The sequence below is a fragment of the Lytechinus pictus genome, chromosome 3, assembly GCF_037042905.1.
Source record: "Lytechinus pictus isolate F3 Inbred chromosome 3, Lp3.0, whole genome shotgun sequence".
Lineage (NCBI taxonomy): Eukaryota > Metazoa > Echinodermata > Echinoidea > Temnopleuroida > Toxopneustidae > Lytechinus > Lytechinus pictus.
This window is the reverse complement of record NC_087247.1, coordinates 59,514,271-59,586,359: the sequence shown is the minus strand read 5'-3', so window position 1 is coordinate 59,586,359 and position 72,089 is coordinate 59,514,271. Positions and strand designations below refer to the sequence as shown.

The following is a 72,089-nucleotide window of genomic DNA, read 5'->3' as shown; positions in this document are numbered from 1 at the left end:
TTTTCTGCGTGGGGTAAATGATACTTCTTGGCCAGACCCCAATGAACTGCAGCTGCTACTCTGTCGTGCCTTCCTTTGTACTCAGTCTGTGCCATTTTGCTGCATTCACTCACCAGATGAGATACCGTTTCGTCTTTGTCATGACACATTCTACACGAGGGAGATGTATTCTCCTTTTCAACTTTGGCTCTTCGGTAATTTGTTCTTATCGCTTGGTCCTGAGCAGCAACTAGCATACTTTCCGTCTCCTTCTTTAAACTTCCTCGTTTCAGCCACTGCCAACTCTCTGGTCCAGCAAACTCATCTGTCTGTCTTAAATGCTGTCCGTGCATCACCTTCCCTTTCCATCCTTCCAATCTCATTTTCCTTTTATCAGCCTTCAGCTGTTTTGCTGTCATATCCTTTCCTTTCCTCGTCGACTCTTTGACTGCCGTCATGATAGTATATCCATCTGGCCTTCAATATAGCAGTATAGGCTTTGTTCCTCATATCTTACAGTCTCCTCTATTCCAGCCAGACCACGTCCTCCCTTCTCTCTTGACACATAAAGTATATCTACATCAGACTTTGGGTGTAACATCCCATGCATAGTTAGCAACTTCCTTGTCTTCCTGTCCAAGTGTTCGAGTTAAAGCTTGTTCCATTCAACTATGCCAGCAGCATATCTCACTAGGGCTACTGCCCAAGTGTTAACAGCCTTCACCATGTTTCCAGCATTTAGTTTGGATTTGAGCACCTTCCGAATTCTCCTCATATACTCTGCCTCAATCTTCTTCTTCATTTCTTGATGTTTCAACTGATCTGCCTCTAGTATTCCGAGATATTTATAGCTACCACCGTCTTCGATTGATCTGATCTCTTCTCCGTTCGGCATTTGGAAGCTGTTGTCATTGGCTGGCTTACCTCTCTTGAGAGTAATCATTGCACATTTATCCAACCCAAACTGCATACCGATGTCTTCGCTGACGATCCACACAGTGTTGATGAGAGACTCCAAGTCACTTTCTGTCTTACCAAACAGCTTCAAATCGTCCATGTATAATAGATGGTTGATTTTTGCCTTGCTCTTGAACTCATATCCTAGCCGGGACTTCTGAGCACCTTAGTTAATGGTGTCATCGCCATCACAAACAGCAAAGGAGATAGACTATCCCCCTGAAAGATTCCTCTCTTGATACCAACCTCTCCAAGCACTTCACCATTACTTTCCAACTTAGTTCTCCATCTCGTCATACTTGTAATGAGGAACCTTCTGATATTGTCTGCTACCCCTAACATTTCCATAGACTCGATGATCTAAGAGTGCGGAACCATGTCGTATGCTTTCTTGTAGTCAATCCATGCCATTGCGAGGTTCCTTTTTCTTTTCTTGCTGTCTTTCATAATTCCTTTGTCGATGCATAGTTGTTCTTTTGTTCCTCTACTTCCCTTTCTACATCCCTTCTGTTCCCATGGTAGTATCTCTTGATCGTCCAGGTGTTGATATATTTCTTCTGATATTATGCCAGTCAGTAACTTCCAGAGAATCGGCAAGCAGGTAATTGGACGGTAGTTTGACGGAATGTTGCCTTTGGTAGGATCCTTTGGGATGAGAACCGTTCTTCCTTTTGTCATCCATTCAGGGGGGTTACCATTCACGACAATCTCGTTCATTTGCAAGCTCAGCCTTTCATGAAGATTTGTGAACCTTTTAACCCAGAAAGCTTGCACATCGTCTGGACCGGCAGCTTTCCATGGCGCCATTTTCCGAACGATCTTTTCTAGCTTGCTTTTGTTGATTGTCAGATCATCCTGTGCAACTATAGTTGCACATTCCTCTTTCGTTGTTTTCAAGCACATAGCTTCTCGGTTGTGATTGTGTGGTTGGCTCCAAATGTTGCTCCAGTCTTTCATCTTTACATTAATTTCTTGGTAGAACCTCTTCTGGTTGTTCTCAAACAAGGAATTTTGTCTATATTGTGACACTCGATCGGTGTACCTCTTTACTTTTGCTGTAGTGCTTGTTATTCTTTGTTTTAGTTCCTCCGCGACGGTCTTCATTCCTTTCCTTCTAATACTGTACTTCTCCTCAAGGTACTTAAAATTGTTGATTTCTGCGTTGCCAAGGTTTATCTCTGTCAGTCTTGATAGGTCTGTCCTCCATCCCTTTATCCGACTATCAAGCCCCCTTTTCCATGGTGGTAGGCAGTGCTTCCTTGTGTTCTCCTGTTTTCTTACACCTAACCTCTCTGTTACCAGAACTGCTCCAGCATAAACGAGGTCATTAGTATCCTCAATACTGTCTGAGCTGATAAACTTCATAACATCGTTGACTTTCTGAGTTTCTATAAGTTGTTTCTCTCTTGGTATTCTCTTCAGATTAGGAGTGATGGGGTGCTCTCCTTGTGTTAACCCCCCTTTTATCTCCAATAATTTCATCTTTATCTCTTCCTGCTCTTCATCCAATCTGTCAGTGGTTGGATCCAATTCTCTTTGAAGTGGAGCTGTTGTTTCTTTCTGCTCTTCTTCTCTTCCCGGTCTGAGAACTTCCTCCTGTTCATCTCTCACGGTTCATACACATTTCTTTTGATCCCTTCCCTCTCAACTTCAGTCAGTAACTCATTTCTTTGGATCACACGTACCTGATCTGCAAGTCTTTGCTCTGATGTTGGGAAAAGACCCTTCTCTTGCCAGATCTTGTACATTCTCTTGATGTGTATAGCCTCTTTCCTTGTCAGGTCTGCTCTCATAATAACATTCCATGACATTAATATTGTCTCTTCTGCTCCATTCTCTTCTTGATTAAGTTTTTGGTCCATTAGTATATTATTATTATTATTATTACTAATATTATTATTATTATTATTATTGTTATTATTATTATTGATATTATTATTATTATACAATGACTTGAAAACGGGATATTAATGATGCAATCTGGTTTTGGTGAATCTAAAATCTTTTAGAGCTGAATTTATTGTGAGATAGACTAAAAGATCCTACGATAAAAAAAAATATCGCTTGATACATGATTTACGATGAAATTGTCTAAAATGAAAAGGATGGTATATTTAACAACTTTTCATTCAAAGATGGGTATAAAATTTTCAAGATGATATATATCTTTATATGTAGAGCTTTCTTACATGATATGCCTGTTATCTAAAGCTTTCATGGGCCAATTATGTGATTATATACCATAATGTCATATACATTCCAATCATGCAAATGCGCAACGACCGTCCGTCAGGGACTTTGAGGAGAAAAAAGGGAGTATTCATGATTATAAGAGGTCCCACAAAAAATGCCGTTTTCACATCCGAATATCAAATATTTCGTTTTGCGCCGAGTTTGCGCATGCATTGTTTTGGTATAATGAGATACCATGTTCGTGAATTCATATACAGTCCTGAATTGTCCCTGATGGGTCAAGGTATACAGGATCTCACTGAACAAAATAATGAAAATGCGAAGCACGGTGGGCTCTTTTGTATATTGACTTGAACAGGATATGTAGCTCATTAAAAACAGGTATAAAATTTATTTAGATATAGTGACCTAAAATTTGCCAATTCTCCTTTTCCTTTATCATATAATACTTCGTACTTTTATCTCATCTTTTGTTCCGTCAATTGGATGGGGAATGGAGATGGCATTTTTGCTTACACCCTCCTCTTGAGTCATAATAATAAATACATTTTGTGTGATTCCAACAACTAATTTTTCCATTTGTAATTGGTGAGTTCATTACGTTTTTCCCTTTATCAGTAGGTACTTGTTCTTGCTTTAAATTGATTCATTACGATTGCTACTGAACATGACTTTGAATTTATCTTTGTTAGAATAAACTAAATGATTAAATCTTGAATCTGATACAAGTAACCCTACGTGGGAGGACAGGTTAAAAAAAGCAATTATGTTAACAACACCATTACCAGTGGCGGATCCAGGGGGGTGGCGCAGGGGGCGCGCGCCCCCCCCCCCCCATATATTTGAGCGGCGCCAAAGGCGCCGCTCAAAAAAAAAAAAAAAGTAAAAGAAAGAAAAGGCGCTGCTTGAAAAAATAAAAATAAAGGAAAGAAAAGAAAAGGCGCCGCTTAAAAAAATTATACACTGATATAATATTAGCAACAGTAAGGAAAGACTATCCCCCAGCAAAGCACAATCATATCATCTTCCTTATCTTTTCTTTTAACTACCCTTTTCCCAACAACTTCGCCGGTTAAAAATAATCAGCAGTGCGCTGCCTGCATATAACTGGCGCCAATCAAGAATAATCAGCGCCACCTTAATCTAAATCGGCGCCGGACAAGAATAATCAGCGCCATCTGGTTATAATCGGCGCCGGTATAGAAAAATCGACGCTGCCTGAGTTCTTAACCGGCGCCGATCAAGGATAATCAGCGCCACCTAAATCTAAATCGGGGCCGGACAAGAATAATCAGCGCCATCTGGTTATAAATCGGTGCTGCCAGAGTCTTAACCGGCGCCGATTAAGAATAATCAGCTCCACCTAAATCTAAATCGGCGCCGGGCAAGAATAAACGGCGCCATCTGGTTATAAATCGGCGCCGGTAAAGAAAAATCGGCGCTGCCTGAGTTCGTAGCCGGCGCCGATCAAGGATAATCAGCGCCACCTATATCTAAATCGGGGCTGGTCAAGAATGATCAGCGCCATCTGGTTATAAATCGGCGCTGCCTGAGTCTTAACCGGCGCCGATCAAGAATAATCAGCTCCACCTAAATCTAAATCGGCGCCGGACAAGAATAATCAGCACCACCTGGTTAAAAATCGGCGCCAGTCAAGAATAATCGGCGCCAGTCAATTATGAATTGCCGCTGCCTGAATCTTACGTGACGTCGGTAAAAATATTCAGCACTACTTGTTCTAAATCAGCGTCCCCTGGATCCAATAAATAGGCACCGGTAGAATAATGAAGAAGGGCCTATTGCCAACCAAATCTAGATCGGCGCCGGTCAAGAATGATCAGCGGCACCTGGTTATACATTTTATTGTTGAATGGTCATAACAAAGCTTATCGCATGCCCTTACAGAGTGGACTGGGGCGGGGCAGTTGCCCACAGAATGACAGATGTCATGAAATCTTTAATTTATTTAAAAAATCCCAGAATCATACAAAAGCGTATAGAGCAAATCCTTTAATTTTGATCTTATTTTCCAATGCTTTAATAAAAAAAAAAGGTCAGTCACTTTTCTTCTTTACACATTCCACATTGTGCCACCTCTATGGCCTTTAGTTTAAGACAGCTACTATAGTGTTTTATGAAGATGATTCGATATTTTAGCCCAAAACTTTTCTAAAACCCGTTGCTAGTACCGGGAGTGTATAATTACGCAACCAGTCGTATATTGAGATTGAGCTACACAACTCGTTCTTTATTGAAAATCGTGCTTAAATTATCCGCTTCTCAGATTGGAATATAAAAATGTTCAGCTCGCGCTCCGCGCTCGCATCATTTCTGTAGCAAAACCCCATATTTTTCATGATTAAATAGGTAAATAGAATGTCCTTTTTTCAGGACTAAACGTCAAAAGAGCTCCCGCTTCGATTTGCAATAATCGTTTGCTGGATATAATCTTGTTCTTTATTACAAACGTCCATTAAACTGTCATTTTTTTTCAGATCGAAATATCAACATTTTAAGCTCGCGCTTCGCGCTCGCATCTATTGTTTTTTTGGATACCCATCTTAATCATTGGTACCAAAAATGCATAGAATATCAAGCTTTCTGGTCAGAATATAAAGAAATTTCAGCTCGGCACTCGCATTATCTGTGTAGTGAGATATGTATCCTCCTCATGAGTTACTACAAACAGTCCTAAACAGGCACCTTTTTCCTGTTTTCAGGTCAGTATACTAAAAAAATTTCAGCTCGCGCTTCGCGCTCGCATTAATTTGTTGGTGAGATATGTGTTTTTATCTTATGAGTCATATAAATATATATATGCATATGTGTGTGTGTGTTTGTGTGAGTTTGTTTGTTTTGTGTGATATCGAGCGCCTTTGGAAAGTTCATTCATGATTTTGCCCCCCAAATCTTAAAAAAAGGATCGACGCCCCTGTGTATATATATATATATATACATATAGTAAAAAAAAAACTTGTATCTCTATTAATATACAAAAGTATTGGCCTCATCGCAATAAAAGGGTTAATACACGAGATTTTGAAATCGCACATAACATGCATAATTTGTGTTACTTTTTGCTTGTTTCTTTCTTTAATAAGTTTTTCAATCTCTCTCTATATATGTTTTAGAAAGATTATATGTTTAAATTGATGTATATTTCTGTTATAATGAGATATGTTTAAGTGGACTTCAAATTTTCGAGTCTTGCCCCCCCCCCCCCCCCCCCCCGGAAATATTATCTGCGTGTGGTCATGCAAAATGGCATGACTGGAAATCCTACATTTTGAAAAGAGCATTTGACAGGGTCAGACTTTACCCCTTTTTCAACATTTTCTTTTATGGCGCCGGTGAATTGCAAAAATATGTGCGCCACTTGGCAGTGCCCCCCCCCCCCTTTCGCCAAAAACTGGATCCGCCTATGATTACCAAGTAATCAAGATTTGAATTTGGAGACATTATGTAGGCGCATACATGATACATAAGTCATCAAGCCTTAATGCAATGTTCATCACATCTCTTATTTACGCACTCCAATTTTGTTCTTTGTTATAGGAGCATAGCTTTATTCAGAAAATTAAAAGAATCCCGTTCTATTACAGTCTGGTTATATAGTTGACTTTTAGATGTTAAAACAACAGTAGATAATAGTGAAGGTTGAATATAACAAAGAGCTAGGCCTAATTTGCTTTTATTTTTGTCATTGTTTTTGGATCTTGTCAATATTTTCCAACAAACACAGGGATCTGTAATTTCAATGAGCTAGAAGATCATCTGAATAGCAGTAATGACAAGGGTGGTGATCAAGAAAAAATATATAGAGCTAATCACGATATTATGATCAATATTGGAAACTGAAAATTTTAGTTGGTGCATGACATTGATTTTAATAACAGATGTGTGACGTTATCTTTTGTGAATTTTAAGAGCACAGGAATAGTTGAAGCATAAGAAGTTGACCTTCTATTCTTCATAGTCGTCGACATTGTATTATTATTATTATTATCAGTAGTAGTAGTAGTAGTAATAGTAGTAGAAGTAGTAGTAGTAGTAGTAGTAGTAGTCAGTAGTAGTAGTAGTATAGTAGTAGTAGTAGTAGTATATTAGTGTCACTAGCGTACCTAAGGGGGGACAGGGGGGCAGACTGCCCCCCTGACGAGTCACAAGTTAAAAAAAAAGGAAGCGAAAAAAGGGAAAGAAAAAAGAAAAGAGGATAAAGGAAAGAGAGAAAAAAGGGGAAGGGGAAAAAGAAGAAAGAGTTTAAGAGAAAGGGAATACAAAAACTGGACTGCAGACTGTTAGAAAAAATCATAAACTGTCGGGCACACGGGGCTGTTCCAACTGAATCGGTTTTTTTAGTTCAACCATCTTTGTCGATAAATGTCAATTAAACTATATACACTTTTATCGGTAAATTGTGATTTTTACGCAATGCGACTTTTAGAGCTCTCTGTACCGACAGTGAGTACGGACTGCGCTGACCAGGGACAGGAAAAAGGTACAGAACAACTTTTAGGTAATGCAATTAAAAAATAAAAATTTCGCTCGCGCTAAGCGCTTGCATCAATTTTTTATTTGGATACCTAAAATAAATGTCTAGTTTTCAGGTTAAAATATCAAAACTTTTCAGCTCACACTTTGCGCTCGCGTCAATTGATTAGTTAGAAACCAATTTGTTCACGGTTACAAAAAGTGCTTATAATATCCAGTTCTTAGGCCGGAATATCAAAAATTTCAGCTCGCACTTCGTGCTCACATATAACTGTTTAGGTATCTCCATCCTGTTCATAGTTAAATGAAGTGTTTAGAATGTCCGGTTTTCAGGTCGGAATATAAAAAATCAAAAATATATCATTAAAAACCAATTTGTTCACTGTTACAAAAAATTGCTTAGAATATCAAGTTAGGTCGGAATATCAAAAATTTCAGCTCTAGCTTCGCAAACGCATAAAATTCCATCCTGTTCATAATTAAAGGATAAGTCCACCCCAACAAAATTTTGATTTGAATAAAAAGTGAAAAATCCAACACTGAAAATGTCATCAAAATCGGATGTAAAATATTAAAGTTATGATATTTTAAAGTTTCGCTTAATTTCACAAAACAGTTATATGCACATTCCGGTCAATATGCAAATGAGGGAACTGATGGACATCACTCACTGACTATTTCTTTTGTATTTTATTATATGAAATATGAAATATTCTAATTTCTCCTCATTGTCCTTGTGAAACAAAGTTTTATTTCTCCCTGAACATGTTAAATTACCATTGCTTAACATGTATGGTTCAGTCAAGTTGGTCCTTATTGTCAAATCTGCAAAAATTGAAATAATGTATAAATCCACAAAAAGAAATAGTGAGGGGCATCATCGATTCTCTCGTTTGCATGTGACTAAATTGTGCATATAACTATTTTGTGAAAAATAAGCGAAACTTTAAAATGTCATAACTTTCTTATTTTGCATCCGATTTTGATGAAATTTTCAGCATAATGCTTGTCTGATTTTTCTCTATTGATTCGAATCAACATTTTTACGAGGTGGACTTGACCTTTAAATGAAGTGCTCAGAATGTAAAGTTTTCAGGTCGAAATATGAAAAATTTTCAGCTCGCGCTTCGCGCTCACACCAATTAATTGTTTTAACTACCATCTTGTTCAAAGTTAAAAAAAAAAAAGTGCTTAGAATGCCCACTTTTCAGGGGGAATATCTCAAATTTTCAGCTCGCATCTATTAATTATTCAGTTAGAAACCAATTTGTTCAAGGTTTCTAAAAGTGCTTAGAATATCAAGTTCTTAAGTCGGAATATCAAAAGATTTAGCTCACGCTTCGCGCCCGCATGACTGTTTAGATACCCATCATGTCAAACTACTTAGAATGTCTAGTGTCCAGTTAGGAATATCAAAATTTTTAGCTCGCGCTTCGCGCTCGCATGATTTATTAAGGAAAATCCCATCGTATTAATAATTAAGGGCACAAAATGTATCGTTTCAGGTCTAAATTTTTTTGAAAAAAATAAGCTCGCGCTTCGCGCTCGCAATTATCATTTTTATATTATTATTTTTAACTGATTTCAATGTAAAATACCTTTTTTATAACGTCTCCAAATCAGCAGAATTGGGAACATAATGTGAACACATTCAGAGGAATAAAAGAAGTATGTTTATATAAACATTGCAATTACCACTTGATTAGAAATATATCGATCACGATCCAATACATTTCATTTCTGGAATTATATATAAAAAAAGAATTAATTTCGACAATAAAGTGCAATCGCCCGATAACAAATATCAGTATAGTAGCAAGATCCAAACTGTTTTATTGGGTACCCCTGGGTAACCTTTCCCACCTTCAGTGCCACTGCCAGACCTACACATCCAAACCTGTATGGGGGGTGGGCTGCAAAATGCAGGGCAACGAGGACTGTATTGGTAATTATATGACCGAATGTATAATTTCTGCACGTTTCACATCATGTAAAAAGGCTAAATAATAATATAAAAAAAGGTTCGCTCGCTTTGCTCGCTCGAAAATTAAAAATTGTGAAGTTGATATTTGGGCAATTATTATCAGTCCCCTTGAAAAAAATTGTGCCTACATACGTCCATGCCTACTACCCCCCCCCCCCCTACCTTGCTCATTCTTGTCACTTGCCCCCCTGACGAAATATGCCAGGTACGCCACTGATTAGTGTATATAAAAGCATGGGCATGAGTGCGTGGGGCAATTTGATCTATACAGTGCGTCCCAGAAAAAACGAAACCGAGATTAAGCGATGATTTATCATAACTTAATCACAAATACAGTAGACAAATTACCTACCAATGTAAAGCTTCGCATCTCCTCTTTCATCTGATATTATTTAGATTATGTCTCATTCACGCATGAGTGAGCAAAAACAATTTTAGGAAAGGATACCAAAAAATCATTTGGCGGGGGGTATCTGAATTTCAAAAAGAAAATCACATGCCTAAAAAGTTCAATATCTGCTCTTTTATTTGATACCTTAATGACAAAAAATGGTCGAGAGGTAAAAAAGTTATGTTCCCTCGAAACAAAGCTTGTATTTCCATAATTTCATTAAACGTGTTTTCACCGGTTTCCCACAGAAGCTGTCGCATGGTTAACAAAAGAATTAATACATTGCTGATCGTCAACAAAACGGAGTGTCAAGTGAGTTTGAACGCTAGCATGTAAAACCTCTTCATTTTATGAAATTATTGAAATTCAAGCCTTATTTCAAATAACTAGAACTTTGTTATTTCTTGACCATTTTCTGTAATTATGGTATCAAATTACAGAGCAGATATTGATCCTTTTAAAAATGTGGTTTTCTTTTTGAAACCCAGATACAGCCCGCCAAATGACTTTTTGGTATCCCCTCTTCAAATTGTTTTTGCTCACTCATGCGTGAATGAAAAATAATCTAAGTAATTTCAGATGTAAGAGGAGATTCTAAGCTTTAAAATGGTAGGTCATTTGTCTATTTTATTTGTGATTAAGTTATGATAAATCATCGATAAATCTCGGTTTCGTTTTTTGTGGGACGCACTATATATGTAGGTGGTTTTATGTGGTTTTTTTAGTCTATCAGTTAAAAATATTACATAGTCACATCATAAGCACTCTATGATTTCTACGATTTTAACACACTAATACTATTCTCCTACTTTTTTTTCTTATTCTTCTTCTTTTCCCTTTTTCCCCCTTCCTATTATTTCATCAATAATGTTGGAAAATAATAGGGTAATAGCACTTCCGCGCACTTTAACTTGTGTACGGGGTACGTGCCCCCCCCCCCCTAATTGGCTAGCAAAAAGAATAATAATTGGGCCGTAGAGAAAGAAAGAGAAAACATAGCAGGAAAAGAAAAAGAAAATATAAGCATTTTTTTCTCATAATTTAATAAAACACAATTTGCTTAGGCCCTCTAATGCGTTCATCATTCTGGCGCTCGTATGGTCTTTTTAAAGGAAATGACGTTAAAAACGTCCACATTATTAGCAATTAATTTATAATACAACTCGCGCTTCGAGCTTTTTATTATCTATTCTACCCATATGCATCACATACATTTTATTTGGAATAATAAGCAAATAAAAATAGCTGGTGTGGGTTGTTCTGTGATGGAGTTGATTGGTATTGGTATTTGGTTTCTTGAAGATTTATTATTATTATTATTTTGCCTATTGAGCGCTTCGCACTCTCATTATGACTCAACATTTTTGCTCGCCCCCCCCCTCTAATGCCATGGCCCACGGTACGCCACTGGCCAACCCCTTTATTTAGTAATGATATCAATTTTATTCTTGCCCCTTGCCCCACCCTCTCCGCCTTATCCTGATCATCTTTCGGCGGACAATCGGACATTTTTCGAATACGGCACTACGAGCATAAGTTTTGTAGCGCCATCTATTGTTACAAACATTATATTGATTGATTATGTTTTGGCACTGAGATAAGTGCGTTGGCCAGCTGGTTTATTTAATTTGTTTGTAAAACCTTTTTTAGTTTTGAATTTGTTTGTCGGACTATTTATCTTACTGTTGGATTAGAAGGGCACGCAATGTAACTATGATATAGCGCCACCTATAATATTTTAGAAAAAAAATCATAAAATACTGAAATCGGTGAAAACATATTTTCTAAATTTTCTTCAGGAAATGGATGGCAAGGGTATGATTAAAAAATATATATATTTTGTCAAATCTTATTTTTCCAAAAATGAGTTTATGGAGAGATAATTACAGGTGGGTTCCCTAATGACGTGTGAGATCATTATTTTGGTCAAGGTCAAAGCTAAAGTTGAACCTTTCTTCAGTGAGTTATATCACACGTACCCCCGTTGGAAGCGTTTTTTCTTCTTCAACCCACAGTCATGGGGCCCCACCCCGGGAGCCTTCTACAAAAATGACTTTTCGGATGTTTTATCCAAGTTACCATATTAACAGCTAGTGCATATGAGCCAATCAAAATCAAGGAAAGTTGTCAGATCTGACCCCGGGGATCGACAACCTAAAACCTTTCTCTGTAGGCGTATACACTCCCGCCGCACTTGCACTTTCACTTTTATCAACATTACAATATATACTTTCTCATTTGATTTTTTTTCCTGTCCACTTTTCTTCTGTTATATTTCTATCATTTATTTGTGCAGTAAAAGATAGTCCAAAGTAAGTCGACTCTTCCTTTCGAGGCCTCCAACAATTTCAAGCTCCAAGCTTAAGGTGGCGGTCTCTCATAATACCAATGTATTATGTTGATATAGGCCTACCTTTGGTTGGGTGGTGCTGCGTGTGTATATACACAATAGGCATATGCAGTACCCGGCCTGGAAATCGTTAGGTATGCTAAAGTAGAAATTAAAAATCACCTGCATTCTTTAGTGACACGTATTTTTTTTTTATTGATATTTCTTGACAAAAATCACCCTTAGGCCTATTTTGTAATGGTAATTTTGTCAAATTTTTCTTCCAAACCAGCACCCCCGCATCAAAACCGTTTCCATTGGGCCTCCAATTTATTGAGTACTGATGTCAATTTGAAAAGCCCCCCCCCCAAAAAAAAAAAAGGGTTTCACTTCGAAATGAATGTCATTTTCGTCCCGAGAAATTTGACATGCCCCCAAAAAAAAATTCTGTAAAAAAAAGGAGGTAATTTTATACATTTCTCCATTTTGTCACACCTTCCATAAGTTCCAGGGGGTGCTGCCCTTGGTGCTGCCTCAGTGGAAAATAATACACACATCACCCCCAAGGAAAATCCTTGGGGTGCTTCAGCCCCGCTTCAGCACCCTCAGAACCCCCGCTTCCCAGGGCCGCATGCGCATGTATGTTTTTCCTTTTTGTTTCCTTTACAAAACCACTGTAAGCCTATATAGGTGAGGAAATTCCAGTTGAGGGCATTAAAATCAATCTTCCAGCTTTGGTAAATGATGACCCTAATATGCAATACTGTTTTTTTTTAAACAACTTCTTTTTATGTACATCGCTACCGGTGTTGCAAGAAATTTTAAATCAATACCATCTTGGGTTCATAATCAGTTGTAATTTTGTATAAATTGAATGCCGGGATTATAACCGACTGCTTTTGCAACAAGGGGTGTGTAAATTGATTTGCTACAGCTAAAAGTTGATACCGACATTGTCTCACGTTACAGGTCTGCCATTATGTAGGCACAGACTCTGAACTTTGATCTAGTGGGTTTCATGGGTTCATGTCAAATATATATATATATATATATATATATATATATATATATATATATATGTGTGTGTGTGTGTGTGTGTGTATGTATGTATGGTTTTCTATAAAACATTTTCCTAACGTTTAGCTGCAACATAAAAAAAATTAAAACATATTTTCCCAATGAATTTTAATAATATTAATAAAATGTTGCAATGATATCTTTCTGATGTTTTAAGTTAATGTTCTGAAAAACGTTTTAATCATTTCTGAAACCATACATTTTGATATAATTAAAACATTTTTTTGAAAAACATTATAGTGCTGTTTACGTTTAATGTTCTAAACATGTTATTTTAATAATGTTAAGAAAATGTCGTAAATATGTAAAACATTATATAGCTGTTAGTAAAATGCTATTTTGTTTCTCAAAAAATATTACATCACAAAAACGTAAAAATAAGGATGTTTCTAATATATTTTTAAAACATTTTTGAAAAACATTTTCCAAAAATGTTTTGTTGAAATAGTTTCATATCATTTCAAGAATGTTTATTATCAATGTTTTATAATGTTTATAAACTGGCCCTAATGTGTTGTTCTTTTCTTTACAGTTTGTTCGTTTCAACTTACATTGTACACTATTTTACCCATGTTTGTTATATGTTTGTATTTTTGTTGTAGGGCCTCCAAGGACAACAGTATACCAATTACTGATGGAGCCACCCTACTAAAAAAAAGACTTATAAATAAATAAATAAATAAATCTGACTGTCATAATATTCACGTTTTTAAAATGCTATTTTTACATCCAAGATATAACATTACAATGATGACAGTTTGTGTTTCTCATAAAATGATAAAATGATATCACAAAAACGTCAAAATTATTGTTTCTAATAGAGAACTATTTCTATTAGAGAACATCAGAAAAACATTTTTCAAGAATGTTTTGTTGAAATATTTCGAAAACATAATTTTCATGACTTTTTATAACATTAGATATTATTGCCTTAACATCTTAAGAACGTTTTAAAAATGTTATTTTTGCATTAATTATGAAACATTATAAAAATGTTATTTTGTTTTCTTAAGAATGTTTCTTTCATGTCATTTTAACATCAAGATTGGACATTTTGATTAGATGTTTTAATAATATTTTTGAAAATGTCTTTTAAATGTTTTCTATATAGTCAGGCCATCAAAACATTTGCTTGATATCATTAATGTTTAACATAATAATAATGTTATGCACTTCTAAGATCTTTCTAAAATGTTATCATAACGTTATGTGTTAACTGGGTTCCGTTTTTAGCGTATAGAAGTTTACAAGAGTTCAAGATGACTGTCATCATATATTATTCGTATTTACATGAATATTAATTTTATAAGCTGCTTTTTTTGTATTTGTATGCATTACGTGAATGTCATGTTTTATTTTTTGTTGATTATATTATTATTATCATTACTAAAATCATTGATATTCTAGTGTTTATGTTTTTTTAATATGTTGATTCAATAAACCACATGAAAAAAATGTATATAAGCGTCAATCCTCCTTATGAAAAACCGAATGTGATGTGGCATAACAATTTCAAATATGTTTACTGTGTCAGTGTGGAATTAAATATGCATTGTTTATCCAGAAGTTAGTTGAAGAAAAAGACTTAAAAATTGAAATCATTAAAAAATACACTATTTTCGTATGAAATCAATTCGGAGGATATAGAGATCAACTGCTTATATTTAACACCATGCTGGGGAAGAGGCGGGGTTTTTCCATAGAGATATAAACTAGTAATACATTTCCAAGGGTTTTTCGGATCACAAACTACCGTAATTGGCTTTCCATAATAAAGTTCCCACGCATTGGACGTCGCTGAACAACAATCTTTACATTGGCGTTTTACTCGCTCTGACGTGACTTTGGGAGACTGTTCTAATCTTTAATTCGGTAAGGAGATTTATGTATATCGTTTTGAAAGTAACAGGCACTGTGTTAAGTTGAAATTTAAACTGGAGTGGGAGCTCAGCTCAATTAACTACCGGCTGCCGCGACACTGCAGGCTCCGAGCTCGAGCGGCCTGTCCATGCCATTATAGCCCCGGGCGCCCCGGTAGGATGGATGCATATGGGCCATATGGGCGGTCCGATAACCGGTTCTTCTTTTTCTGTTTTGTGTGGTGTGTGGGCAACAACAAGTACAAAAATGACTTTTGCCACTGCTTTTATTTGGAGCCTTCTTTGAGAGGATGAAAAGCTTCTTTCCCTTCATCCTTTCGCTTTTTTTTTTTTTTTTACTTTCTTTTTTTCCCTTCTCATCATCATCATCATCCGTACTTAGATAGAAGTTAGAGTACAGTCCACCAGGTTGGTACTTGTACTAATTGTGCACATGGTGCAGGAGTATGTACAGTGCTGTGGAAGGTCTATTCTATGTGCGGTTAAAAAGAATCAGCGCAGTCTTAGCGCAATTGGATTTTCTGCACCTCAGCCTTGAACAGTAGAGGCGCACGGCCAATAATATGGGAGACTCTCTCCAATAGGGGAGACAATCTCCCACATTGGAGACTTGCTTTGCGAAAGGACAAAAGAAACCACCAACAAAAGCATGATTTTTTCCACCCAAAATTTTGTCTCACTGAGGTCAGAAGCCCATTTGTTTTGTGTGTGATCGACAACAAAAATCCTTATCAAAACAAAAGTAGACGGTGAATATTTAAAGTAGACGGTGAAAAGGGTAATTTTTCATGAGGAATCTGCTTATCACATTTTTATTTGCCGCCAAGGTAATCCTTTTGCAGCAAATGTAAACAAAGGAAATTGGACTCCAAAACTGGAGACTGTCTCTGAAATTGGATACCCAAATTCTTTACAAAAGTCTCTGATATTGGAGATAATCTCCCACATTGGAGACAGTCTCCAATATTGGCCGTGCGCCTCTACTGTTGAAGCTGGCTACTGAAGTGCATTTAACTGTAATGGCAGGGAGAATATTCCACAGTCTAGTAATGCAAGGCTCCACATTAACTTTTTTTGGTGGTGGCCCGTTCGGGCCACCAAAACCATCAAAATTTTTTTTTGGTGGCCCGAAAAATATAAAGAAACACATTAAAAATTAATAAAACAAACTTCTGAAATATTAATTCTGCAGCCACTACCACTAAGTTACTTTCACTTCATCATCTTGTATGTAAACCTTGTTTGCTGTTATTCTACTTTGCTAATTGGCTTGTGGTAAAATATAAATTGTTTCTATCGTTGTAAAAATGAAATGATTGAAAGAGAAATGAATTTTATTGTTCGCAGGTTGTGTGGACTTTTTTTTATATCCGTATAGACACACACTCATATTGGTAAAGTAAATAAATAGTGCATAGCAAACTCAGATAGATGTACAAAACATTGGTTTTTCATTTCTTCCTCTTTGAATCCTAAAACCTAGATTATGCAGGCCCCAAATCCAGTTTATTTCTGTTTTCTCTTTTGCAGCATATTATAGCAGGAGAAAATCACAGAAAAATATGCTGCAAAATTAGAACAATGCATAAAAGGGGGAAACAAATGAAAATAATTTTCAAAAAGTATATTACAAAAAGAAAACAAAAATAATAAAAGAAATAAGTGAAATAAAACAAAAGAAAGAAAATGAAGAAAGAAAAAACAAAGAACAGGGAAAAAAAGAAACGAAAAAATTTAGAGAGAAAAAAAAGAAAAGAAAGTGAAAGAAAAATGAATAAAACAAAATTAATATAAACATGGGGAAAATTAAGAAGCCATTACGAATATTTTTTAACAGCTGTGGCAATAGTCTATTCTGACTGGAATATAATTAAAAGCCAAGCAAATAATTTTCACTTACCTTCTGGGAATGGCATATTTCTATTTTTATATCCTTTAGTTTATATTATTTTTTTTTCAGTAGAAACATATTTTTCAATCAGGCATATTCAATGGGAAGGGGTATAAATGGTTTAACCACTGTTAAAAAAATGAAAGAAAAAAAATAAGAAAACGGCAAAAGTTATATCTGGAAAAAAAGTGTGAGAAAAGTTCTTCCCTATATTTGCCAAAATGTTGGAAAAATTCACATTTTATATCAATGAAATGCCTTCCCAAAGTATTTACTTTCTCAAGAGTGGTTTAGAAGTCAATTATAAACAAGAAAGAAAGAAACTGTCTGTTTATTTTTGGCTAGAAAAGAGCTCTACGAAAGAAACCAAGTATCAACATACATACAAATGCACACGTGGGACTGTGATGTACTTGCCTATGTGTTTTTATGTGTATTAATTCATTTGGAAATCGGTCTTTTGTAGTCAAAAGAGAGGTCATAATTCCTCTTCTTAATGCTTGCAAATAATCAGGGTACTCCAAATTTTCGTAATATAGACTGTAGAATGTCATTTCACTGGTGTAAAATGTGATTTGACTCAGATTTTCAAAGTTCTGTGGAAGATTTCTTAGCAGCAACATTTTTTATCGCAGCACCATCTAGAGCACAGCTGTATGCAGTGGCTTCATGCAAAGCTCACGCCAGCCGGCCGGCGCGGCTGGCTGGATAATAGCTACTGTATGCTATAGCTGTAGGCCTAATATGCAAACTTTGTGTGTGTGTATTTGTGTGTAGATCAACAAAAAGGGCGCATGACGAACTGGGTTGCAATTTGAACTGTAGAAAGTTGATAAATGCGTGCAAAATCGGGAGAAAAATTGCGCTACTTTGAAAATTATTGGTTGCCCGATTCGGGCCACCAAAACTTAACATTTTATCAATAATGGTTGCCCGAGGTGAATTTCTGGTGGCCCCGGGCCACCGGGCCACCGCTAATGTCGAGCCTTGAGTAATGGCATCAGGAATAAAAGTTTTCTGATAAAGTAACACTAACAGTGCGAGCATGTGGGACGTGTAACCTCATTTATTATATAATAATTGGAAATCTATGTATTGATGTATTACTGATTTATACGACATAGGGTCATTCCATCTGGATTCACCCAGTGGTTGCACCCGACCGTCTCAGAATTCGTTGTAATTTGGTACACATAAAATTCACCATGGCCTCGCACAAAACAAAAAAAATAAGTCCAATTGGTCCGTCGGTTCTCGCACTACGGCCCGCCCTTTTCTCCTTGTTTTGACAAAAATGGGCATGACCTTCAACTTTCAATGGCCACTGCGTCGTAATGTGTTGACCAATTTTCATGAAACTGGTACCATTTATTAGGAAATTCAGAGAGGAATCCAAAACATGCATCAAAAAATGTATTGGAGCGATTTATAAGGTCGTGACCTTTGACCTTTACTTTGACCTTGAATTTGACCCCCGGACAAATATTTTTTTTACTTGATTTTCGTGTATGTTAATTATTAGTATGATATTGACAAAATATGTTAAAACCAATGATGATATTTTATTTCTTCACCTTTAAAAACTCTTCCAAAGATTCCATGAAATTTCACTCTAGTCCCACATACTAATATTCATGTTAGTAAAAGTGTTGACCAGTTACATGATTTCTTCCAATCTTAAGTTACGTATGCAAACACATGAAAAGAAATTAAGCTCATCAGTTCACAAATGAAACATTAAACATTTATGCTCATGAAAAGGTATCTGTTTAGGCATTTTGATGTTCAGCAATATATATCATATATATATATATATATAATCTTGTTAGTAAAGTGTTTACTTTTATAATCAAATTGTTGAGTATATGCCTATTTACTAACAAGAAGATCTATATATATATATATAATATATGATATATATTGCTGAACATCAAAATGCCTAAACAGATACCTATTCATGAGCATAAATGTTTAATGTTTCATTTGTGAACTGATGAGCTTAATTTCTTTTCATGTGCATGCATACTGTAACTTCAGATTGGAAGAAATCATGTAACTGGTAAACACTTTACTAACATGAATATCAGTATGTAGGACTAGAGTGAAATTTCATGGTATCTTTGGAACAGTTTTAAAAGGTGAAGAAATAAATTATCATCATTGATTTTAACATATTTTGTCAATATCATACTAATAATTAACATACACGAAAATCAAGTTAAAAAATTATTTGTCCGGGGGTCAAATTCAAGGTCAAAGTAAAGGTCAAGGGTCACGACCTTATAAATCGCTCCAATACATTATTTGATGCATGTTTTGGATTCCTCTCTGAATTTCGTAATAAATGGTACCAGTTTCATGAAAATTGGTCAACACGTTACGACGCAGTGGCCATTGAAAGTTGAAGGTCACGCCCATTTTTGTCAAAACAAGGAGAAAAGGGCGGGCCGTAGCGCGAGAACCGACGGACCAATTGGACTTATTTTTTTTTGTTTTGTGCGTGGGCCATGGTGAATTTTATGTGTACCAATTTACAACAAATTCCGAGAGGGTCGGGTGCAAAATTGCACATTCATAGGGTGAATTGGCATGGAATGACCCCATACAGTTATGAATGTTTTTGTTTATATATGTTATCATTGTATATATTTTAAAACAAAATATTCATGCCATATGAATGAAGTTTGTTAATAAATTCAAATTTAAAAAAATTCTATTAAGTAGTTAATGTCATTTTCTACCATCTTGTACATTTTTGTTGTCATATCATGATCTTTTGCAGAGAAATGGGGGGGGGGGGGCATATTCATGCTAATTTATTCATGAGATGTTTTTGGCTGCCAACACTCATTTGCAAGTTGCACTGTACGTGTACCTCTATGACTCCAGCAATGCTGAATGATATTAGGATATGCTGTGTGTGCATGTGTCATGTGATCACGAGAGTGGCTGAATTGCTGCAAGTACGAAGTGGGGAGATTCATGCTTATGAGGAGGGGGGGAGCAAGAGATATGAAGTTGAATTGTGTTTTTTTGTATGACTGTATTACAAGCTGTGTAATCTTTTTTGTTCAAAGGCTGAAGTAGAGGCGGGTCCAGGATATACCTGCATGAAGGGGGGAGTTAAAAAAACTGAAAATCTTGAAAGGGTCAAGAGCAGGTCAACAGCTTTTTCGGAGCTTCTCCCATATGTAGATCTTAGGGCAGCGGGGGGGGGGGGGGGATGCATGCCCCCGTTCCTCCATTCCTGGATCCGTGTCTGATAATTTACTTTTAAGAATAAGATTAAAAATTATCACATGGTCATGTGCAGGGGCGGATCCAGGATTTTCTAAAAGGGGGGGGGGGCACATTTTCCTTTTGGAAGGAAAATTTGACAGCCAGCAAAAAGGAACAAAAAATTCACCTAAAAATGCATTTCATTTCGTCCAGGTACAATTTGAAAAGCAAAAAAAAATATTTGTTTCGAGCGGCTTTGGCAAGAGTTTCTTTGTGAGCACCGTAGAGATGTATTTAGTATTCATAAGCGTGCCCAATTCCGCTTAATATTGGAATGATATCTACGCCTGGATCAGGGTCAAGTCGCCCGAGGACAGTGAGGTCACCCTCATGTTTATGAGGGTGACTTGACTTGTTTCCCTACTCGTGAGAGGAGATACTCTCACGTACGATTTAATAGAGTGACATGTCGTAGGGCGGCCTGTCTCGAGGGCGACTGGTCTGGAGCCCCTTCGCCGTATCGCTGTATCTACAGCTTTCTAGCTAGTGGAGCCGACCGCTAGCCACAGCCTAGTGCATGGCCTGGATAATGATATCACTAGACACTTTACTGGTGAGCTGTTTACATCAACGTGGCGTTACACTGTGAAGGTCACGGGCAAACTTGGGCCTAAAATCCTGTTTAGCTAGCAAAATGAACCCGTCTTCATTGAGTTTATGCATGTACATATACATGTATGAGTGTCAGTCTTGTGTGTGTGTGTGGTAGTATAAATGATGTTAGTGGAATATATGTGCAGATTGGAAGAAGAAGGAACCCCCCCCCTCCCCACCGTACCTACCCTATTTTTCAGTGACCCGTTACTCCAATACAACAGTTTTTTTTTGGGGGGGGGCCTAAGGATCAATATGTTGTTTGATAAATTTCCTCTCATATATTTTCATGTACTTTGTAGTTGACCAAGGCACACAACATAAAAGGGAAATCACTGATAATAACAAAAGAAGAAAGAAAGAAAGAAAGAAAGGAAATAATTTAAGGAAGAAAGGAAGAAGGAATGAAAGGAAGGAAGGAAGGAAGAAAGGAAGAAAGAGAAGGAAGGAAAGAATTTAAGGACAGAGCGAATGAACGAATTTAAGGAAGGAACTAAAGAAAGAAAGAGAGAGAGAGAGAAAGAAAGGAAATAATTTCAGGAAGGAAGGAAGGAAGAAATTTCCTCTCATATATTTTCATGTACTTTGTAGTTGACCAAGGCACACAACATAAAAGGGAAATCACTGATAATAACAATAGAAGAAAGAAAGAAAGGAAATAATTTAAGGAAGGAAGGAAGGAAGAAAAAGAAAGCACCAACTTATAACAGACAGACAAAAATCAATTATCTAATATATATTGATGTTAGTTTTCAATGAAATGTTCTGAAGATATATTTAAATAATCTTAAAAAAACTAAAATGTTTTAGAAATTAGTTAAGATTTCAAAGTGAAACATTGTCAAACTTGAAAATAAGATGAATCATTATGGCACACATGCACCTTTCTTCCCACTGCAAGTTTGTACTGTTCACAGCAAGACTCAAAACAAAGGCTGAAATGAAACTCAATAACTTGCTCCTCTGATCACTTCACCAAATCAGTAATTTGAAAATTCTTATCATTTTAACAATTTCACATTTTTTTGGACAAAAATACTGAGTTATTTTTATAACAAATGCTTCCCAAGAATAATAAATTTTCCTGTACAATACACTATACTAAAATACATTTTTTATGTTACACTGTAACGTTTTTAGGACAGACTCATTCATATAATGTAGTATTAAACTTTAATATGAAATAACACTAACATGAGAAGCTTTCTAACTTATATTAAAGGAGAATGAAACTCTTGGAGCAAGTTAGCTTTTGTGAAAGCAGAAAAATCAAAGAATAAGATTAACAAAAGTTTGAGTAAAATAGGACAAGCAATAGAAGAGTTATGAGCATTTGAATGTCGAGATCACTAATGCTATGGAGATCCTCCCATTGGCAATGCGACCAAGATCTATGATGTCACAGATGAACAACTCTCCCCTTTTGGACACTGAAAATATACCCCAAAACATCTCTTTTTGCTCATTCTAATCATATGACAAATGATTCATCAATGATATAATGTTGTGAAACCTCTGTACTTGTCCTCTCATAAAGAAAACACCTAACCTTGTGATAGACTCTATAAAAGTGAGAATATAAGTGAAATAAGTACTAAAGTAATGAGGGAGTTGTACGTGTGTGACATCACAGATCTTGGTCGCATTGCCAATAGGAGGATCTACATGGCATTAGTGGTCTCAATATTCAAATGCTCATAACTTTCTTATTATTCATTCAATCTTCCTCAAACTTTCAACAATATGTTTCTTTGATTTTTCTCTTTGATATGGATTCAGCTGGTTTCAAGGGTTTCATTCTCCTTTAATATAAAGTTGCTCATATTTCTACTTATAGTATATCATACATCATATTGCAAACTAAGTAATGCATGCAGAATCATCAAAACTATGTGGTAAATATATAGGCCTACATGTTTTTTTTTAATTAAGCATGACTTCAAATAGTCACTCCTTTTGAAAAAGCCTGAACAGCATTTCCATATTTTTTATTTTCTTTTGCACAGTTTTTCTATCTTATGTTTTTTTTAAATTCACTATTTATCATTCAAGTATTTTCCATTAGGTCATTAACAATGTCTTGGTGTTGCCTAAACACAAGTACCAACCTTATATTCAATTATTCAAGTATTGTTTCAAGAAATTATTAACTACATCTGGTTGTTCTTGTTGAATGCTATGATGACCACCTTCTATCCTCTTAACAATGATCTTGGGACAGTACTTCTCAGTGTCATGTGAAAGCTTGATATTAAATGCTGCATCTCCTGTTCCCCAAATCAACAAAGTTGGCACAGAAACTTTCCCACATGGCTGGTTAAAGATAGCCCCGATGATGTTCCGATAGTAGTTGACAAAGGTGGTTGACCGACCTTTAAAGAAAAACAAGATATAGGTCTACAAAATTTGTAAGTATTGAACATAATCAGATATTCATGGCAAGATAATCAGTTTCATAGGTCTACGTAGGAACTAAATCTAAGAAAGTGACTTCTTATTTATAAGTGGTAATTATATTCCACATTGCATACAGTCATGTTGAGTACATGGGGATGACATCTCTAATCAACCAAATTCAATTTGAAATTATCTTGTATTTTCAGACTCCCAGCGACTGTCACTCCAGAATCAGACGGTATAGCCACTTAAGTCAATGCAATTCTATCGCTGAGATTTGAAATTTTTATAGATATGAAATTATGAACCCAAATCAATCAGAATTGATATTACCTGGCATAGAGATGGAATACTTAAAGGCTTCAGCATCTTCGTCTGTATTTGGACCAATCTTATATGCTTCTTTCAGCATGCCATAGTCCCCCATGGACATTAGGATTTCTGGTAGATAAGGCAACTGGAAAAACAGCATGTACCTAGGGTGGGATAGAATATTTAAAAAAATTGTAATATCATTGATAAACTACAACTTAGGTAAACAACAACTTAGGTAAACATAAATTCATGACATATATAAATATATATAAATATATATATATATATATTTCTTTACATCTGTGTTTAAGGCGAATTTTTTTGTCTTCTTTCAATGTTCGTAATGCGCCTTAACGCCCTCTACCTTCGTCTTTACGTCTAAATATGTATTATGACAGAATAAACCCATTCATAGACTTCGCCCTTTCGTAGGATATATACATATATATATATATATATACCGGTATATTGTTTTCAAAGTTTTTCAATCAAAAGAAAGACAAAAAGTGCAGGAAATTGTCCAAGAAATATTAAGTGTTTTTGTTTTAGAGATAATATATATGATATAATGATTTTATTTCAATTGATATCTGTTGGAAGTGTTTTTGTGTGCTCTCTTCGCAAAATTTGAAATTGTTTTTTATTTTCTAGTGATCCAAAATTTCCACATTTATGTGAACAAATTGAAACTACATAGTTATGTTCCATGAGGAAAAATATTTTATAAAAAGCACAAATTAAAAAAGGTTGAAAGTAAATATTGGAGATTTGTATTTTAACAATTTAAATCTCATAATTTTTTTTTTCAAATAGGAATAACTTAAAATGACCTTTCCTGTAAAATTCTTTTAAGACTAGATAAGTACTATATAGATACATGTACATGAAACACTTACATGTATGTATCAGGAACATAGAATATTTAGTGTAGTATTACATTATAAATTTGGGAGCAACTATGAGTGCTGATCATTACTAAAGCCTTCTAATTTGTAGAATTACTTTCCCTTGAATAGAATTGGAAGAAGATCATAAAATAAAGTCTAAAGACAGTGATCTTTTTCCAAATGACGATTTTCAATTTTAGTTTGCTATCTCCTCAAAAATAATTATTTAATCTTGAAGAGGAAAACTCCTGATCTTACCATGACAACATTATCTGGACAACAGAGCTGGTGATGAAATCAGCAAATCTATCTGGATGAGGTACATTCATTGGGATGTAATTATCCACCATATCTGGATACCGAGCTGCAAACTCCCATCCTATTAAACCACCCCAGTCATGTCCTACTAAAACACATGACTTGTGTCCTAATGTTTTGATCATGTCATGTACGTCACCTTCAAAGAAAAAAAAATTATATCAAGTTGACTAAAGATTCTAATTGGTGGTTTTTGTTTACATGTACATTAATATTTCTTTCAGATGCTTATAAAGTGTACATGTTTGTTGGTTGGATTGCATTGGCATAAAAAATGTAGAATTTTGTGAACAGAATCTTACACCTCTAAAACCTCTGGTCATGTGACTTATGAATATTAATAAGTATGCAAATAGCTGCCAATGTACCTGTGTACATAGAGTCAATCAGATGACAATGAAATGAAATTACATGTAGTTCATGCAAAATACATTGTAATATTACAGTAAGTGGATGAAAATATGCCAGGAAGTAATTTAGGCTCTGATTTTGTTAGTGAAATTCTAGCAAGTTTTGAATTACTAACTGTATTTTCAACCTTATTTTTTAAATATAGGTGGATATTTCAACTTTTTCATTACACAGCACAGTGTTTCTACTTTGAAGGAAATTTCCAGAATTCTTTTGATCATTTTCAGGTAATCTTCAGGAAATGAAGAAATTTCGGGAAATCTGAAAATCGTAGTTAATCAACAATTAAATTTAGCAACTTTCAATATTCATGTTATATTTAAAGAATTGTTTGCCTCATAAGTAGCTCAAAATTTTCTGCGCGGACTCAGATTTCGTAATTTTGTTCATATGTTTTGAAAGGGTGCGAACAAAAAAGGCTAAATTCTTTGAGTTTGGTCTCTTGGACCAATTTTAGGCTCCCTGTATTTTGTCTGAATTTTGTTAAATATCAAACTTGAAAGATGCAGGAGATGAATTTAGGGAACTTTGGGATTCAGTTTCGGAAATTTCTTTTTGACCTGTGGAAACACTGACACATCATGTTTTCAATAGCAAAGCTTTGCTGTTGGGGACATTGGCACTGATAACTAAGTTTGTCAATATTTTTGCACATTGTTGAGTTCGCGGCTGTTTATCCGTGAAAATAAAACCCTTGCCAAAAATAACAGCTTCTACAGTAATATTCGCATAGTTTGACAGTTGGTTACATAATTTCTGTTTCACTTTTTGTGTGTGCTTCGTACCAACAAGTTTATCCATGGTGTAATTAGACACTCCATCTGGGCCATCGCTCTCACCAACTCCTCTCATATCAAATGCAACACAGCTGTAAAGTAAAAAAAAACAAAGCCCAGGCAAAGTTGTTATATTTTCTATTAGAAAATTAAGATATTTATTTGCATTTCACATTGGTCCATTGTGTTCTATTACAATACATGAATACAGTATCAGAATTATTAATCAGCTTATCATCGCTTTGTATTTGCATGATATGTAGCCCTAATGTTCCACATATGCAATGTTCAGGTTTAAAGTAATAAAGGTTCATTGAGACTGCAGAAATTTTCAAAGAAGTTTAGGGGAGTTAGTTCCATTAATATAAGTATACATACAGAAATAGTTTGGTTCATTTTTATTTTTTTCATTGAAGGGCATTACCACGTTGTCAATACCTAGGCATTTTGATAATGAGGATATACTTACTGATAATCTTTATTGAATGTTCTGATCTGATGTCTCCATGAATACCAGCATTCTGGAAAGCCATGTAGAAATAACATCAAAGGATTCTTAGGATCACCTGACTCTACAATATGAAGCTTTATGTCCTAAAGTAGAAGGAATACGAATAAAAAAAAAAAATTATTGAAGAGTTGGTTCACCCTGATAACAAATTTGTTTTGAAAAAAAGCAAAAGAAATCATAGATGTAGGTTTGGTGAAAATCTGCATGTGATATAAAAAATAAGAAATTATATTACCTGTGCATTCAATTTGTATCATCAGATACATCATTTCAGAGGTTTCTGGGATAGAGACATTTAAGAATTCATGAATCAATAAAAATGTGAATTTATAGAATTATATTACTTATGGGATAGCTGCTTAAATATGACAGAACAAAATCAAAATTAAAAGACTCGACTGTCTTATTCTTTGATGGATTTTCATCAAGCCTTAATTATCATTTCTCAATATTTTTCAGCTTTTACTGAATGGAGCAAATTGTCAGGATGACCTTTACCCCCTTTATCAAATGCTCTGATTGGATGTTCTATGTTCAGGGATATACATATACCTATTAACATCAAATGATTATTAGGAAACTAGAATGGACTGCACAACCATGAAACTTAATTAAGCTGCTGGGAGTATAAAAGATCTGATTTTTCATGACTTTGCATCCACTTTAATTTGTAAATTAGATACCCAAATTAATTATTTGTGACGTGAAGCATAGTGTTGATGTAGGAAGGTGAAGGCTAACATAATATCTGGGCAGCAACCCTTTAAAGCAATATATCAAAGAAGCATGACATTACAACCATTCATCCCCATGGTAACTGGTTTTAAACATCTGAAAGCCTGAATGGCTTACAATACCATACATGTTTACTTGTACATTGTAAGGGATTTGTTCAGAACCATACTTCATACATGTACATATGGGCCCGTATTCTGAAGTCGGGTTTTACTTAAACTCAGGTTTAAAGTTGTGGTTTAAGTATGGACAGCCAATTGTTACATAAATCACTAACGGTAGAGATATCATATTTTAGCTCATTTGGCTCTCAAATCATTCATAATTGTCTAGGAAGTGTATATAGATTATTGTCTTCACCATCGATGAATCAGGAAAGAGCACAGTAAACATAAGAAACGTACAACTTAATAAAAAATTTGATACTTTTGGCTTCCCATACTTAAAACACAACTTTAAACCTGAGTCTAAGTTAAACCTGACTTCAGAATACGGGCCAAGATGTTTAAAAAGGATATGCCATCATTCTAAAGGGTGGTACTGTTGTCTCAATCATAAAATCACTCAAACCAACTTGCAGTATTTTCCCCTGAATTTTGGTCATGTATACATAGATGAAATGATAATGATTTGATAATTCAAGAATATCTATGCTGCCATAATAATATCTATCTCATTCTTTTTTCTTGGCTAACAATCATGTAATCTGAATTCAACGTGTTACAAGAGTGAATTATCCAGGCTCATTCAAAGAAAATAATGTGTTCTGTATAAAATGTTTCCAATCAGGAATTACAGAATTCTACCACTATCATCACTCACTTGATACAACATAAAGAGCATAGTTTATCCAAAATATAGTGTTGACCATTTTTAAACCTTACCGTTATTATGAAACTGACAAACCTATCTATCATCATAATCTGCATAACTATGGGTCTTAATATAAGCAAAATATACTTGTTTTACCTTAAGAGAGATGACTTTGTGAGTACCAAGACTTGGTTCATCAAGGCACTCTGGTCTAACATAGCCAGTTTTCTTCTTCCTGAATACCCATGATGGTCCCTTGAAGATCAGCGCACCAAGGAGAAATAAGATACCAATTAGCGTTGTTAAGATGAACAATGGAAGCAACAGGATATATCTGATGATGGGATAGCTCAGGAGAGTCCTTAGACTCATGATCGAAGCTTTACAAAATGATATTATTGTTGAAAATAAGATCACCTTTGCAGTATAGCTACAGTACTATATATGATGTGCAAGAAATAGAGGTCCTGAATGCATGTCTTTCTGAATGGGTGGGTGTCTGACTACCTCAGTGAACATGTGCTATATGAATGGCATTCACTTGATCGTCAATACAAAGAAATATACCTTTCTGTTAGAGGTTGTGTCAATATATGCATGCCATGGAAGTTCCTTATTTAAACAATACCTACTAGTGTTTAATGTTTTATTCAGATTAGAATTTAGAAATGTGGACTTTAAAATCTTATTTTTTCAGCTATCTTCTTGTTCTTATTTTTTCTACATCCTTTTCTTTATTTTCTTTTTCTCCTCTCAATCCCCCTCCTTCTCCCCTCCCCTCCTCTCTCTTCTTCTCTCATCAATCGATCTCCTTCTCCCCCCCCCCCCCCTCCTCATTTTCCTCCTAATTCGTATTTCCTTTCCTTAAAGAGTCTTCAAAAGATTTCCTAAGTAATTTTGTAAAATGTTTCTCTAGTTTATGATTATTAAATCAGACAAAAAGCTTCATACCTCATCTGAAGAATACCTCCTCCAAAATGAAAGAGATTTCATAAATCATATTTCAGCGAGAAGAAAGAATCCACCTCCATAATTGGGATCGGGATCTAGATATCGGGACTGTACACACTTCTTTGATCAAAGTCCATTCTTTGAATAGCAAGTCGCCTCACCAATGATGTGGGTTTTTTTTTTTCTTTCAAAGAGCTCCCTAGGTACTCAGCATGCGTGTCTTCCCCAGTCTTACAAGTACCATTACCCTTTTTGCAGTAATTGATCCAGAAGGATTCTGAATTATTTTTATAGTGAAAGGAAGTTTACCCAGATGATAAGTTGATCTTAAAAAACAAGAATATGTTGGTGAATCTTTGAGAAAATACCAATTTATGGAATTATGGGGTGCTCACGTGAAGTTCAATGTCTACTGGTACGATATTATTTTTCTTTCAAGCAAAAGCATTTGAGGATGAAGGTTCTGTACATCTAAATGATTAGATCTTCAAGAGAGTGTTCTTGCATGGTATTTGAATACTTCTATAGCTACTTAGAAAGAAAATATGAAATCCCATTCTTAAGTTGAATGTTCTACTTCAATGTCAGAAGCTTATACAATATTTCATCTTGTTATGATATGAGGTATTGATGTAGCTTGGAAAATGAATAGAGCATGTATAAACAAATGCAAGTAAATTTAGATGCAAATATGATCCACGTACTTTTGACATTAATTTGAAGGGGTACAGTTATTACAAAAATTCACTCAGTTTCAGTTTGGTTTATTTTCATATCTAACAAAGTATATTACAATATATCATTCAACAAGAAAAAAATGTTAATGATAAAATAGTGCATTACAATATTTCAGTAGAAATAAGACTGTTAAAACGTACTTGTATGGAATTGCACATTGGATATAGACATGAAGATGAGAACATGCATGAAAGGTAAACTAAAGGCAGAGCTTATAATTTGAAGATTCCCTCTGAATAAATTATAGGTATTGTCAATTTGTTAAAATATATATAAACAAAAAATAGAAAGAGATATACTTAAAAAGAAAGAAAAAATTAGGGTGAACTGATGATGCTTTTGAAGAACACTAGGGAGCCGAGGGATTATTATTCAGGTATATGTTTAGGATAGAAGTTTCAATTTGTGTTTAAATATAGAGTATGTAACTAGAATTTTAAAGACAGGTTTGAGATTATTCCAAAGAAATTGACCATAATTGAATTATTTGAATTTTTTAAAAAGTTTTGTTATCACATGTATTTTGAATTTTCCACATTAAAAAAAATATATATTTGAAAGCCATTGGATGCTAAATTTCATTGTATATCTGCATTCATGGATCATTAATATAATCTTAGGTCTTGAACATTAAGGGGAAAATACACTAAAGTACAACATTCTCAGGTTTATTACAAAAGCCTGATAAAACGGGAAAAAAACTATAATGCATTCTCCGGTACTTTTTCCCCCATGAAAATTGTATCAATTTTTGAATTTGTATATAAGTTTATGTATTTATTTCTTGTCCATCATTAAAAATAGGAAGTCATTTTGTTTACATTTCAATATCAATATGTACATGGATAATTAAGATACAGCACAGATTATGTGATATTGAAAAAAAAAAGTATATAATTGAATTAAACAGAAATGGATGTTACAAGCAGTTTATACATGAGAATAGCAAAGAAGACACTAAGTAATCAAAACTCTCAAATTATCAATGATTGAAGTAAGTATGATTGTAAAATGTGCATATTTTATCATTCAAACATTCATCACTATGAGCTATGTACTGTGTCAATATAACCTAATAACGAAACAATAGTTAAAAGCAACTTTAAAAACTCTGAAATGTTGCTTCATATTTCAAGAGTAATTTCTTTCTCCAAATATTTTTTCATCAGCTGATTGACAAGATCCGGCTGCTCCTGTTGGATGAAGTGATTGCCGCCCTCTATACGCTCCACCTTCAGATTTGGGCAGAATTTCTCAGTGTCATAAGAAAGACGGGTGTGAAGGTAATCATCTCCTGTCCCCCAAATGAGCAGAGTTGGTGTCTTAACCACTCCAGTTTTGGTGAAGATCAGAGTAAGTTCATTACGGTAGTAGTTCATGAAGGTATGCAGACGATCTATAAGAAAATCAGATCAGTATCAATCATGTACAGTTCAGCTGTAGTATAGACTTTTAAAAAGTTTATTTATAAGTTTCTTTGGTACAGCAGTACGTCTTCTACCATAGGTGAATTTTTCAAATGAAAACTATGTTGAATTTTCATTTAAAAAAATGCAATCTTCATTTTCTATTTGTCATATTTTATTTTTAAGGGAAATTAAAGAATATGGCTTTTCTAGTTTTTGTTTTGCTTTCTTTGTTCTTTGAATTTCTTGACTCTAATAAATTAATAATTGATATGATCAGGATTTAATCAGTCTGCTAGAAAGTAACTAGATACTTGTTATTTGTTAATCAATGATATGTGGAATATCAGTCCAATTTGATGTCTATTGTGTCAATTTACTCATATAGATACTGCACACCACCAAACAAACCCACACCACCGAATCACTCGCACATAATATCTAAACTGCTCATTCTGACTTTACAATACCAAGTCACCCAGGAAAAATGTGATTACCTGGTCTTGATATAGAATACTTGAATGCTTCAATATCTTCATCAGTAGTTTCGCCATGTTTACATTCTTCATTGATCATGTTGTAATCTCCCATCTGTACTCCCCTTTCAGGGAACCATGGCATTTGGAAGAAAAATATGTACCTGTCAAACAGTTTCAAACAGAAAAGATTTATCCATTATACGGTGGATCAATTATTTATAGGCCTAGTGAAAAGTATCACTACAGTATTTCATATGGATCATTGGCTATATTATTGTACCTCTTCAGAATGGAAATAGCCACCTCTCGCAAACCTCATGGACGGTAAGATTAGGGTCCCCTAACACAAAAAATCAACGATTAATCGTACATTCGATTTTAACGAGTAATTGTACATTATAATCAATAGAATCAATCGTACAAATCTGTTCTACATTCATTGCTTTGTAGATCTGCTATTCGTGTGCAAATTTCTTTCACGCGACACCCGTTTTCATGCATGTGTACGTCTGGTCATCATCGTATATGCCCCTTGAGCCGGCGGCGAACCTCTACTAGCTATGACAGCTGGCTGGAGATATCGAAATGCAGGGCCCACAATAGATTATGACATGGATAAGAAAGTGGTTTTTCAAACAAATCGAGTACATATTGAGTGAGGAAAAACTTACTGAATTAAGGCTTAGATATAGATCATTACAGTCCATCGAATCAATATTGTATTTAATGTGGATTATTGGTGGATCACTGGCAATTGATTCCATGGGTCAGATGACCTCTCCAGCAGAAACCATTTTGCATGCGTTGATATCTACACAGCATGTATACGTCTGAATACCAGCCGAAATTGCGTTTTTTTTTCTTTTGTTTACTCCTTCTACACAAACGATATGCCTCTAGCACACAATGTAATGTGCATCATGTTCTACTTTCCCCAGAAATGGGGGATTAGATTCAAATTCCCGGGGGGACCACTTCCATTGATGAGTGGATACCAGGCACGACCATGCGGTTTCAAAAAGCACCCTAAACAAGGGAAGCAAGGCTTTTCCAGATTATGAAAATGCATCTCTTAAGTATTTGGCTTGTGAAACCCTACAAGTATTGGAAATATATCACTTTTTTCAGTATTTTAAACATCGTTTTTGACACCCTTATAACATTACAAAGGCCTATATACGTAACCTACTTGCCCACTCTGTCCCCTTTTACGCGTGGTCGCGCCTGGTATCCACTCGTCAATGGAAGTGGGCCCCCCGGGCGGCCTCTCGAGCTCTGGGAGGAACAAAATGTGGCTCTGGAAAGTCGTCCTAAATCGGATATATCGCTGTTACCATAGTAGCAACCAGAATTTTGCACACGAAACGCATATTGAATGTTTCCGTTGCAGATGCGAAACAAAAAAAAATCTCATGTCACACAATTTGCATTGCAGGACAGAGTTTTACGACCATGACGACAGGCCCAAAAGTCTCTTCCAAAATCAACTACTGTCGTAAATAAACGTTCGCGTTCTCCAACGAAAGGTCGGGAATAATGCTTCTCTAGTTGAACATTTGACAGTGACCACATTAAAGCACATACATTACACCAAAGCCTAAATTGATTTTGGATGGCTGTTTTATCTTTAAAAGATTGTCATCATTATCATCTTCATTATAATTACCTTGGTACTAGATTACTTAATTGAATTTTAGGCTAAGATGGGGGGAGCTACCTATTGCATATAGAATTTTAATTGTCTTAGCTGTTGCTCACCATGACTTGATTATTTGTGGCAAGTATAATGATACAAGCTCATTGAATCTATCAGGGTGTGGTATATTCATTGCTATATATTTATCCACCATTTCAGGATACTGTGCAGCAAACTTCCATCCTATCAATCCACCCCAGTCATGTCCTATCAAGATACATGTCTCATGTCCTAGAACATGGATCAGTTCACACACATCTCCTGTATTTGAGAAATAAAAGGATAATTATCTGTTTTCACAAAAATGTTAACTCATGAACTAATTGTAGTGGTGTATCTTTCGTGGCCTATATATATATCCACAAAAGATACATGGTGTACCGTAAAGTCAATACACTCTTCTTCTTCACCATGAAACCTTCAGAAGTTACAAGGACAATTTGCTCTTTTATAGTATACAGTCTTCACACGGCCTCAATCACAGCTTCAGTACCGAGACTGTCCTGAGACTGTAGCAGTGTTGCCTTCAGTGTGAATTCTCGGACCTGCAATAAACTACCCCGGGATAACCTCGCCTCCCTATAACTCTGCAACAAACTATCGCTATTCGCAAGCCATAGTAATAGCAGCGGGGACAGCCCTGCGACTGTCGCGGTGTTCATTCAGTGTGAAGGCACACCGCTACAACTCCGGGATAAACCACTTGTGATATCTTTACTATAATGTGGGGGCATCGTGGTTTAGTGGTCATGACTCTCGTCTTTCAATATGAAGGACGTGGGTTCCATTCCCCACCCTCAAATATTTCCGGTGTATCAAAGTCAGGTCACTCACTGGGTCACAAGCCTACACGTGTTTTGTTACCAAGGTCATAAAAAATCACCTGCTGCAGTGTGAACGGATACATGAAATTTATCTCAGGACTGTGCCTGGATAACTTTTCTACTCTGAATGCATTTATAGCGGGTTTATAGCGGTGCCGCCCTCCCTCAACAGCACCAGGATAAATTTTAAAACCAGTGTGAAGAGGGTATTAGAGGTATATTCATACTTAGAATGGATCTTGTGGAATCACCGTGGTGTAGCGGTTCTGACTCTCGTCTTGTAATCAGAGGGTCGTGTGTTCGAATCCCACCATGGCCTAGCGCCCTTTGGCAAGGCGTCAATCCACACTTTGCCACTCTCACCCAGGTGCTAATTGGGTTCCGGTAGGAAACAACCGTCATTGTGGTTGGTTTAGCAAGTGTGCGCCTAACAGGCTGCTTGAAATGCTATGAATCCAGTGACCGGGTAATAATAATTGTGAAGCGCTTTGAACAGTCGTAGATTGATAAAGCGCTATATAAATGCCAATTATTATTATCTTCTTCAGTTTATCAATTAATGATTGGGAATATTTTAAGAGTAGGTCCTAATTTAAGTTTATGAATGAGGATGGATCATTTTCTTTCAATTGGCTATTATCATAAAAAATTGTTTCTACTTATAAAAACATTGTTTTCTACAAATAAAATAGAGTTTTTAAGGATGTTACCTCTGTAAATTTGAAAATAGGTCAAAAATTACGCAAAATTACAAACAAGTGATACAGAACAAGTGGATATGATATACATGTATGAAACAAAGGTTGTAGCTCACCTGTGATAAGGTCACAAGTATAGTTCATCTTTCCTGGAGGACCATCTGATTCACCAACACCTCTCATATCAATGGCTACACAGCTAAGTAGAGATTGCAAGCATGTCAATGGTTTGTATTGTTTGTTCACAGAAAAGTAGATACTGGATATTTTTCAATTGATTTTCAAGAAAAAAGAAGGCTGTCAATATCATTGTGTTTGCAATGTTTAACCTTCATAAGAATTAATGTTTATAATTCATATTGCCTTCAGCATTTTATTAATTATATGTCAGATTTGTTCGGCATTTTTGGAGTATTTCTTTGGATCAGATTTTGGATTGACTTTCAGATATCTTGGTGAACCTAAGAAGTTTTTTGTCTTTCTGATTGTGTTTCAGGCACAGTTATATCATGCATGGTTATACTTACTGATAATCTTTATTGAATGTTCTGATCTGATGTCTCCATGAATACCAGCATTCTGGAAAGCCATGTAGAAATAACATCAAAGGATTCTTAGGATCACCTGACTCTACAATATGAAGCTTTATGTCCTAAAGTAGAAGAATTAAATATTATTGGAATAAACGCTATAATTTAAAGACTCCATATGTATTCCAGTATTCAAGTCATCTTATGAAGTTAAGTTTTATGCAAGTGAAATTGCAAATTATAGTGACGTATCATTTTCAGTCAAGAGGTACATAGCAGGGTACACAGAACAGTGAGAGCTCTCCTAACAAGTTGTGAAGTAATTGCTGTCACATAGGATTATAAACACCAAAAAGACACTTTGTAGCCTCCATATGCATCAGTGTCTTTATGTTTTTTGTTAAATGTTTAAACTTGTAGAATTTGTAGCTCAGGATTACTTGAGACCTAGGAAACATTCAATCACGTGCTAATGTTGTATTTCTGTGACCAGGGAATTTTAAGTTTTCTGACCTTTCTTTAAAACTGTTTCGGTGATAAAGACACTAGTCATGAATGATTATTTAAGTGAAATACTTAAGTTGGCCTAACAACCAGCAAATTTGCCCCTACACCCGTCATCTTCATTTCTTCTGGTTACGATACCTTGCTTGCAGGGAAATAATTACTTGGAGGCTCAGGGCGATTTGCCCCTTCATTTCTTCTGGTTACGATACCTTGCTTGCAGGGAAATAATTACTTGGAGGCTCAGGGCGATTTGCCCCTTCATTTCTTGTGGTTACGATACCTTGCAGGGAAATAATTACTTGGAGGCTCAGGGCGATTTGCCCCTCGTTTCTTCTGGTTACGATATCTTGCTTGCAGGGAAATAATTACTTGGAGGCTCTGGGCCATTTGCCCCTGAAATGCTCAAAAGAGCCCTCAGACATAAAAAAAGTCCCAGAAAATCCTGATTTACTGCTATGTTAAGATTAAAGCATATCCAATGTTGCAGAAGAAAAGTAGCCCCTCCCCCCAAAAAATATAATGATAATAATTTTGAAATATAGAGCTAATAAAACTTTAATGGACACTTGCCTTGACTTGGACAAACTTATGGTTTCCAAGCTGTGGATCATCCATGCAAGCTGGTCTCTCTAATCTTTCTTTCTTATAAAACAGCCAGCATGGTCCATGACGTAACAATCCTTTCAGGACAATGAATATTACCACAGGAATGACCAAGATGTACATTGGTAGGTAGTACAAGGTCCTCACACAGCTATATTTCAAAATGCTCATTCTCACACTAACGTTTAGGAGTCTAGATGGCAAATTCATCAAACCATAGCGATTGCAAAAGGGAAATCTGCATGAAAGTGATTCAAAATTAATCTCATATAGATAATTGATAGTACTTAGTACAGTGTATATATAGCAATATTCATTCTGGGTGATAAAATTGTCAGGTTTTAAAAAAAAAAAAAACTTTTCCTCTTGCTGGACAATATTTTTTCAAAGAATTTTTTTGGAAAACAATTTGTGAGAAGTTAAGCCATGAAAAATTAAGTTATTTAAAAAACAAGGATGAACGATCTTTCTCATTTTCAATGCAAGCTTGTCTTTTCAGTCTTTCTTTCGTATAGCACGTAACAAGCATTATATGGTTGTTCTTAAAAAATGTAATTGCCATATTCAAAGAGAAGATAGTTAGCAATTTTCCATACAGTGTTTAGAAACAAAAATGCAATTATTTATAAAACTCTGGCATTTTAATACTAGACTACATGTACATGTAGTACTTCATATCTTCATTCATTTTTTTGTTCCTTCTAACTTTTTGTTTTAATATGCCCATGTGGGTCTTTATGTATTCTAGAGAGATCTCAGTTTGATTTCACCATGATTTCATGCTATGATGAAATGAGTTGAGTACTTTCTATAAATAACAAATAAAAATAACCACGTTAAAACTGACCTGTGCTTAGAATCCTTGTGACTATAAATACAATAAACAATGTAGCCTGTAAAATCACTATGTCACTCTGTGGAGTACAAACACTAAACAGATTATATTTCTGTATTAACTATCTATTAAATATAGGAAAGACTTGTGATATTGATACTGTACAACCTTATCTACATGTAGATATGATACTATTAAAGGGTATATGTGCAGTCATTATTTCTCATACTCCTGTTATATCTAACAAACACTGGTCAAATTAAAGAGTACTGTACAAAGTTCAATTTTGCTTCTAGCTGTTCAAGTTATCATTTATTTAAACTGATAATATTGTTTGATCTTTATTCAGTCATTAGAATCTTGCAATTTTTAAACACATGCAGATGTTTTTTTTCTCTCTCTGTCTCTTCCTCACAGCATTCACTTTTAGTATGATATATGATGGCAATATATATAAATTAGGGAAGTAGGATAAGTAGTTTTAAAATGACCTAGAATTTTCTCCAAATGTACAAGGGTTGTCAGGACTGTTTCATTGAAACAAAAAAAAGAGAGAGAATTTTGGTTGAACAAGTCATATCACTTATCACATTATGGCATCATCACTTCAGTAGGATAAATGTTGTCGTCATGCGACTTTATACGTATAGTTCATTATGACATCAGTGAGTGTCATTGTGCTCTATGCATTGCATTGGTTTCATTGTTGTACGCGTTGTATATTTCATGCATTCGGGCATGCGCAGTAGACTGTCGAATACGGTCTCATATTCAACGGCAAGCTTTGTACAGGAGCCTGTGGAATATTCGTCGGATTTTGGTCCTTTTTAGGGATATGCTCTGATACTCCACGGGCAATTGATGCAGACCAAAATACGCTAAAACGCTCTACATAGATGATAATAGTATTTAATGATTCACCAACAAAGATTATTCATTATTGTATATTGCTAATATGCAAAACTAAAGAGAAATATTTCAAAGAAATAAAAGAAAACATTGACTAGATTATTAATGAGGAAATTGTACTAAACTTCGCTTACAAGCTATTTACAGGAAAGCATAGTAAAAAAAATTACTCTACAAGATATTTTTTGATGAGTCTGTTGACAATGTCAGGCTGTTCCTGGTGCACCAGCACATCACCATTTTCTATTCTTTCTACAATTAATTGACGACAAAGTCTTTCTGTTTTATCCACCAGCTTGTTGTCAAGAGCATAGTGTGACGTGGCCCAGATGAGAAGAGTAGGTGTGGTGACATAACCTGTTCCATGGAAAAATTCATGTGCTGCATTCCTGTAGTAGTTTAGAAATGTAGTCACTCTCCCTGTAGTGAAAAAAACAAGGCTTCACAATTAAAATGGGCAGTCTCATTCATATAATGATGATATTCCGTTATAACTTCTGAAGGTTTCCATGGCGAAGAAGAATAGTGTAGTAGGTTTCACGGTACACCATGTATCTTTCTTGGGCAAGTGTTGGTCCTGAAAAGGACCACCCAATCTCGACGTTTCGACAAGTGTGTTCTTGTCATCCTCAGAACACACTTGTCGAAACGTCGAGATTGGGTGGTCCTTTCAGGACCAACACTTGCCCAAGAAAGATACATGGTGTACCGTGAAACCTACTACACTATGATATTCAGTTCTTCTGTAGTGTATATCGTCGGCGTTTATCCAAACCGTCATATCAGTTAATTTTGGTCGAAAAGTTGATTTTTAGATTTTTGCAGAAAATGAAATGTACAAGTCCTATTCAGGCTATTCTGTTCATAACTAAATTTCTAGGCAGCAATTTATTTTAGTTTCTGAGATATGAGGGGTTTTCCATGGCAATGCCAGGAAAATTGTTTATAAAATGCGCAAATCCCGTTGGAAACGTGTACTGTAGCAAAGCAAACAACAACTGTACGCACTCAATATGCAAATGCGCGGTCCGCCAAACCGTCGTATGGGCACTGCATTGTCTTTGCCCGTGAAAAAGCGATATGTTTTGACTGGCCGCATGCATTTAAATCGCAGTCAGGGTTGTTGTATCGCCTATGGCGTTTTTGTACAAGAAAAATCTAAACCACTCAAACCAAAATTACAATTGTATCTCTTTTGCTTTTGCGATACCTTCTCTGATCCTTGGTTTTGTATAGAAATAAAGATATCAATGTCAAGCAATTGTCTTGGTCTTTCCAACCATGTATTTTTCTTGCAATGAATATGATGTAAGGCTTGGGAACTGAGTGTGAAAATTATAGTGAACTTTGAAGTCAATTTTCTCTGAAATGGGTTTGCACCGTCTTATGTGTGATACGACGGTTCAGATGACCATCAACGATATATACCATACATCTATAAGCACTTCCAAAGAGACTTTGGATGATAATTTACCTCACCTGAGCTGAGTGCAGTACAGTGTGGATTATTTAGATATACATGTAGGGCTTAAAATACAGAAGAACGGGAAGTCAAATCTGATCACATGTAAAGCAGGCTTTGAAGAGCTCTTGAAAATGGAAAAGAAATTTCTTCATATATCTTCCCAGTAGATATATCAAATAAGTTAAAGGGAAAAAATAAGTTACATAATATTTCTTGCCTGGTCTTGAAAGAGCAAATTTGAAGGCTTCTATATCTTCCTCAGTTGTTGGGCCCTTCATGCAATGTTTCTGGAGTATTATATAATCACCCATTGACAGCAACATCTCTGGCAAGTATGGCAGTTGAAAGAAAAACACATACCTGAAAGAAGAAAAAAATGTTCAAAAACCTGTTAATTTCCTTCCCTGATATATTTTGTTTGTTGCTTGTATTTTTAAACTTTAATTGCAAGTCAAGTTTTCATGGGAGCTAAATAAGAGAGCTGAATTAAAGCTATATTATACATATACTATAAAGGATCATCCTCAGCATTTTGATGCTATTAAATTGCTCAAAAGAAAGAGAGATAGGAGAGTGCCTGTCATTGTTTAATCCATGCAAGCTTGAGGAGATTTCTGAGTATTGTCATAGAATCCCAGAATTCCTGATAACAATTGGTTTACTACAAAACTTTTCATCTTTCACTGTTCAAACTTGATGAGTGAAGGATACAGAAACACTTGCCTACATTTCAGTAGAAAAGAAGTGAAAAAGAATATATGGTATAAAATTACCATGAGCGCCACAGCTGAGGTAAGTAGTAGCTTTGAAAGAGTTCTCTGAATCTATTGGGATGAGCTGCATTTATAATGATTAGTTTGTTCAGCTGTTCTGGGTAACGGGTAGCAAAGTCCCAGGCGATCATACCACCCCAGTCATGCCCTACCAGGATACAGGAATCATGACCCAATACACCAATCAGCTTATGAATGTCTTCTGTGAAAAGAAAGGAAGAAATATAGGTGATTTATTCAAGTGAATATATTATTATATCAGTTAAATACATTATGTGTTGGCTTTTAACCAACTGTCAGCTATAATTTCTTCTCAAATCTAATACTTGTTTAGTCTGAGAATGTATTTAGAAATATACTGAGATCATTGTTTGTGTCACTTGGTTTAGAGAATATTCTAAAACCCCCAATGTTTTAGTGGTAGGAATACTGATCTAAAATTAATCATTGAATGATATGTGTTCAAGATGATCTGGGTCCTTCCACATATGAATATGAAAATCCATATTTTATTGTTCGAAATAGACATGAAATGAAATACTCCAAAAATTTGCTTTGCCCAATTGATCATGGGCCCGGCAGCCGCTGTGCAGCACCAGATCGACGAGGCTCTATCCCTTTTAATCGTTGAACGCCAAACAGGGTAGCAGCAACTCCCATCTTTTAACATCTTTTGGTCTGCCGCGGCCGGGGTTTGAACCCCCGACCTCCCAGTTGTGAGACAGACGCTCTACCAACGGAGCCAACACACCGGTATATAATTTAGTGCTCAATTGTAAATTTGAAACAACAGTTCTGAATGGTACAATATAGTCTAAAGATCTCCATGTACTCAAGGGAAATCATCTCTGGTCCAACAGGGTTTCATACTATCTCTTTGGGCAAAGGGATTTTGTAGCTAATATTGGCTATTAAGGATAGTCTCTAGTAGTAGGTCTCTTATTTCATTTATTATTAATTTCAGTGAGAACTTCACAGCATCTTTAATATGTTGCCCTTTTCTTGACTGCCTGTATAGCCAAAACGCAAAACTCCGACAATGAGATTAATACCTAAGAATAGTAATTATAATTACCAGTGAGTTTATCTAGACTGTAGAACTTCTTGGATAGTGGGGCATCTGACTCACCAGTTCCTCTCATGTCAAATGATACACAACTAAAGTAGCAAACCAGTTGAAAAAATGTTGGACAGACTAATGAATTTATCAAAGGAGGTTATTTGTTTAACACATAATTTTGATGGTCCAAGTTGAGTGATGATGACTTAACTAAAAGAAAAGTTGCATTTTAAAAACAAGAGTAAATGTGTAAGGATGAAGCAGACTGCACAAGACATCATAAAGCTTTTATAAGAAAAGCTTACAATGTTAGAAATGTAGATTAACTGCATCACTTATTTTAAACCAAACATTTGTACAAAATTATGATTGTTTAATGAGGTTGTAGAACACTGCATAAAGATAAATCAATGAAAGGGAAGACAAAAGTTATGAATGTTGAATAAGAGGTTGTGTCATAAAGTTATGAATGTTGAATAAGAGGTTGTGTCATAATAGCATGGACTTGCCTTCAGAGATAGACTAAAATGTGTATTGTTTTATTCATATCATGATGAGGTTTTAGCAACTACATATTGTATTACTATCAAGGGCTCTCCATATTTCTTTTATTTCATTTGCATTATTTTGATACATGTAAATGAAATATGTTTTGGAAATGTTTCCTTATTTGGTTACTTTGTTTGAATGAGGTCATACTTACTGATAATCTTTATTGAATGTTCTGATCTGATGTCTCCATGAATACCAGCATTCTGGAAAGCCATGTAGAAATAACATCAAAGGATTCTTAGGATCACCCGACTCTACAATATGAAGCTTTACATCCTAAAGTAGAAGGAATACAAATAAAAAAGGTGAATTGTAAGGTAGAAAGTAAAATAGCAATGGTAAGAGACATATTTCTTGCAATGAAATTTGAAATGCATATTCTCAAGTAGGAAGGTGAAATTTCTTCTTATAGGTTAAAAGATTAAATTATTTATGGTCTTTCATACTACTGTTTGGATCAGATATAGATATATGAGTAGGATAACTTGGCAAGAAAAGCCAGAAAGCCTGACCCTGTAAAACATGTTAAGAGTGAAGAATCAAGAGAAAGGTACCAAGAGTACCCAGAATAAAAAGTAAAAGTCAAGAACTGAAGAGGGATAAAACTGCAAGAGCTTGCTAGAAGGATAAAATATTTTCTTTGAACTGGGAGAAGGTACTTGGTGTGCATATTTGGTATTAAAACAGTGGAAGAATACTTAATTCAGCTTTCTTTGATTCAATCCATTAAAAAGAAGGTAGTGTTTTGTAATCTCTACAATATGAATGTGCATTGTCAAAAGAGTATATGTTTGAAGACTAGACATGATTGTGGAAATGACACAGATGAATGTACAATATCATAGTATAGCAAATCAGACTGCAAACCAAGCAGAGGGATGAGGAGAGAGAGAGAGAGAGCTGTATTTTTTCTATTGAATAGTACAAACAGTGAGTATTGAATTGCATTGAATAGCACATCAATACCTTACAGTTGTCCTACCTCCACAGTAACAAATTTATGGGAGCCAAGCTGCAAGTCCTCCATGCAAGGTGGTCGTGAGTTCCTGGTCTTTCGATGAAACACCCATCGTGGTCCTTTGAAGACCAGGGACAGCAGAAGAACAAGAATGCCCCTTAGTACTCCAAGTAGGAAAAAGGGCAGATAAAACAGGCCTGTGATAGTGAAGAGCTGAAGAGGGTTCCCCATTATAGACCTATGTATAGCGGTAGGAAAATGATATAATTGGTACCTCTCTGCTCTAGTTCTGCTGCCTATACTATTGCTGAACAACACAAAGAGTATTTCATACAATCAGAATTGTAAACAGAGCAAAGTCTGCTTAATTACAGCAAAACATGCTGTATTTGTATTGCATGTTGTTCAAAGGGTGTGTTTATGCTTCCATTGCTGAGACGGAATCAGCGTTTTCAAACGTTGTTTCAGATCGGCATTCGCAAACGTGGTTCTGTGGGTGCTGTTTATGCTTTGTTTTTCAGAGGCGAAATCGCGATTTGCTGCTGGCTTCGCATCGTAATCTCCGTTGAGCAGGAAAGCGAGGTCAAATTGGGCACGCCATTTTTTGAAAGTTTTTTTTTTCCGAGTGTCGTTATGGTCGACTATTATTTAAACTTCAAACAATTTCCGATCTTTTAGTAATTGCATGGAGCTACTTGATGTAGCCATAGAATTTCTACCATGGTGAGGATAATAATAAAACAAAATAAAGAATATTAAAGTCTACGTAAGAAAATAATAAGACATCTATTTATTCATGCTACTGGGGCTTCTGGCCCAACGATGTCTCCTCACCATAATTCATGTTCCGGGTTTTTTGTAAATCCCTCAACATACATCGTGATGACAATTAGATGAAGAGTACAGTACTTAACTTGATAATCACACATGCAAATGTACATTGGTCATTATTATATAGAACCAGGGATGTGTGAGGTAATTCCCTGTTAGAACCATGCGACTGTATTTGCCCGCGGATTTTCATCTCACCGGAAGCATGTACCGGTACCAATTGACCTCATTTAAACAGGTTTAATCGTGGTTCTGTTTATACTTCCCCAGAAACCCTGATTCTGGTCGAACAATGTTCTGAAACGTACCTTTTTGTAAGCTTACAATCAGTGTTCTGAAACGTTGTTTAAAAGCGTGAAAGTAAGCATGGATGCAACTGTGTTTTGGACTAATCACGTATGAAAACGCTGATTCTGGCCTGAAAAGTGGAAGCATAAACACACCCAAAGAAACTCTAAGACAAGGGAGTTGTTATGAAGGAGAGGGGTCAAGCTGCTTTCTTCTGTGTCCATTCTTTACACCACTGATAAGTTATCTGCTAACCGGGTAGTTAGATAAAAAAAACATAAGTCGTTCAAAACTCACATATCAGAACACTGTATCTTGGCAACTGTTCACTGTCCCTTTTAATGATTTTTTATTAATGATCAAATGTGTAAATGCGTTTCGTGAAGGAACGTAAACTTGTATTTTCTTAATTATTTCAACTACAAATAAAACATACAGAAACATGCACTGTAAGCAAAGTACCTAATATTGAAGATTGTAAATCATGGATTAAATGACAGTGTGCAAATGATCAGAACATATTCAAATATTGAACTTTCGTAAGAATCTAATTTTCCTTTTATCAACTTTGGTACAGTGCTAAATTTGAGAACTTCTCTGATGTCCTATATTCCATAAAGCATTTATGTATTCATGAGCTTTATAAAGCAATATATTATAAATTTGAAACTGGTACTTGGGCTTCCGAAAATAAAGCCAACTGGAATGTTACGAATGTAATTGTTGTGATTTAGAACCCATCTATGCATTTGCATAAATTACAAGAGTTAAAGTTCCTTCCTAACAACAGGTACTTATGACTTTTAATTCCCCTCCACCCTTGATACTTATTTCCAATGTTATGCTTGTTTGATTTTGCTTTCTTTATTCACATCATTTTTTTGTTTAGGCAGACTGGCTTACCAGGGTAAATATTACATCTATGCTTTGCCGATTCCATTCTAATTTTTGTTCATATGACCTCATGCTTGAATGGAAATTCATACAGAATATAAAAATGAGTTGATTGCCAAGGCCTGCCACCATTCATGTAGAAATATGCTAGTATGAAATAAATCCCTTTTACAGGACAAAAAGATGCCTTTTTCAATTTCTGAAGAACATGCCCATTTGGTATAGAAGAGATTGTTACCCTGCAAGTGAGTACTTGATGGATGCCCCAATCTGTTGACTGGAATTGTATGACTAGGCCTACGTGTTTCACAAAGTAATCAAAATCAAAGCTGAATTAAAGGGAAATCCAGCTTTGGTCATAAAATGTTGTTTTGGAAAGGAGAAAAATCAATAAAAAAGAATGGTGAAAGTTTGAAAGAAATCGGACAAACAATAAGAAAGTTGTGGCTGCTTCAAAATTGAGATCGATAGGACTATGAAGATTTCAAATTGGCAACTGGGTAAGTGGACAACTTTCCCATATACATGTACTTAATTATCAGGGATTTTAGGTTTTCTTTCTTCTAAGTACCAATTCCCCTGGGACAGTAATCTAAATAAAAACCCAGGTAGTATATTGTTTAATGTCCTCATGAAAGAAAAATATAATTTGAAATGAAGTAAAACTTTTGAAAAAAAATATGACATTTAAGCCATTTTATGGATTACATGGAAGAGTAGTCCTTGCCTTACATCACTGTGACATCACAAATGCGGCCAATTTGAAGTCTCCATGCATATAGTGATTACCAATATTACAAATTTTAAAAATTCAAAACTTATTGTTTGTCCGATATTGTTCAAACTTTCACCTATCAAATTGTCTGAATTTTCTTTTTCCTCAAAAAAATAAGTTTTCATTTGGGTTGGATTCCCCCTTTAAAGGGGGGTGAACTGTGTGTTATAAAATTTATAACACACAGTCAATGAGAGATCACATAGTTTCAAAATATACGTTTTCAGATATCTACTAATACTACAGAGAAAAAATTGACCTATAATTGTATTTGTATCGAGAAACCAAAATGTTTTGAGAGGAAAAGTAATTGTTTTGCTACTTGGTAACATAATTATTGCGGTATAAATATATTGAGTAGTTAGTTAGCATGTTATCATTCAAGTCTGTCTATACATAGAGATGTATACTAATTACGCTAGAGTGCGGAGTCGCCATAGGCCACGTACTTAACGTCTGTGATTGCGTGGAGCGTGGTAGGCCATTGCTCGATAGGTCTTGATTTGCAAACGTACCCGGATGTACACATAGCTCGTGCGTTGTAACGCTGTGAAAAAGGGAAAAAGGGATGCCGTCTCCGGCCTTTTTTCTTGAAGAAAAGAATCCAACCTCGTTACAATCGAAAATATTAATGACAAATTGCATTTCGATTGATTATTAGTGTGATTACATGGGGATTATGCTGTGAATTTGGCATTTATACCTGACTTCTCGGGATGAAATTCTTTATATAATTTTTGCATTTACCTCTCTGTTTATAGGCCTATTTTAGATAATAATAGATAATAATATCTATTATATCAGATAAAATAAAAATATACAACGTACATTAATGGAAAAATTGACAATTAATTCAAAAGACAGTGAATTAGCCCATCTTCTCCGCTTGATATCCCTACCTTTAACTGCATCGTCCTTTTCCACATTTCCTTCATTCACGTCACTTGATGTTCTCATGACCAATTTGTTTATGTTGGATATAATATTTTAATTTCTATATAGGCCTACTATATGCAACTTGCTTTAATTTGTAAGAAATATATCATTAACAATAATTTGTATAAGTTAGTGTTTTGATCTTTGATTATGCGCTATTATAATAGCAAGTAGTAATTATAAAGGGTATCTCATTACTTTTCTTGGCGTTACACCAGTGTACATTCTAGAATCGATTTTTTATTCGCTTTTTAAAGGGTGGGTGTAATTAAAGACTAGTGTCATACGCATCCAATCAAAATTACTTTGACACACTATAATCAAAATAAAATAGGGGCGCGACTGCATGGATCCCTCCGGGGGGGGGGGGGGGGGGGCACTCAGTATATAATGCATAGTGGGTATGTGCCGCGGAGGGGACCCCCATTTTCACACTCATATTTCCGTTCCAAGGCATAGCATTTTTGTCTTATTGAGAAAAAGAACAAAGAAAGCCGCTCCAAAGCATAGCATTTTCTTATCGAGAAAAAAAGAAGAAAGATATCCGCTCCAAAGCTTCGCATATTTTCCGTTACACCGTTCCGGTCGCATTGATCTGCTACGATGGTGAAAAGCGGCCGCAGAGCGCTGTCCGACCATCACCTCTGCGCTAGCGTACCCGGCGCCCGTGCTAGCTGCATGCACGTATGCCCGTTCCATTGGGATGCACACAAAGGCGACCTGTTCCAAGGACCCCCGTTTTCCCAAACATTTGTAGTTCCGAAGCCTTTACCGAGGACCCTCCTTTTTACAATAAGCGCGCTCCAAGGCCCCCGTTTTTTGTCTCGCCCGCGGCACATACCTACTACTTTTTTGGTCGAGTACCCCCCCCCCCCCCCCCCCGGGGATCCCTCCCTAAAGTGAAAATGAACATGACACAATAAATGATTGTGATTTTATGCACCCCCTGTTTCAAAATCATTCTGCGGCCCCGTATGTCAATGATATTATAATTTTGTTCATCCGTGAAAACCTTATTACACTACTCAAAAAAAGTTAAGGACCACTTTTTAAAACGTACATAAAGATTTTATACAAGGTGTTTTATTTCTGGAAATACCTCAGTACAACTGTCCTAAATGTCCTTAAACACGCTGTAATCAATTTCACGCATGGGTGGTTTCAGTTGTTGCACAATGTCTCTCGCATCACTGCACATCCTGAAAAGTGGGCCCCGAGGGGTATCAGCTACCGACATGTAAAAACGAATGTCTGAGTGTCTTTCAGGCAGTTCAGTAACGAGTGTGACCACCTCCTGCAGCAATAACGGCTTCACAGCGCTGTCTCATGGAGCTGATGAGGTGATTGATGTCTCTGACGTCCAGTGCATCCCATGCAGCCTCCAGAGCCACACCCAGCTGCTGCAGTCCAAGTGGATGGGCTTCGAGCTGCTCGAGACTCCTCCCCATCATGTCCCAGACGTGCTCTATCGGGTTTAAGTCCGGGGACCTCGCTGGCCACTCCATACGCTCAATCCCCTGGCCCTCAAGGAACTCGGTCACCACCCTAGCTCGGTGGGCACGGGCATTGTCATCCATGAAAATGATGTTTTGTCCCACATTTTCTGCAAATGGCACCACTATAGGTTCAAGGACCTCATCCCTGTACCTCACTCCTGTCATTGCTCCCCCTGGGACCACGTAGAGACGAGTACGGTTGGCGTAGGTGATGCCTCCCCACACCATGACGCTGCCTCCCCCATAACGGTCATGTTCTGCAATACAGGGGTCTGCAAATCTCTCTCCTGGTCGCCTCTAGACTCTCGAACGTCCATCATTGTGGTCAAGGGAAAATCTGCTCTCATCTGTGAACAGAACTCTACGCCATTGCTGTCTGGTCCATCTGACATGCTCCCGGGCCCAGTTGAGACGAATTCTTCTGTGAGCAGGGGTGAGTGGGACACACTGAGCTGGCCGTCTGGCATGCATATTGGCTCTGTGAAGTCGGTTACGGATTGTTTGAGTGGAAACAATCACTCCAGTTGCTGCAGCGAAGTCATTGTTGAGGCGGCGTGCACTGTGAAAGCGGTTGCGGAGGCTGAGATTCGTCAAGTAGCGATCATCTCTAGGGGTTGTCGAAACTGGTCGGCCACTGCGGGGTCTCTCGGAGTATAGCCCTGTCTCTCGGTGTCTTTGATTTGCTCTGCTAATGACACTGTGTGACACGCCCATCATTCTGGCTACTCTTCGCTGACTGAGGCCAGCTTCCAGCATCCCTAGGGCTCTGGCTACATCTGTTTCACTTAGGTGGTGTCTTGGCATTGCTGTTGTAGGCAAGTTGTTGATTGTACAGACTAAAGACGGAAAATGCTTTGGAAGACACTTGTCTTATGGCCCACTGCAATGATGCCAGAGACATCATGAAAGAACTGCATGTGTGAAATTGATGTCATTGTGTTTGATGGCATTCTGGACAGCTGTATCTTGGCATTGCTATTGTCAGCAAGTTGTTGATTGTAGAGACTAAAGACAGAAAATGCTTTGGAAGCCACTTTTGTACGGGCACATTGCAATGATGCAAGAGACATGAAAGAACTGCATGTGTGAAATTGATTTCATTGTGTTTGATGGCATCCTGGACAGCTGTATCTTGGCATTGCTGTTGTCAGCAATTTGTTGATTGTAGAGACTAAAGACAGAAAATGCATTTGAATCCACATTTGTACCACTTCACAATGGGCCCACTTTTCAGGATATGCAATAATGCGAGAGACATCATGCAACAACTGAAACCACCCATGTGTGAAATTGTTACAGGGTGTTTGAGGAGATTCAAGACAGCCATATTCGGGTATTTCTAGAAATACAACACCCGGTTTGAAAATTGTATACACACATTAAAAAGTGGTCCTTAACTTTTTTTGAGTAGTGTATAAAACAAACCTGAAAAATCAAACTCAGGTCCATAGGCTAGCCAATGAAATTAAAAGAATAAAATTAGAAGATCAAGTTAGTTATACTTTTAAAGTGACAAACAAAACTGAATATGCAAAACGCATGTTTACCGGTTTATGACATAGGCCGGTGCCAGTGTTTGGAAATCTTTGCCATAAATTTAACACAGACACAGTTAATAAATATTAACACAATCTCAAGACAGGTAATTATGATGATCACTCAACAGCTGACAATTTGTATAACATCTTATTCCAAGGATTTTCAGTTTTGCAATATTCAATAATATTATGTTTGGTTTTAGTACTCACAATTTTGCAACCGTTTTTATATAAGTTTATTAAGTTTGCATTTATGAATCTCTTTCATGATATTGTTATCAACTGGTTTTATACACTCAGTTTTAGTAATAATAATCTTTGTAGTATAATACAAATATCCTCAGTCTTCCCGCCCCTTTTCTTCTCTTCTCCTCCTTATTCCTCTCCTTCTTATTATTCTATCCTTGATTTGTTCACATAATATTGGTCCAATCATTAGGATCACAAACGCCGGCCATAATTATATCAACAGAATATTTCAGCCGGTTTGCCGATCTGCATAGTATTTCAGCCGGAGTGAATCAAGTTTAGACTTTCCAGAAAATCAAAGTGAAATTGTTCTATGTTGCGTTAAACACGCATTGTAATTTGTTTACTCTCCGAAATATTGAAATGTTTGCAAGTCAATAATACACGGTAAACATCCTACACTTTACCCCATGGCCTCCTGTACATTGCAAAATTGTACTACTGCATGCGCGCATTTGATATGCAAATTTTGCTGTCAACAAACATTTCTTAATTGCTCGCACGTATATAAGTAATCAATATGACCGGATGGTTGACAGCATTGGAAATTTAAATCATAAACTTATCAATTAATTGGACCAATGCATAAATCATTTTCAAATATTATCAATAAAAGTCATTTTATGACTCACAAGTTATTGTGATGTTGGTTACATCGACGTTTAAAACCATGGGGAAAGGAGTTAGGCTCTATATTCTTTATATGATTTCTATGTGTAGATCTAAATGGAAAATGAATTATAAAAATTATCAAAAGTAAAGAAATAAATTATCAGCAATCAGCATCATAGTAATTAGGAAACTATACTTGAAAAAAAATGCAATCGTGTTTTTTCGATAGCTTGTGTCTCGGATGCATCAGACACTGTGAAAGGGCCTATGAAATTTCTGAGGTCAACTTGAACACCAGATCATGTTAAATTTACAGGACCTAGAACGATATGCCTATAGGCCTAGCTGCATGTTGTTTTTAATATTCATCCCTTCCAAATCATCAGAAAATAGAAGTCATATATATGATACATCGAAATGTTATGACCAAAGCAAAAATGATTGGGGATGTATATTATCGTTGGACTGTATTATTTGTAGGATATATTATGACTGCCTATAGGTCTATATAGGCAGTTTTGTCCTCAGTTTTGATAGATTCTTTGTTAATTTGAACTTTAATCCAGTGCGATTTACAATATTTTGCTTTTCCATTTGCTTTCAAGCTCATATGTCATCATTTTGTTCCGTTTCTGTGCTATCACTGTACATGCCCCATAGGTAATGTACGCGCATGGCAGGCTGCGAAGACCTATCGAGTAATAGCGGCCGGTCTCCGCGTAATCACAGAGATTTGACGAAGTACGCCCTCTAGCATTATTAGTATACATCTCTATGTGTCTATATTACTAGACAACACTAGCATTATGGGCCAGGAAACTGGCCAGGTATGAGTAGTTGAGGACTCGAGATGGCGCTATTGGTTCGTATCTGCTTTAATGTACCATCCGCATTAGATCTAATATTCATTGCCTATTCTTCCATAGGTCTGTAAGCAACACAAAGCATCAATATGATTAAAAGAAGCTAACACACTGGAAAGTTGAATTGATGGGACTATGGATTCTAATGATCTAGAAGAGGATATTGAGGATGTTAAATTCTGGAAGTATATCAAGGAGGGAAATTCATCATTAGTTATTGGACATAAGAAGGTGAGATGGCGTGAACATATTTAATATCCTTGTTACTCTGTGATAAGTATGAATAAAATTATTGGTTAATTATTATTAGATATAGAGTGTTTTAGTGATATATTGATAACCAGGCAGTATTTTAGCTGATAATTTTTTTGGGTCCAAACAAAGACACCTGTACATCAAGGGGAAGATTGGACACTTTTAATAGGGCATGTAATGTAACTCTTTGAAAGAGTACCCATTAGCTTTGGGTAGGTCAACATTTGCATATTGAATTTTTGGGTTGTCTACAAAGTATAGGGCGAAATGAGAGAGGGGTGAGGGGATGTGCAATTCTGAAATTTTACTTTTTTTAATGCCAACAAATTCGAAAATAAGTATTTGATAGCAATATCTGTGAAAGGAGAGATAATAATAATTTTATTATTATTATGAAAGGAGAGATGAGACCATCCCCTTGCACCACCCCTGCATCCGCCTCTTATCATTTCACCTCTATGTTTTTACACAACCCGTATGCCGATTCATGACCAAACACTGTTTGGTCTCTTCCCATGTAGAAACGATCACCAAAGTGTCCAGTTTCCCCTTGGAGTATCTTTGATCCAACGTACCTTGGAGTATTAGACTAATTGGTGTCATAATAACTCACTGATAATTGATCTTCAGAATCCTCAAACCTTTTTACCAAAATATCTAAAACAGGGAAACAGGGTGAAGACTGGTGCTTTGTTTCTCTTAATCATGTAGATACCTTTTTTTTTTCCAATAGTAAATATCTCCGATGTCAATTTCGATTATTATGTTCTATGTACATGTATGTATATTCCCTTCTTTCTAATGATGTGCGTAGTTAATAGTTATTTATAGTTTCGTTTATATCTTACTTCAACTATTATGTTCTATCATAATGTATGTATATTTTCTCATGTTAATTTTACTGTGTATAATAAGACATATTGTGATTGTTTTTTAATATACAGGACCCCAAGGGAGAGCAATTTTTATGTTGATTGGGTATCCTGTTGAAATATTGTTAATAAATAGATGTATAACATTTCATGTAGTTCTTTGCCAATAATGGTGGTTTGTACATTATTCTTTTAATTCCTTTCTACAGAAGCACATTGTTTATCGGCTTTGGAAGAAAGACACCAAAGATGTCCTTCAGAAGGTAGTATATCCTAATAAAATATTTCTTAGTGGGAGCATACGCTTGGGTGGAATTTTCATATCATTGTTTACACTAACCCAAACCAGTTACCAGTAACATTTCTCTTAACAAAATAATTTTTCACTTGTTTCTGGATTGCTATAACCAAGCTATTCATCAAGGTTCGATTAATTTCAATCTAGCGGAATCAAACAAAAATATATTTTGTTAAAAGAAATATTGAGAAAAAGGATAATATGAATAAATTCAGTAAATTTCAAATGTTTGGTACAATATCTTTTTCATAAATATACAATTAAGAAGATGAAGTACGGCCAGTCATAAAATTACTTCTAGCATTCTTGTTTAGTCTGGCTTTAAAACGTGTTTAATTAGCAGAAAACTTTAGTATTTGAAATTGACAATCAGAATGTAAATGAAATGGATATTTTAGGGTCTCAACATTGTTGAATCTTGTCTATATGCCTAGAAGAGAGCTTTATTATTAAAGGAAAATTGCTTTGTCATCAGTTCTATACAAAACTGTACATTTTTAATCACTCTTTTCTAATTTTCTTCACTTTATTGAAAAATAAAAGGTGGATATTAGTTTTTATTATACCCCCCCCCCCCCCGGTAGTGATAATCTTCTTGTCTTGTGCACTGTATTCCCACTTTAAATTTGTATAAATCATTTAATACAATAGTAGAAATCCTTCAACATAGAATGTTCATATGAAAAAACCCATGTGTATAGTTTTGAATTGTAATTTTTATCATCATTTTTTTTCAATCAATCTGTTACATCTGCAGAATTCTAGAAAAATGGAGTGTTGGGCAAAAATTAATTACATCAAAAACTGCCTCCTGCCTATCTTGGGGAGATATTCCAGTATTCCAGTAAGTATTGAAGCACATCAGTCATTCTGATTTCAGAGGTTCCATTTTGAAATCTTTGATATTGTAAATCACTTTTGAGCTTTAGTAACACTCTGTTTGTGGGCAAGACACAATCTAGGTACCTCCTTGCTCATAAAGAAGATGCAATCTGGCTACTACTGCCATGTTCATAAAGAAGTTTCTTATTCCAAAATTCTGGTAAATTGTGAAAATCTTGTGTGAATCAAAGACATTCATAAGGTTTAATAGAACCCTTGTCTATTCTGTGTTCCTTGTCAGTCCGACATACAAAGTTCTAATTTATTATCTTTTATAATTATAAATTGTTTAACACCATTGGAGTACCTGGTAAATTATTATGTTTTGTTCCCATTCAGCCTATTCTTGAATCATTTGTAAATTTGCTCAAGTACAATATGTGACGCTACATAAGTTCACATTCCTACTTTGTTGATTGTGATGCGGCAATTATGACTTTGTAGAAACATCTTATTACTGCTTTGAACTTTACACGATTCTTATATTAATATAAGGCATAACATGAGAGGGCTGATAATCACAAATAACTGAGATATGTCTTTAATCAATTTTCCAAGGATGGGTGCAGTTTTTATGTCAAAACTCTACATACAGTTTTTGATGTATATTTTCATCTCCTTTTTTGTATGAATAGCTGTTATTTATCCTACAAACTTTTGTCTCACTTTTTGCACAGAAATGCATTCCAGTGAGTGCAGATTTTGTTGATTCAGTAAGCAAAGCATTTGAGAGCCAAAGACCTTTAAAAAGATGCCATCAGATGATAGATCCCAATCAAACATCAGTTCTCTGCTCACCAAATTACTGCTTTTTAGATGACAAAGGACTTAAGGGAACATCAACTCTTACTGTAGAATTAAAGGTACAGTACACATTTAGCAATATCAATATATGGTTGATCTGATTTTTTAGATTGTATGAAAGTTTGCCCTTGGCAATTAGAACAGAAAATGATTACAATGCTCATGAAAAAAATCTTTTCTGATATTAACATTTTTTTTTCAGGACCATCTTTTTCAGATCTGCTGCTGATCTTGATTAAATGATTGTCGATTAATGATTAAACTTTATCTCTGTTAGTTTAAGGACATATCAACCACAGTGTAAATATAAAGGTAAAAGAAATTTCAAGGTAACTATATTTGTGATTTATATGTAAAAAATGTGTTCTGTATTGATTTAATGATTTTTATTGGTTTGTTTACAAAATGTTATCATTACTTTCTCTGATTTTCAGCCTAAACTAGGTTATATACCCATCCACCATATTTCATCTCCAGAGATTGAAGATCAACCAGTTTGCTTGTTCTGCATGCAACAAATATTAAAGGTTTGAAATTTAAGATTATTCATGAATCTCTTAAAAATTGTCATTATTGTATTCTAAGGAAGTAAATTATACTATCATGTCTTTTTATTTCAATATTTTACTAAAGGTGTGGGTTTTTTTTTTTTTGGGGGGGGGAGTTGTCAGTGATTTTTTTTTATTGAAATATGTTTGTTTAAGCTAGGAGGAGCTTAGGACACCTTTTTATTACATTCAGAAAATCTATTTTATATTAAAGTGATCAATAAACTCAATAATTTCAAGATTTATTATAAAAGATTATAATTGTTATGTTGTGCTTCTTGCACTTATTTCATACAAGTTTTCTGCCAAAGATTTCAATAAAATCCCATTACAATCAACATATTAAGAGCATGTCATTCACATTTATCACAGGTTGAGTAAATACTGATTTGTTATATGAGGTTCTGTGTGTTTGTATATATTATCTTTCAGAGGAAAGAAGGTCAATGGAACTACACAAGCAAATACTGCCCTGTCAATCTTTTCTCTGGGTAAAATTACTTTTGTTTAAGATTTTTTTCTGTTCCCTAACTAAATAAATACCCCCCCTCCTTTGCATTTGAATAGATACATTTGCATCTTTGATATGTATTTACCTTTTTTAAATTTGTATTGTACTTTTTATGAGATGTGGAAAAAAATTTGAATCTGAATTTGGAAAAAAAAACTTTTGGAAAAACAATTTTAATGTTGAGAACTAAAATATTCATTGCCAAATTAGTCCCAAAATGAGATTTATCAATTTTTTTAATCATGCTTCCGCCCACCGTAGTGGTGCTGGAGGTGTCCATCCCGTTTTTGTTCTCGCGATATCTCAAGAACAGTTTGATGTATTGACTACATATTTAGATATTGAATGCATATGGGAGTGACTATGATCTGATTAGTTTAGAGGGACATAGATCAAAGGTCACAGAGAACATGCATCTTGAAATATATCTTCTTTTTGTGATAATTCAAGAACTGTTTGAAGGACTGACTTCAAACTTGGTTTATATATGCAAGCATATAGGAATGATTATGATCTTTAGATTCAGGGAATGGCTTGTTCATTTTATAATTTACTCTACAGTTTAACAATGCGATTAAATTAATTTAATGGTTTCACAATATCAGAATAAAGTATGCAATATACATTACACCTGTGTGCAGTCAATAATCCATCTAGTTTATTTCTCATTTGCATTTATTACTTTATAATCTTATTCGACTTCTCTGTCAACCCTTGATATGTTTTGTTTTACAGTTTTCGTCCACTGTTTCTCTAATGCTGCTTGTGCTTTCATGAACTCAATGTATGTTCTGTAAAATACATTTCCCATATGTCATGAGTGAAACGAGGCACTCTACTAAAATAATACAGAAAAACAATCTGTAATAGGCCTAGTCTGTAAATTATTATACAAAACATAGCATTTTTAATACAATATTGCCAATCAGAGTATCATCACAGGCCATAGAAATTAAATTGAAATTTGTCATTTCTTTTCTCATTGTGTCATTTCTTTTCTCATTGTACATATATATGTACATGTATGTTTATTGAACCTTTTTTGAAAATATTATTTCAGAGATCCAGAGAGAATGAGGCAGGCCATTGAAGGATTGTTCAAAACACCACAAAACAACCTTTGCATCTTTAAGGTAAATTGTTAATGATATTTTTCCTTCTATATAAAACTAATTTCTGATGAAGGGAGAAGGGAGAATATTTTGATGGAGAACCCTCTAAATCATTAACAACATATCAGAAGAAAGAGTTAAACATATACACATACTGCCCAATTGTGTTTGTTGTAATATTTGGGATACTTCTAAGGTATCCTTTATCAATCTTAGTTCATTCTTGATAATGAACATTAAAAGGAAAAGTGTTTCGATGAAATAAAAAGACTTATGCTATCAATTTTAGGGATAAAAATGTGATTAAATAAAATTTCAAATATTTAGTTGTCACAAATGAGTTTAAGCACAAGGGCATTGAACATAACATAAGAGGTTTTTTTCTGTTGTTGATGTACAAGTATCCTATTATAGCTTGTTTATAGAGGTTTATCTGTCTTGCTCCTTTCATAAAAAAAAAATGAAAACCCCTTTTTTTATTGTTTGAAATAGAAATCTGAGAATAGAAAATTCATTTTTGCCCTTTTGATCGTGGGCCCAGCAGCCACTGTGCAGCACCAGATCGACCAGGCTCTATCCCTTCAAACAGGGTAGCAGCAACACCCATCTTTTAATGTCTTTTGGTCTGACGCGGGCGGGGTTTGAGCTTCCGACCTCCCGGTTGTGAGACGGACGCTCTACCAACTGAGCCAACACACCTACCTCTTTAGTCGAATTTTTTTGTTGAAATACAAGTAATTACTTTTGTCCTTTTCAGTCAAATTATTATTTGCTCTCATATCAATAGTGCATATTGTTTAGTCATTGCATTTTATCCAAAATGAATTTACATGTAAGAGAACCCATTTGTTTAATTTCTAATATCTAAACAAGAAAGAGTATCTAATTTCAAAGAAATTGATCTAATAAAAGGAATATCAAAAGTGCATATGTTGAATCAGAGATTGGATGAAATATTAATTAAATTTCTCCTCATATTGTCTCTTCTCCAGTGTAAATTCATTTGCCCCATGAGAAATGATGCTCTCTGGAAGTTCCTCTTCTAAAATATTTTACCACTTTATCATTTATTGATATAGGATGGTGAACTGATTTATTCAAGAGAAAAAAGGACATTACCAACAGAAGATGATCATGAAAATATCACCATGGCAATAAAGAGTTGGTTTGGATGCCACAATGAATCTCTGTCATCAGAGGAGTGTTGTATCCCTCCTTTCACTAAAAGGTAAATCACCTTACTATATAATGATTGCTTTGTTGCTCTGCTAGGCATATAATATGTATGAATTGTTACACCTTGTGCAAATTTTCTCATAGCTTCACACTTATTTCTCTTTCTGTTAAAGAATTAGAGACAATTCCTGTGGTTATTAAAGTGGCAGTGGACAAATCAATCTGGGGATATAGCCATATTTCAGAACTTGCTTGGCTTGAGTTCCATACAAGGATAATCATGCGAAGTGCTACAATTTATTGCTCAGTATTTCAAAGTTTGTGCAATGAGAAATTGATCAAGCAGCTTATCAAATGGCAAAACAATTTCGAGCAATGCTCAAAGACCAGGGTCCCGTCTTACTATATGGAAATCCATCATTGTCAAAAAAAAAAATTATACAGGAACTTTGCACAATTATTTTTTTTTGTGAGTGAAGAGGAAGCATATTGAATTGTCAAAACAATGTGGAATATGTGATACGCATTATATCTAAAAAATATTTTGAAAAAACATGTATTTTAAATGTTGGCATTACTGGCTTTCCATAGTTGTGGTTGATCAGATTTATCACAACTCTTCGTGAGATGGGGCCCATGCCTAATGACGCCAGTATGTCTGGGAGAAGAAAGAGAGGGTAATTGGGCTAGACTGAGTAACCAGAAGAATCAAACTCTTCAATTTTGTTTCTTACAGTGACTGTATTCAAGATATCATAAGTCTTCTAATACAGACCCTATGTCGATCAGATAAAACATCAACATTACAAGAGATCAGCAAGAGGTCTTCACCATGGATACCATGTTTTGAAGGTCAACAACATGGATCAAGTAAGTTTACTTTATTTATTCACATACCCAACTTGCTATCAGATGAATATGGTTTATTACCTTAATCCACCTATCATATTCTTCACAAATTTCAACATGGAAAGATAGAATGCATTGTGAAATGAATGGGTGTATTTTGTTCTATTTTTTTCAGATCATAAGAAGGATGCTAGTTCCTGTAGACTTGCGAATGATTGTGTCCTTGGTCGTATCTTAACTATGCAACATATGGACACTCTTGGTATTGATGTGATACATAAGATATACAATAGATACATGAATCATCTTAATCAATATCCTGAGCAGAAGTAAGTATGTCAAAATTAATATTTTCTGCATGGATTACTCTACACAAGCTTTCCAATTTTGTAACTGAATATAAAACTGTATCAAGTCATAATTATTTATAACTACAATTTTAACAAAAAACCTAATTCCATCTTACCCAACTATCAAAACTAAATGGTAAATTTTTCCCTGATCACAATCAATAGTGCAATGCATTTTTATTCTCATTATTGAATAATTTTCCTAAGGTAGGGAAGTAGAGTATGTTTATCAGAGGCATTAACTGTAAGGTAAGAGAATATTGTCAAGTAGTCAATTTAAGACATGGTTTGATGTCAATCAGTCAGCAAGCCCTCAAAAAGTAGCTTCTTTTATCCAAGTGATATTCATGACTAGAGGGTTTTTGCATTGTTAATGAGCTTGGTGCGGACCAAAACACCTCTTTTTATTCGGCCATTGCTGCTCTAAATGTGGAGCGTTGTGGTCCAGTGGATTAGTCTTCGGACTTTGAAACAGAGGGTTGTGGGTTCGAATCCCAGCCATAGCATAATTTCCTTCGGCAAGAAACTGATCCACAATGTGCTGCACTCAACCCAGGTGAGGTAAATGGGTACCGGTAGGAAGTAATTCCTTAAAAAGCTGTGTGCGCTATGAACGCCTAGCTTAGCCGGGTAATATAGGAGCGCCTTGAGCACCTAACAAGGTGGATATGTGCGCAATATAAATACCCTATATTATTATTATTATTATTAAATATTGACCAAATTTCATTTCATGTTTGTGGTATCTTTATAAAGAAGAAAAATAATTCTTTCAGGTCATGTGTTTGGATTTTTAAAAAGATTTTGTAATATAGGGAAAACTTTTGATCTAAAACATGAAACAAAATAATTATTTTCATGCAACAAAAGTTATTGTTTTTACACTTAATTTCTATTTGAGCCCAAATGATTTTTAGCTTATGATAAAGCTGAAGATCTAAGCTTTAATATGATGTGATTTTTATAAGAAGAGGTATTTTAGATGGGTCAGCAGCCAGCTTTCCATAGGCCAAGTACATTTAGCAGCTCAAAAACAAGAATACTGCGCTCTGATTGGTCATAGAGACCACACACCCACACAAATTCCAATGTTCCCCACACTGGGCCTTTGCAAGGTCACACCATGTGCTAATCTCTTCAAATTACCCGCGCCTGTTTTTTTTAAACATTATTCAGCAAATCAGAACCCTAGATTTTATGCTACTTAGAAATTTCAGAAATCTCGTCTTGCATCTTGATGGAAAAAGCTGGCTGCTGACCCATCTAAAAAGTGCCACATAACAAGAGTGACATTGTATGAAAGTATGTATTTTGAGCTTTCTGATGATCGATATAAATAATGTTTGTGCCCAAAACACAAAATTTGCAAGAGAAAACTGAAGAAGAAAATTCTGTTGAGGTATCTTTTCAGGCTTGAAATTCACTTATTTATCAAAATATTTGATTCTAAAGAAATATTCAATATAAAAGAGTAACGTTTACTCTTTCCTGTGGTACAAAAATAATCAATTTTACTCAAGGAGAAAATGGTTTAATTCTTTGAGAAAGAATGTCTCACAATTCACAAGATTTTGCAGGGATATGAATTCAGCCATGAGAGGACTTGGATAAATCTTGCTCATTTGCTCTTTAACATACTTGCAGACTGACAGATGTTATAAAAAGAATATATGATGGCTAATCATATGTTATACAATATGTAGTTATTTTTTCTTTGATTATCACTAGAAATGTATAATTTGGAGTGGGATTAATATCATGCAGTTGCCATATCTTCTGAACAAAAAAAAGAGGAGAAGTTTTTTTTTGAAGAAGTAGTATAGAGGAAAATTTCAGGCCGAGTTGTTATGGACAGCTCTGCTTAACAATTTAAGTAAATTGAAGGACAAAATCCTTCCAAAGACCTTGATGCTATCAAAACTGCGTAAGGTATTCATGTCTCAAACGTTCTTCAAGTTCCACATTTCTTTGAAAGAGTAAGGTGTGGTTGTAATCTATAACAAATTATACAAAAATAAACATTTCCCCAAAATTACTGTTTAATGAATGAAAAGGCGAAGTCACAAATTTTGACTACCTGGTATGTACTACAACAATTCTTGTTTAAAACTGTTTTAGAGTCTTTATTGATTTTTTTATGAATGCAAATGTTGTAAGTTTTATCTTGTATTGCAGATAAAGTTTCAGATTTGTCTTGAATTCTTTTCAGGGAGGGATTAAGCATCACTGACCCATCTTTGACAGTTAGCTCATCAACAATTCTAAAGCAGAGATTGAGTGATGATGAGGTAAAAGATCTACCAATTCAAGAGTGTGTAAATCTTCTCAAAACCTACATGATGTCAAGGACAGCTAGGGATTGCTCTGTTTTGATTACATTCAAAGCAGCAGACATTTCAAGGTATGCTCAGGACCTTTTTATGTCTTGCTTTTTAAGGCACAGTTCCCTCGTGGAAAGGTAAATGTGCAGCATTTTTTTTGTAATGGATATGGCCATGCAAGGGTATGAATGTTGCACATTTTAACTTTCAGAGACTTGCGTAAGCTTGTCAACGGCAAGCTAAGTAGGCTATTTGCAAGCGGAAGATATTCTAGTTTTTTGTATCGCCTGCATAGCTGAGCGATACTATAGGCGCTGCTTTTCCGACGACGGTGTCGTCAAAATTGAAATCTTAACCAAGGTTAAGTTTTTGAAATATCGTCATAACTTAGAAAGTATTTTGACCTAGTCCATGAAACTTGGAGATAAGGGTGATAGTGTATCACTGAAGATCCTGCCTGAGTTTTAGGTCACATGACCAAGGTCACTTGGGGTCAACAAACTTTGACCATGTCGGGGATATTTGTGGAATTGTCATCATAACTCTGAAATTTTATGGATCTAGTTCATGAAACTTAGACATAAGAGCAATGAAGTATCCCTGAACATCCTATGCGAGTTTCAGGTCACATGACCAAGGTCAAAGGTCATTTAGGGTCAACAAAATTTGATAATGTTGGGGGTATTTGTGAAATTGACATCATAACTTTAAAAGTTTATAGATCTACAGGTCATGAAACTTGGACATAAGAGTAACTATGTATCCTTGAATATCCTGTGCGTGTTTCAGGTCACATGACCAAGATCAAAGGTCATTTAAGGTCAGTGAACTTTGGCCGTGTTGGGGGTATTTGTTTAATTGGCATCAGAACTTAGAAAGTTTATGGATCTACACATGTACTAGTAGTTCATGAAAAATAGATATACATGTATAAGGGTAATCAAGTATGAATGATTGTTTTGCACACGTCTTAGGTCACATGATCATAGTCAAAGATCATGTTGGGTCAATGAACATAGTATTTTGAGTGTTTTCTTTTGTGAATAATTATTCAATTGCTGTTTTCAAAGTCAGCACTGCTGCTATTTTGAATTGCGTAATGCAGGCGAGACAGCCAGAGGCGTTCCACTTGTTTAAACAAAGTTATTCATTTTCCTTTCACTCTCTTTATGCATGAAAAGTTATGGTTTTTTTCGCTCTTGCAAATCTTCTTGGATATCAAAATTTTATTGATTTTGGTAGATATTGTCAAATGTTTTAAGTTTATCACAACTACAAAAATGAAACTTCACTTTATACATGTGGAATTATGAAATCTGTAGTGCCTTCTTATAATCTAATTTTACTTCAAACTATTTTTGTTGCCCAAATTCCAATGAAGCTTATAATATTTTTTTCCTATATTTTGTCTTTTGTATCACGCTGCCCACCTCTCCCTCTTTCTCATTCCTTTCTTTTATTTCTCTTCCACCCTTCAGTACCATGGATGGGGATATTGTATCCTTGAAGGAACAGAGATTCCATGTAGCATGTCACCTAGTCGACCTAGATTCTAAGTCACCTGCTAAGATTCCTTATTACCATAAACAAAAACACCTTATCTCAGAAACCTATCATAGCAGGTAATGTTGAATTCTGAGCTGGCAATCAAGATTTCTTACTGCAACAAATTTCATCTAAGCTAAGTATTCAGTTACACAGATTTGATTTTATGATTGCAAACTGGACATCAATTTCAGATTGAATCTTGCTGTATAGTGAACTTAAAATAATGTGTTGACAGAAAGTAAAAAATATCATTGAAATATTGAGGAAAAAATGCATTATAAAACCTTCTCCCAATTCGTTTGAAAATCATTTGTAAATCTATGATAGAAGGTATAGGACAGAAACTTTGTCTTATATTCACATTTATAATTTTGCTTCACAATAGTTTCACAAATTCCGCATTTAATGAAATCTCAATCAATTATCTTTGTGATTGTTTGTAGAACTTTTTGTTTTATTTGTTATAACTTGATATGATTGGTTGTCATACATGATTATATTCCACCATTTTTTGTGTGTATGAAAATAAGAGTCTGTTTATTTTTCCATTATTTTGTATATCAATTATCATATGTATGAAATGCATATCCTTGATGCTTAAGATTTTTTTCTGATCTATTTTTTAATGTAAGCCTTAGGATAAGATGTATTATTCTTAGTCGATAAGGTGGATATTTTAATTGTGTTTTATAAGTGTATCTGTCGATATCATGAAGCTGTTTAGTAACTAAATTCTGCCAAACCAAGAAGATTCTATGACTGGAGATCCAACAGGCAACAAATTTATTCAAGCAGCTGTTCACTTCTAAAGAAGCACAAAAGAAAGAACGGCAGTAAGGACCTTTTTCATGTCCGCCTTCGAAGCCACCAGTTTCAGTGAAGAAATCCGAGGAGTGAAATTTTACCAATATCCATTTGTATCAATTTTCAATCTTTCATATTAATAAACAAACTGAAATTTGAACGCATTACAAGACATCAATAACCAAGCACTATTACACCGATATACTGCCCAGATTATATCAATTAACCTTTGATTAGTGAAAAAAGTAAGAATTTGACCTTTCCTGAAACCAGATTTTAACACTTTTTCTGATCGTTTGCGGTGAATGAAAATTTCAAATGTGGTCGGTGGAATATTGTTATTCATTATTGTATATGCCAGATGAGTGCCCGTACATGCCCAGTTGAGTAAATTTGAGTCATATTTCAGGACATATTGCAGAGTTTATTTTCGCATGCCTTCGAATTATGTACTACACATATAACCAGACCAAGATGCAGCGAAAAAGTAATTATCATCACAATAGCATATTTCCCTTTAATATATGACCTATAGCTGCGGAGTCATGCGGGAATCATTTGTCTACACAATTGCAAGAGATGTTGAGCAAAGTGCATGCCTGACATACTTTCTGCTGGCGGTTTTTAACCTTGTTCAAAGGGATTTTATTTGCTGTTACTCCATCTCATTTGAAACCTCCTTGGCCAAACTAACAGATAAGCATGATGAGCATAGTGTTTTTTTGAAATTTGTTAAGTTTGTTCAGTATTAATAATTTGTTTTATAAAACGGGTTCAGAGATGTAGCCAGTAGTGAGTGGGTATGCAAGTCAAATGTTTATGCTTTAATTTCATGTAACCACCCAGCCATGCATTTTTCTTGCAGCACTGCATTTTGGGTGCATCATTTTGCCCATAGCCCTTAAACTGAGACACCATCTGAAATACGCATTCTTTCAAAGGAAAGGCATGCTGCTGGTGCTACATGCATACTAGATACACCTGTGATATCATAATACCTTTCAATCTATGCAATCCTAAAAAATTTAGAGAGATTCGAGCAACCTTTTCTTATGAATTCACACTGATTTCCGTTTTATAAGACAAATAATGCACATATTTAAATTTGTGGAGTTAGTGGCAATGCAGGCATCTCAGGTTTTAGCAATAACATGCGAATACCCTTGAGTGTGCTGCATCGCCATAACGCACTGATAAATGTGCATTATATGTACATTATAGTATTGACACTGAAATAGTCACATTGCATATACGCAACAGACAAGAAAATGACTAAATCAGTCAATATTGCTCTCTCTGGATATATTATGCCCTATATTCCTTGGATATCAATCTCAGTTGAGTGCATTATAAGATGCTTAAATATACATTAAATACATGTATACCTGAAAGATTTACTGAAATATTTTGCCTTATATATTTAAAGTTTACTTTATATATGCTGCAATTTTTCTGTTACTAGTTTCATATTCATTGTTGCAAATTATTATTTAGTTATGTAATGAAAAAAGTGAATGAATTGTGTGCATTGTGAGTAACAGAGTTCTACTAATCATTACTATTTCATATACAAGTTGGAAGTCTTAATAGACCAGGAAAACCTCTAAAGTATTATTTTAAATCGATTTTTCAGTTTATGTGTGTAAAAGGAAATTTAAATGATTCATGATCAAGCAATTACTTGTCTGTTGAAATTTAGGATGAGTAGTGATCAGGTTTAAACAAGAAACAACCAAATGTATTGCAGAATTCATCATTTTCTCATGAATAACTATTTTCTCAGTGTGCTATTGTGATGAGTAAGAAGGCATTATATATCATAATCTGACATTTGTGATCATAAAGTAAACAAATGATAAGAGTGTTTTTAACTAAAGATTTTTGTTGTATTTCACATTCTGGTATCACAATGAAACATGGATATAAATAAGTTTTTTAATGGAGATATTGATAGATGATCATTTTCTGCTTTGTTGAAGGCATTCTCAGGTTTCACAGGGCCTTTATTCAGAGAGATTATATGAGTCGGCAAGTTGATATAATCATTCAGAACTAATTGCCCACTGATGGTGTAATATACAAAAGGGATTTTGTTAAAAATGCTCTATATCTAATGAGAATACCAAAGAATTTATATTTGTCTTAGTTTTTAGCAATGGTTGCAAATTTTAATTTTCAGAAATAACTGCAAATTAGTAATGATGATAGTAATAACAGAACAGATCTTGTATAGGCATTTTACTTTTTAAAGGTCTCAATGCAGGTTAGGAAAATGAAAGAAGAACAGATAGGGGAAAGCTGCTGGTAATGCTATGGTGATATTTTCAGTTCAAAAATATGTTTTCAGTGCAAACTTGAATTGCCCAATTGTATGAACTTGCATTAAATTGTGTGGGATACTATTCCAGAGTTCCGGTGCATAATCCCCCATTCACCTTAAAACTTTGCATTAACAACAGCTACAAGTCTTTATGAAGAGATCTTAGATTTGGAACAGGTTTGTATTTATATGCATTATACCTGTGAATTATTATGGTTATTTTGGACAGGCATGAAATCTAAACATTTGTGCAGAATGTGTATTGAAATTGTTTATTTTCTAACCTACGCAAATGTAGTTGTATATTTTTATTCCATCAAAATATCCAAATAAGGTTTTATTGTCTCGCCTGTATAGCAGAGCGAGACTATAGGCGCCGCTTTTCCAACGGCGACGGCAGCAGCGTCGTCAACGTTGAAATCTTAACCAAGGTTAAGTTTTTGAAATGTCATCATAACTTAGAAAGTATTTGGACCTAGTTTATGAAACTTGGACATAAGGGTAATCAAGTATTACTGAACATCTTGCCTGAGTTTCAGGTCACAAGACCAAGGTCAAAAGGTCATTTAGGTCCAATGAAGTTAGACCAGGTTTGGGGACTCAATATCAAAATCTTAACCAAGGTTAAGTTTTTGAAATGTCATAACTTAGAAAGTATATGGACCTAGTTCATAAAAACTTAGACATAGGGGTAATAGTGTATCACTGAAGATCCTACCTTAGTTTCAGTTCACATGATTAAGGTCAAATGTCATTTAAAGGTCAATTAACTTTGGCCATGTTGGGGTTATTTGAGGAATTGTCATCATAACTTAAAAAGTTTATGGATCTAGGTCATGAAACTTGGACATAAGAGTAATCAAGTATCATTGAATATCCTGTGTGAATTTCAAGTCACATGACCAAGGTCAAAGGTCAATGAACTGTGGCCGTGTTGGGAATATGTGTTGAGTTGGCATCATAACTTAGAAAATTTATGGATCTAGCTCATGAAACATCGACATAAGGGTAATCTAGTATGAATGATTGTTTTGCACATGTATTAGGTCACATGATCATGGTCTAAGGTCATTTTGGGTCAATGGACAATATTTTATTATAATATTTTCTATTATTAACGTAAAAGTTGATGGACGCTAACCTAAAATCATTGATAATAAATGCTACAAAATATATTGTATATTTACATTATATCTGTGAATTGTATTTTCTTTCTTCTATAGATGTATCATAATAATAATTGTGCTTGTAACATGTTGCATATATTTGTATGCTTCTTCCCAGAGAGAGAGAGGGGGGGGAGGGGGAGAAGAAGGTAAAGTGATAGGGGAGAATCATATCACTTCATTATAATAGAACAATCAGATAAATTCCATTTGGTTTTATTCTAATCATGTTGTAAATTATTATTTAAAAGGACAAGATCACCCCAACAAAAAGTTGATATGAATAAAAAGAGGAAAATCCAACAAGAATAACACTGAAAATTTGATAAAAATTGGATGTAAAATAAGAAAGTTATGACATTTTGAAGTTTCGCATAATTTTACAAAACAGTTATATGCACATCCTGGTTGTTATGCAAATGAGGGAATGATGACGTCACTCACTATTTCTTTTGTATTTCATTTTATGAAATATGAAATATTCTAATTTTTTCCTCATTCTCCCGTGGATTTTTTTTTTCTTCCTCCCTGAACATGTGGACATGCCATTGTAAAATCTATGGTTCAGTCAAGTTTGTCCTTATGGTCAAATATTTAAAAATTGAAATAATCAGGGGTGTGAGAGTTCAGATTTTTATCTGATTTCAGATTTTTTTCGTTCTGATTTTCAGCTTAATTTCAGCTTATTTTTGGCTTTCCTCTGTACGAACAGTATGGGAGCTCTTTCTATTTCAGACTTTTTCTCCAAGTTTCAGCTTTTTTTCAGATCTTTTTATTTGTGACCACTCACACCCCTGAATATTGTATAATTTAAACAATTAAAAAACAAAAGAAATAGTGAGTGAGGGATATCATCGACTCTCTCATTTGCATATCACTGAGTTGTGCATATAACTGTTTTGTGAAAAAATAAGCGTTTCATAACTTTCTTATTTTACATCCGATTTTGATGAAATTTTTAGCGTTTTGTTTGTTTGATTTTTCTCTCTTGACTCAAATCAACATTTTTCTGGGTGGACTTGACCTTTTAAGAGAGATCACCATTATAGCTGTCCATAATTCCATGCAAGCCAAAATATCAAATGCAAATCAAAATTTACAACAATTAAGGCAAGTATGAAGTAGGTCTATGGTATAAACAAAACAATTTGTAATGCATGGGAACATTTGCAGTAGCTTTGGATCAGTCTTTTCCTAATTCTAGTTTTGTACTTGCCTGAACATGAATTCTGTCAAGACATTATATCTCCTCTAATATGACTATGGCAAGTTCCCCCAAGTGTGCGCACACGCGTATCTGCGCAAATCTAGTAAAAGAATATACGCAACGAACACAAACTTTACACATGTAATACATATAAAGATATTCATTTTAAAAATCTGACTCAAAATGGTGAAAAATAATGAATTTTGGGCATTTCATATGACGACCTCAAAATGCAGCCTTTTTCATCAAAATCCCCAAATCGTCTGTAAAGTGAATGGGTTCACAGACATGGGGCACCATCTTTTTGTTCAATCTGAAAATGATTGGCCGATGTTTTTTCAAGAAAATCGTATATTTCTCTCAATTTTTGATGAGATATTTGGCACACTCATAATAATAAAAGAAACATTATAAACTGAAAGATTTTGTGAAATGAAAAGAAATTCATGTTAAACCTTAACTCAAATCGTTAGTTGAGCAGACTTGGGGACCACCATCATACTTGGCTATACTCTCCATTTCACTTATAATTTTAAAGGGAAATCTCATCTATAGGAATTTAGGGTCCTAGTTATAGTGGGCCATCTCAAATGCAGTAAAGTTTAAGCATAGGGGCATTGAATCATCCCTAAAATGTTTTATTAATGAAAACAAATGAATGCATACATGTATATGGTAGTGCTTTATTCCCTTGTAGCTGTCCAACTGTAATTTTGTGGATGATCAGCGTTCAGGACAAGATTAGTACTTTATTAATGGGTGAAGTAGTGATACATTCATAATAAAAATTGGAAGCAAATGATAATATAAACTGAATTTAACAAAATAAAAATTGGATGTAAAGAGAAAGAGCTGAATAGTTAGTTAACTGTTCATTCTCTTTCTATTTTGTGCAGTACAGAAAAAATAATGTTGACCAATACAATAAATTTGACAATTTTACAAGTTATGTATTAACAAACCAGAATTATCAAAGTTCAAATATTCAATTTTTACATATTTTATTGATAAAGTAACTCTTTGTTGAATCAAAATAATTAGAAAAACTGAAGTGCAAGTATTTGTTTGATTACAGCAGAATCAATATAAAATATAGTTCACAATACAAAGAAATATAAGTTTTTGTAACTTATTTTGTTGCATATTTTGACAAAAATTTGAATTAGTAGACTTGTTGACTGCAAAAAAAGGGGTGAACGCTGCATTTTTTAGTACAAATGTCCCACTTGGCACAAATGTTCCTTGACTCAAAAGAAATAGATTCATCCAAAGAGACACGCTGTATCTATGCAAATAAGCAAGTAATTTGCATAAATTTGCATATTATGTCGTAAGTAATCTTCTAAGAGTTCTAAAGACAATAAACTATTTTTTAATACATAAAACCAAAAGGGGAAAGGGTATCCTAGGCATGCTCCTGTTGGGTTATAGCATTTACTGTGCTAGAGCATTATTACAAACGGCAGAGCAATAATAATAATAATAATGATAATAATAATAATAATGATAATGATAATAATAGTAAATATAATCATATTAATAATAATTATAATAATATCAATAGTGATGAATGTATATATAAGAATATAGATATAAAAGTTGCTTTATTATACCAAAAAATGTAATTTGCCTTACCGATGGCTTTAAAACACGATATTTTTGTATTTAGTGTCGAAATACGGAGAGGGGATGGGGTAAATTGGGAGGGCTCCCATGGGCTTAAATAAACAAAAATAAAAAAAAACTGTTAACTGATGTCTCATACATCTGTCTTTTCCAAGTCGATTATACAAGTCAAACTGGTTTTGTAAAGTAGCGGGAATGCCGGGAGGATGCAGTTTTGCCATTTCGGGGTCCCCAAAAGATATATATTTTAATAAAGTTAAAATATGGATTGAGGTATAGGATACATTCGTCATGATTCATGTGCCAGAGCTTCATTAAAGCAGTAACCTGCAAAGCAATGTCTCCTGTAAATTTTCCAAGAGAAACAAATTAGAAACAAATAAAACAAATAGTGTTTTACCGATACCGAAATGCATTTTGTCGTATATATCATACATTACGGTGTGGCAGACACACCAACAAAAGCGATACGAGAAGCCGATGGAAGCTATTGTGTTGGGATTGTGTTATCTCGAATGACATACCATTGATCGCTTTATTGTCCGATTCGTGAGTGTGACTGTGACATAGAGGTTGTTTTGGTCTCGTTTTAGCGCAATATCACGTCTTACATTTTGATATATTACATGGGTTATGTAGATTCGAATCAGTGATAGGTCAATACGCCATCACGTGACCATAGCTGCGAGGATCGCATTTGTTATATTCTAGGTTTTGACGTCACCTCAGGGAATATACTGCGTTGTATTTTCAATTGCGGCGTTATATTCACTAAGGTGACGTCACTCGCTGCATACAAGTTGCGTAACAAGGAAGTTTATTTGATGTACGCGCTAATGTTAACGCGTCGATTGCATGAAGAACGCGTTTGATGTATTTTCAAAAAAAAAAATCTATTATGACGTAGATGGATCAGAGCTGTAGCAAGAATTTCGGGTTTGAGCCAGATGATGAATGCAATTTCTGATGGCGAATCCACATATACTATATAATATAACAGATATTGCCTGGTCTATCGTTTAAATAAATAACATTTCAACTCCCCTCCGACGCTATATTTTCCCCTCGGGATAATATTTTCCCTCAGCGCTGCGCGCTTCGGGCAAAATATAATCCCTTGGGAAAAATATAACTCCGTCGGGGAGAGAAAATGTTATATTCAAACTCTAGGTAGGCAATATCTGTATAATATTTGCCCATTTTCTAAGCAAATTAAGACATTAATACTGTCATGAAGCATATCGATGTTTTCGCTAATATATTCTCTTTAATGTAGAATGTTGACATTGTGTATTAATTGCTGTTATAATAAAACAGTTTAGGATTCATGAAAAAACACTGTTTGAATTATAATTTGCATAATTTATGTAAATTAGGTAATAAAAAAACAAGGATATCTCAATCACTTTATGACAATTTTCTTCCCTTTCTTACCCTAAGTCTTTATTTCCAATTTTAGGGCAGTTCTGGTTAAAAATTTATTCTTAAATACTTGTTTTCACTATATCGACGTAATATGCAAATTTATGTAAATTACTTGCTTATTTGCATACATACAGCGTGTCTCTTTGGATGAATCTATTTCTTTTGACTCAAAGAACATTTATGCCAAGTGCATGGGACATTTGTACTAAAAAATGCAGCGTTCAACCTCTTAACAAGTCTACTAAATGTCAGGCTTATTCTATATTAACAGAAACATATAAGGTGGACTTGGGATTGGCTGATATTTCAAAGTTTTTATTTTTGTTGTTGAAGTTGAGGAT

At 35.0% G+C, this 72,089-nt stretch overlaps 5 protein-coding genes across 5 annotated transcripts; 1 reads left to right on the top strand and 4 right to left on the bottom strand.

Annotated features, from left to right (window-relative positions):
• Nucleotides 1-1,296: 1,296 nt before the first annotated feature.
• LOC129255450 (uncharacterized) lies at nt 1,297-2,418 on the bottom strand. Its single transcript, XM_054893803.2, has one exon. The coding sequence runs from the start codon at nt 2,416-2,418 to the stop codon at nt 1,297-1,299; it is 1,122 nt and encodes a 373-aa protein (XP_054749778.2).
• A 19,349-nt stretch (nt 2,419-21,767) lies between these two features.
• On the bottom strand, nt 21,768-28,743 carry LOC129256884 (epoxide hydrolase 1-like). Its single transcript, XM_054895095.2, has 6 exons — nt 28,365-28,743; nt 26,619-26,743; nt 26,159-26,241; nt 24,903-25,101; nt 23,776-23,918; nt 21,768-23,417 (listed from the first exon to the last, which is right to left on the bottom strand). The coding sequence occupies exons 1-6, from the start codon at nt 28,578-28,580 to the stop codon at nt 23,161-23,163; spliced, it is 1,023 nt and encodes a 340-aa protein (XP_054751070.2). The 5' UTR covers nt 28,581-28,743; the 3' UTR covers nt 21,768-23,160.
• Nucleotides 28,744-28,961: 218 nt separating this feature from the next.
• LOC129255451 (epoxide hydrolase 4-like) lies at nt 28,962-37,581 on the bottom strand. Its single transcript, XM_054893804.2, has 7 exons — nt 37,488-37,581; nt 36,608-36,878; nt 35,528-35,652; nt 35,117-35,199; nt 33,541-33,739; nt 31,801-31,943; nt 28,962-31,293 (listed from the first exon to the last, which is right to left on the bottom strand). The coding sequence occupies exons 2-7, from the start codon at nt 36,848-36,850 to the stop codon at nt 31,022-31,024; spliced, it is 1,065 nt and encodes a 354-aa protein (XP_054749779.2). The 5' UTR covers nt 36,851-36,878; nt 37,488-37,581; the 3' UTR covers nt 28,962-31,021.
• Nucleotides 36,887-45,870, bottom strand: LOC129256180 (epoxide hydrolase 4-like). Its single transcript, XM_054894442.2, has 6 exons — nt 43,217-45,870; nt 42,386-42,510; nt 41,698-41,780; nt 40,623-40,824; nt 40,067-40,209; nt 36,887-38,804 (listed from the first exon to the last, which is right to left on the bottom strand). The coding sequence occupies exons 1-6, from the start codon at nt 43,421-43,423 to the stop codon at nt 38,551-38,553; spliced, it is 1,014 nt and encodes a 337-aa protein (XP_054750417.2). The 5' UTR covers nt 43,424-45,870; the 3' UTR covers nt 36,887-38,550.
• LOC129256885 (inositol-pentakisphosphate 2-kinase-like) lies at nt 43,221-67,504 on the top strand. Its single transcript, XM_054895097.2, has 13 exons — nt 43,221-43,442; nt 51,738-51,905; nt 53,011-53,064; nt 53,857-53,943; nt 54,659-54,844; nt 55,220-55,312; nt 55,766-55,824; nt 56,905-56,977; nt 58,036-58,184; nt 58,869-59,002; nt 59,157-59,310; nt 61,541-61,732; nt 63,131-67,504. Exons 2-13 carry the CDS (start codon nt 51,810-51,812, stop codon nt 63,276-63,278), a joined length of 1,425 nt encoding a protein of 474 aa, XP_054751072.2. The 5' UTR covers nt 43,221-43,442; nt 51,738-51,809; the 3' UTR covers nt 63,279-67,504.
• The last annotated feature ends 4,585 nt before the right edge of the window (nt 67,505-72,089 follow it).

Bases quoted from the DNA above. Each gene is read 5' to 3' on its own strand.
- LOC129255450 (XM_054893803.2), bottom strand. From the start codon at position 2,418: ATGAAATTATTGGAGATAAAAGGGGGGTTAACACAAGGAGAGCACCCC.
- LOC129256884 (XM_054895095.2), bottom strand. From the start codon at position 28,580: ATGAGTCTAAGGACTCTCCTGAGCTATCCCATCATCAGATATATCCTG. The intron at 26,744-28,364 runs GTAAAACAAGTA...CTTCTACTTTAG, and splicing joins ACAAAGTCATCTCTCTTAAG to GACATAAAGCTTCATATTGT. The intron at 23,418-23,775 runs GTAATATCAATT...TTTTCTTTAAAG, and splicing joins GTATTCCATCTCTATGCCAG to GTCGGTCAACCACCTTTGTC.
- LOC129255451 (XM_054893804.2), bottom strand. From the start codon at position 36,850: ATGAATTTGCCATCTAGACTCCTAAACGTTAGTGTGAGAATGAGCATT. The intron at 35,200-35,527 runs GTAAGTATAACC...ATCTCTACTTAG, and splicing joins ACATTCAATAAAGATTATCA to CTGTGTAGCCATTGATATGA. The intron at 31,944-33,540 runs GTGAGCAACAGC...ACTGTTTGACAG, and splicing joins CCACAAATAATCAAGTCATG to GTACATATTTTTCTTCCAAA.
- LOC129256180 (XM_054894442.2), bottom strand. From the start codon at position 43,423: ATGGGGAACCCTCTTCAGCTCTTCACTATCACAGGCCTGTTTTATCTG. The intron at 42,511-43,216 runs GTAGGACAACTG...CTTCTACTTTAG, and splicing joins ATAAATTTGTTACTGTGGAG to GATGTAAAGCTTCATATTGT. The intron at 40,825-41,697 runs GTAATTATAATT...TTCTTTTCACAG, and splicing joins CAGTCTAGATAAACTCACTG to AAGACATTCATAAGCTGATT.
- LOC129256885 (XM_054895097.2), top strand. From the start codon at position 51,810: ATGGATTCTAATGATCTAGAAGAGGATATTGAGGATGTTAAATTCTGG. The intron at 55,313-55,765 runs GTTTGAAATTTA...ATTATCTTTCAG, and splicing joins GCATGCAACAAATATTAAAG to AGGAAAGAAGGTCAATGGAA. The intron at 59,311-61,540 runs GTAAGTATGTCA...AATTCTTTTCAG, and splicing joins AATCAATATCCTGAGCAGAA to GGAGGGATTAAGCATCACTG.